Here is a 72,089-nt window from a genome sequence, read left to right on the forward strand (position 1 = left end):
ATATTCCCACTTAAACTCTTCTCCAGGTATAGATGAAATATCAATCTCTCAGAACAAAAAGAGGAATCCTCCCATAGTGTAGTATATTTATTATACCATAGGAACATAGGAACATAAAACTTGTTGGTAAAAAATTCCACTTACATAGCAGCCAGTCCACACAAGACCCTCATGCTCTCAGATGAGGATATATCTGTGTTTGTTGGGTGTACAGCTGAATAACAGGTGTACCAAGATGGCCGCCACGCCGGAAATACGTCACCGCGCTTACGCCGACGCGTTACGTCACAATATCACGTGACTTCATCAGGGCTGTCAATCACAGTGACGATAGCTCTTTATATACCCGGCCAGGATAGAAGGAACCACCCACATCAATATTCCATTCAGCCTAATCGCAACGATACTTCCTGCAGCCATTAAACTGAAGACCACTGGGGACTATTATGCAAGGATGCCAGACTTACATCTACAATGGGCACATTTACACAGAAAAACGAAGAGTGTATAATGATGCACCAAAGAAACCTAGCAAGAAAATATATATATACCGATTCTGCAGTAGGCACATTTACACAGGAAGAATATAATAATGTACCAAACTGCAATGTTAATTATATTAAACAAAAACAACCTAATACCCATTCCCTTTTAAAATATTTTAATTAGTTATTTAAAAAATAAAAATATATAAAGAAAGGACCATATCTCACATAATTGTAGACCAAACTATAATGATCTCTAACTATGTATGCCTATAAGCAGCCCGTACCTTATTATATAAATATAATTGACATTAACCGGAAATATACATATACTTCTGCATATAAGGACGCATACGTATATATATAATCCTACAAATTGAATAATCATAAAATATATTAAAATTAAATAAAAGAATATTTGAATATTTCATTAATGAGAATATTTTAATTATTTTTAAAATTATCTTTATATAGAACAGAGAATTTGGCTTTTAATTGGTAGCTACATCCTTCACCAGCGCATAAAGGACAACTCCGAATAAACTCATACACATATATACTATCTGAAAGCATGAGTTTACATAATCAAAAATTATAAAAAATCTACACCCATAGCACCATCTCAAATTACCTCAGAAATCAGAAATAAAACAATTTACATCAAACTCGATATTCAAACCATTAGGGAAATAAGTATGCATACTATAAATCCACTTGGATTCTAATTGGCTCAAAGTACGCACCTTATGACTGCCTCGCCAATGTCTCTTATATTTTGTAATACCCCAAAATTTTAATTCACTAGGGTCTTTGTTGTGACACTTGGCAAAATGCTTAGAGATGCTATGCTTCGGGAACCCCTTCTTTATATTTTGTACGTGTTCCCGGAGCCTGACCCAAAGTGGTCGTTTAGTTCTCCCTATATATTGCATTCCGCAACTACATTGCAGCGCGTACACAACTCCCTCTGTCCTACAAGTAATACATTCTTCAATTTTAAATTCTTTCTTGCTCACAGATGAAGAAAAAGTCATCAATTTCTTATTCTTGCCTTTTGTAGCTTTGCACGCATAACAAGTTCTACATGGAAAAAACCCATTTATATCCAGAAAGGTGACATTCTTTTTATTGGGTGGATCAAGAACATTTTTAACGATTTTGTCTCTTAATGATGGGGCTTTTCTATATCTGAAAACGGGGAAATCTGATATTATCTCTTTCAGGGCCGGATCAGCTTTCAATAATGACCAATTTTTTCTAAAGATAGTTTCCACTTTCTTATAATGGACATTGAAGTCTAAACATATTACAAGCTGATCTTTCTGTTCCTCATTTTTCTCTCGATCTACCAACAACACGTCTCTATTTGTGTTCCCAACTTCTTGGATCGTGTTACTAATAGAATCTTGCTGGTAACCTTTGGCTTTAAACCTCTGGCCTAAATTTTGTGCTTGACTCATAAAGTCCTCCTGCATCGTACAATTTCTCCTGAGTCTAATCATTTGACCTTTAGGTATGTTTAATAACCACGGCGGGAAGTGGCAACTGTCTCGAGGAATGTATCCATTCCTATCAACACTCTTAAAGAATGTCTTAGTGATGATTTTGTTTTGTATGATGTTAATATCTAAATCTAGGAAGCTAATCCGCTCACGGCTATGTTCCCATGTAAGAACAATATTTTTATCATTCCTATTTAAATTCTCACAGAAACATAATAAATCCTCTTCTCTTCCCTTCCATATTACTATGATATCATCTATATATCTTTTAAACAAAATAAGCTCTTTCGGAGGACTCAAATAAACTGCCATCTCTTCCCAGTATGCCATGAACATGTTTGCCACACTGGGAGCAAAACGGGCTCCCATGGCTACACCCTTAATTTGATTATAAAACACGTTCATATGCCAAAAGTAATTATGTTTTAAACAAAATTCTAAACAGTCCAAAATATATTTTCTCTGCCCTCTTTTCAGATTTCCATATTTTCTTAAACCCCATTCCGTAGCTTCCATCCCTTCTGTATGACCAATGATCGTATATAACGATGAGACGTCAGCTGTTGCCAAGATCACATCATTACCATCTATATTCTCCAACAATTGGATTAGGTGCTTGGTATCTCTCAGATACGACCTAGTTAATCTCACCAATGGTTGGAGAAACATATCCACGTATTGCCCTAATCGTGCCATTAAAGATCCAATCCCATTAACTATAGGACGTCCCGGAGGGCAAACACTATTTTTATGGATTTTCGGGATAGTATAGATAATGGGAATTCTGCACATTTCAGGAACAAGATATCTGGCTTCTTTTTTACTCAGATACTCTTTCTCACATCCTCTTTTAATCAACCTTTCTAGATCTTTCTTGTATTTAATCGTAGGGTCCTTCTTAATTACTTCGTAGGTATTATTATCACTTAATTGGGTACCCAGTTCTTCCAAATAATAATTCTTTGACATGACCACAATACCCCCTCCCTTATCGGCCGGCCTGACCACTATGTCATTTCTTTGTGTTAACATCTTAATTCCTTTTTGCATGTCTATATTAGGCCGAAACCTAGGGAGTTTGAGGGATTCCAAATCTTGGCTTACCATTTTTTTAAAAGATTCTATTTGACAGTTATTACTAATCTGAGGGTTAAATAAGGATTTATTCCTTAATCGAGTATGTTGAATATTACTAACTGGTGCATTATTAGTCATATTCCTAGTACTGGACAGACCCATAAAGTACTTTTTGATGTTAATCTTTCTGATGAATTTCTGTAAGTCTATAAAAATATCAAATTTATTAGCTGGTTTTGGAGGGGCAAACTTCAATCCCTTATCCAATACGAGAATTTCTTCCTTGGTGAGTGTAGTACCACTAATATTGAAAATACCCTCACCTACTACTCTCTTTTTCGCTTGGACCTTCCGTCCTGCTCTACCGTCCTTACCCTAGAAGTCCTAGACAGGACAATAGGCCTTACTATCCCAGGAGTCCTAGACAGGATCAACTAGGATGGCAGGGATCACGGTATGAAGGGAGGAGTCCTATCCCGGTTTATAATAGATATGAACCATTGGATTATGATTACCAACAGAGGAATTTTTTAGGGAAGGAGGGTGGGGAGAGAAGTCCCCGGAAAGAAGTATGTGCCAATTTAAGTCCCGGAAGACAAGAGGGTGTAGAGCAGGACGGAAGGTCCAAGCGAAAAAGAGAGTAGTAGGTGAGGGTATTTTCAATATTAGTGGTACTACACTCACCAAGGAAGAAATTCTCGTATTGGATAAGGGATTGAAGTTTGCCCCTCCAAAACCAGCTAATAAATTTGATATTTTTATAGACTTACAGAAATTCATCAGAAAGATTAACATCAAAAAGTACTTTATGGGTCTGTCCAGTACTAGGAATATGACTAATAATGCACCAGTTAGTAATATTCAACATACTCGATTAAGGAATAAATCCTTATTTAACCCTCAGATTAGTAATAACTGTCAAATAGAATCTTTTAAAAAAATGGTAAGCCAAGATTTGGAATCCCTCAAACTCCCTAGGTTTCGGCCTAATATAGACATGCAAAAAGGAATTAAGATGTTAACACAAAGAAATGACATAGTGGTCAGGCCGGCCGATAAGGGAGGGGGTATTGTGGTCATGTCAAAGAATTATTATTTGGAAGAACTGGGTACCCAATTAAGTGATAATAATACCTACGAAGTAATTAAGAAGGACCCTACGATTAAATACAAGAAAGATCTAGAAAGGTTGATTAAAAGAGGATGTGAGAAAGAGTATCTGAGTAAAAAAGAAGCCAGATATCTTGTTCCTGAAATGTGCAGAATTCCCATTATCTATACTATCCCGAAAATCCATAAAAATAGTGTTTGCCCTCCGGGACGTCCTATAGTTAATGGGATTGGATCTTTAATGGCACGATTAGGGCAATACGTGGATATGTTTCTCCAACCATTGGTGAGATTAACTAGGTCGTATCTGAGAGATACCAAGCACCTAATCCAATTGTTGGAGAATATAGATGGTAATGATGTGATCTTGGCAACAGCTGACGTCTCATCGTTATATACGATCATTGGTCATACAGAAGGGATGGAAGCTACGGAATGGGGTTTAAGAAAATATGGAAATCTGAAAAGAGGGCAGAGAAAATATATTTTGGACTGTTTAGAATTTTGTTTAAAACATAATTACTTTTGGCATATGAACGTGTTTTATAATCAAATTAAGGGTGTAGCCATGGGAGCCCGTTTTGCTCCCAGTGTGGCAAACATGTTCATGGCATACTGGGAAGAGATGGCAGTTTATTTGAGTCCTCCGAAAGAGCTTATTTTGTTTAAAAGATATATAGATGATATCATAGTAATATGGAAGGGAAGAGAAGAGGATTTATTATGTTTCTGTGAGAATTTAAATAGGAATGATAAAAATATTGTTCTTACATGGGAACATAGCCGTGAGCGGATTAGCTTCCTAGATTTAGATATTAACATCATACAAAACAAAATCATCACTAAGACATTCTTTAAGAGTGTTGATAGGAATGGATACATTCCTCGAGACAGTTGCCACTTCCCGCCGTGGTTATTAAACATACCTAAAGGTCAAATGATTAGACTCAGGAGAAATTGTACGATGCAGGAGGACTTTATGAGTCAAGCACAAAATTTAGGCCAGAGGTTTAAAGCCAAAGGTTACCAGCAAGATTCTATTAGTAACACGATCCAAGAAGTTGGGAACACAAATAGAGACGTGTTGTTGGTAGATCGAGAGAAAAATGAGGAACAGAAAGATCAGCTTGTAATATGTTTAGACTTCAATGTCCATTATAAGAAAGTGGAAACTATCTTTAGAAAAAATTGGTCATTATTGAAAGCTGATCCGGCCCTGAAAGAGATAATATCAGATTTCCCCGTTTTCAGATATAGAAAAGCCCCATCATTAAGAGACAAAATCGTTAAAAATGTTCTTGATCCACCCAATAAAAAGAATGTCACCTTTCTGGATATAAATGGGTTTTTTCCATGTAGAACTTGTTATGCGTGCAAAGCTACAAAAGGCAAGAATAAGAAATTGATGACTTTTTCTTCATCTGTGAGCAAGAAAGAATTTAAAATTGAAGAATGTATTACTTGTAGGACAGAGGGAGTTGTGTACGCGCTGCAATGTAGTTGCGGAATGCAATATATAGGGAGAACTAAACGACCACTTTGGGTCAGGCTCCGGGAACACGTACAAAATATAAAGAAGGGGTTCCCGAAGCATAGCATCTCTAAGCATTTTGCCAAGTGTCACAACAAAGACCCTAGTGAATTAAAATTTTGGGGTATTACAAAATATAAGAGACATTGGCGAGGCAGTCATAAGGTGCGTACTTTGAGCCAATTAGAATCCAAGTGGATTTATAGTATGCATACTTATTTCCCTAATGGTTTGAATATCGAGTTTGATGTAAATTGTTTTATTTCTGATTTCTGAGGTAATTTGAGATGGTGCTATGGGTGTAGATTTTTTATAATTTTTGATTATGTAAACTCATGCTTTCAGATAGTATATATGTGTATGAGTTTATTCGGAGTTGTCCTTTATGCGCTGGTGAAGGATGTAGCTACCAATTAAAAGCCAAATTCTCTGTTCTATATAAAGATAATTTTAAAAATAATTAAAATATTCTCATTAATGAAATATTCAAATATTCTTTTATTTAATTTTAATATATTTTATGATTATTCAATTTGTAGGATTATATATATACGTATGCGTCCTTATATGCAGAAGTATATGTATATTTCCGGTTAATGTCAATTATATTTATATAATAAGGTACGGGCTGCTTATAGGCATACATAGTTAGAGATCATTATAGTTTGGTCTACAATTATGTGAGATATGGTCCTTTCTTTATATATTTTTATTTTTTAAATAACTAATTAAAATATTTTAAAAGGGAATGGGTATTAGGTTGTTTTTGTTTAATATAATTAACATTGCAGTTTGGTACATTATTATATTCTTCCTGTGTAAATGTGCCTACTGCAGAATCGGTATATATATATTTTCTTGCTAGGTTTCTTTGGTGCATCATTATACACTCTTCGTTTTTCTGTGTAAATGTGCCCATTGTAGATGTAAGTCTGGCATCCTTGCATAATAGTCCCCAGTGGTCTTCAGTTTAATGGCTGCAGGAAGTATCGTTGCGATTAGGCTGAATGGAATATTGATGTGGGTGGTTCCTTCTATCCTGGCCGGGTATATAAAGAGCTATCGTCACTGTGATTGACAGCCCTGATGAAGTCACGTGATATTGTGACGTAACGCGTCGGCGTAAGCGCGGTGACGTATTTCCGGCGTGGCGGCCATCTTGGTACACCTGTTATTCAGCTGTACACCCAACAAACACAGATATATCCTCATCTGAGAGCATGAGGGTCTTGTGTGGACTGGCTGCTATGTAAGTGGAATTTTTTACCAACAAGTTTTATGTTCCTATGTTCCTATGGTATAATAAATATACTACACTATGGGAGGATTCCTCTTTTTGTTCTGAGAGATTGATATTTCATCTATACCTGGAGAAGAGTTTAAGTGGGAATATTGAATTCTGAAAAGCGTTTCTGGAGTGCTGTGGTGCCTGGAGGATCTGTGAGAGGGATCCATTATTGCTCTTTGATCCGCAAGGGTCGAAGTGATGAGGTGAGAGGCTAATCCAGAAGGTGGTTGGATTCACAAGTTCTATCTACACTCAGATACCTGCACGATTTGTGTCACCTGTGGTCACTTTATAATATTATTGGAAACACCGTTTACATTTTTTCACCTTTAACATCTATATATTGGACTTTTTTTTGCGCTTAATAAGTAAATATTATTTCACTTCACATTTGCACGTGTGATGTAACTATATGTATGTGTAATTTATGCACATGCGTATAGATTTAAGTGTTTGTTTTTTCATCCTTTGGGTGTTTGATTTGATGATTTTTGTTATTATCAAGCACTTATATATCTATTTCCATATTATTGTCACTATATTGGATTTGTGTCATTGGATTCCACATTCACTTTGATTTGAATGTAGCGCAGCATTTATATGGTTTATATTCACTTGATCACTGGTATATGATTTAATGCTAGCAGCTATTTTGGGGTTCATATATTTAATTTGTTTAATTGTTTAAACACAATATTTGGAGCGCAGGAGGGTCACACCACTATTGCTAATATGATCAACAATGTCAGGTAAGTGTACCTGTGTACTAATATATATAACTTGCAAACTATTGTCCATGTGTACTAAGTTGAACGTGGACAGAACTGTTTCCAGTTTAGAGCCTTTTCTTGCTCTACTTTTTCTTTCAGATTAATCATACAAATATGCTGTCCATCTACACTATACAGTATTGCCAAGCTGTTCCAATCCCCTCCATAGACACAGGTGTATACAATCAATCCCCTCCATATCATGTGATTCAGGTGTTCCAATCCCCTCCCAATCATGTGGTTCAGGTGTTCCAATCCCCTCCATGGACACAGGCGTATACAATCAAGCCCCTAGGCATGCAGACTGCTTCTACATACATTGGTGAAAGAATGGGTCGCTCTCAGGAGCTCAGTGACTCCAAGCGTGGTCCCGTGATAGGTGGCCACCTGTGCAATAAGTCCATCCGTGACATTTCCTGGCTACTAAATATTCCACGCTCAACTGTTAGTGGGATTATAACAAAGTGGAAGCAACTGGGAGCAACAGCCACTCAGCCACCAAGTGGTAGGCCACGTCACATGACAGGGGGGGGTCAGCGCATGCTGAAGCACACAGTGCGCAGAAGTCGCCAACTGTCTGCAGAGTCAATAGCTAAAGACCTCCAAACTTGGTGTGGCCTTCAGATGAGCCCAACAACAGTGCGTAGAGAGCTTCATGGAATGGGTTTCCATGGCCGAGCAGCTGCATCCAAGCCTTACATCACCAAGTGCAATGCAAAGCGTCGGATGCCGTGGTGTAAAGCACGCCGCCACTGGACTCTAGAGCAGAGGAGGCATGTTCTCTAGAGTGACCAATCACGCTTCTCTGTCTGGCAATCTGATGGGTTTGGCGGTTGCCAGGAGAACAGTACTTGCCCGACTGCATTGTGCCAAGTGTAAAGTTTGGTGAAGGGGGGATTATGGTGTGGGGTTGATTTTTAGGGGTTGGGAGGGAGGAACACAAGGGGGGGGTGTCACCCTGTTTGTATGGGGCCCCGTGGTTTTAACAGCAGCCCTGTTGGGGAAGGATAAATTGATGGAATAGTAGGCCCTACGTAAGCATCCCTGATTCGCTGCCAGCTCCCGTCATGCTTGTCAAGGGTCCCTCCCTCTTTCTTCCTGCAATAGGGTAGGCACACATCTGTTAGGGAGCAACTCCAGCATGTTTTACCTACATTCTCCTGGCCTGAGGCCCGCCTCCTTGAATAAAGAATGTTCACACCACACAGCTCTTTAACGTTTTTACTTTTATTTTCTGATACTTCCTACGTGATTGTATTATAGCAACCAACATTTCCTAGACATAGCGCATTCACTGCTACATATTATTTGTGGGGTTTTTTCTATTTGCAGACAGTGAATAGCTTTCAACATGTCGTCTCCCATAGAAGTGTCACAGACTGTAAGACGTCTGAGAGAGAAATTAGTGGAAATATTTGAAGAGGATGTGGATGGATTGTGTGATGAGTTGGACTCCCTCCATCTCCTATCTCTGGAGGAATACATGGATCTCCAGTATGATGAGGATCCCAGGATGAGAACGGAAAAGATGATCGATATTATACTTCAGAAGGGGGAATCGGCCTCAGAGAAACTCCTAGATCACCTGGAAAATATCATTTCAAGGTTTCCTACCTTGTCCAGGTTGCCTCAGTTTCTTCAGGAAGGTGAGAAAATTATTATCAAAATAATGTATTAATAATAGGTGTATACATACTCACATGGAAGGCTACATGGCACTGAAGTGCTAATGGGAACATGAGGTATGATGTGGGCAGAAACGTGCTGGTAGTCTCAACAATACATTATATGACCAAGTATTTGTGGACACCTGACCATCACACCTATATGAGCTAGTTGGACACCCTCCTCCCAAACCATGGGCTTTTATATGGAGTTGGAGTAACCCCTCCTCCCACCACCTTTATAGCTATAACCGCCTTCAGTCTTTTGGGTAGGCTTTCCAGAAGATTTTGGAGTGTGTCTGTTGATGTTTGTGCCCATTCAGCCAAAAGAGCATTTGTGAGGTCAGGTAATTGATCTTGAAAAGGACCTTACACAAGGTTACCGCAAGGTTGGATATACATAATTGTCTAAGATTGTCTAAAATGTCTTCTTCCTCTGCCGGAAACACCTGAACATATTCACCTGGAAGGGGGCCATGTCCATTTGGCCCTATGTTGGTCATGTGTTCAAAACTCTTGAATATACAGTGTATGTGAACAATAAATATGGGCAACACAATAACAATTCTGACAGCAGGTGGACAACACATTTGGCAACACATACTGGCAATTATGATACCGTGTTCACAGCACTGGCAAATGTGGAAATATGCAGGAAACGAATTGGAGTTCATGACAACATATGGGCAACAAATGGGCAATTGTGCTAAAAATCAGGCTTGAAGCAGGCATGCTTGCTTTATAAGCTGATTGATGGGAGGGGAAGTATTTATAATGGTTTGAAGAAGAGGTATTGAATTAAAATTCATGGAGAACTGGAAAGTAGGACTTTCTTCCAGCAAAAGTCTACATTTCATGTTTGTGTTATGATCACTCACATCACATTCCCCCCTTAGCATCACATTCCCAGCTGTACATCATTGTCCTCACCCCCCTTTACATCACAGTCACCCCTTTACATCAGTGTCCTCACCCCCCTTTACATCAGTGTCCTCACCCCCTTTACATCAGTGTCCTCACCCCCCTTTACATCATTGTCCTCACACCCCTTTACATCACAGTCCCCCCTTTACATCAGTGTCCTCACCCCCCTTTACATCAGTGTCCTCACCCCCCTTTACATCAGTGTCCTCACCCCCCTTTACATCAGTGTCCTCACCCCCCTTTACATCATTGTCCTCACCCCCTTTACATCATTGTCCTCACACCCCTTTACATCACAGTCACCCCTTTACATCAGTGTTCTCAACCCCCTTTACATCATTGTCCTCACGCCCCTTTACATCAGTGTTCTCAACCCCCTTTACACCACAGTCACCCCTTTGCATCAGTGTCCTCACCCCCCCTTTACATCACAGCCCCCCCTTTACATCCAGTCACCCCTTTATATGTGTCCTTATCCCCTCTTTACATCACAGTCACCCCTTTATATCAGTGTCCTTACCCTCCCTTTACATCACAGCCCCCCCTTTACATCACAGTCACCGACTTTATATCAGTGTCCTCACCCCCTCTTTACATCACAGTCACCCCTTTAAATTAGTGTCCTCACCGTCCCTTTACATCACAGCCCCCCCTTTACATTACAGTCACTCCTTTACATCAGTGTCCTCACCCCCTCTTTACATCATAGCCCCCCTTTACATCACAATCACCCCTTTACATCAGTGTCCTCACCTCCTTTTACATCACAATCCTCCCTTTACATACGTGTCCTCACCCCCCCTTTACATCACAGCCCCCCTTTACATCCCAGTCACCCCTTTATATCAGTGTCCTCACCCCCTCTTTACATCATTGCTCCCCTTTACATCACAATCACCCCTTTACATCAGTGTCCTCACCCCCCTTTACAACAGTCACCCCTTTGCATCAGTGTCCTCACCCCCCCTTTACATCACAGCCCCCCTTTACATCCCAGTCATCCCTTTATATCAGTGTCCTCATCCCCTCTTTACATCACAGCTACCCCTTTACATCATAGCCCCCCTTTACATCACAATCACCCCTTTACATCAGTGTCCTCACCCCCCTTTACATCACAGCTACCCCTTTACATCACAGCCCCCCTTTATATCACAGTCACCCCTTTACATTAGTGTTCTCACCCCCTTTACATCACAGCCCCCCCTTTACATCACAGTCCCCCTGTTTCATTAGCGTTCCCACCCCACTTTGCTTCACAGCCCCCCCTTTACATCACAGCTCCCCCTTTGTATCACAATCACCCCTTTACATCAGTGTTCTCACCCCTCCCCTTTACATCTTAGTACCCCTTTTACATCAGTGTTTTCAGTCTCCCCTTCATGTAACAGCCTCCCTTAACATCACAGTCCCCCCTTTACATCAGTGTCCTCATCCCCCCTTCTCATCACAACCCACCTTTATATCCCTTCATATCACAGTCCCTCAATTTACATCACAGTACTTATTTTACACCAGTGTTTTCAGTCTCCCCTTCATGTAACAGCCCCCCTTAACATCACAGTCCCCCCTTTGCATCACAGCCCCCATTCACATAACAGTTCTCACACTTCACATCACAGTTCTGCCCTTTTCGTCACAGTCCTACTTCACATCAAAGTACCCTCCCTTTACCAGCAGTGTCCTCAGCCCCCCTTCACATGACAGTTCCTTCCCCTCCCCTTCACATCACAAATAGCAGTGTCCTTACCCCACTTTACCCCCCACACCCTGCATCACAGCAGGGTAGAGGGTGGGAGGCACAGCAGGTCTGCACTGAGGGTGGGAGCAGCCCAACTTTTCATGTTAACAAGTGGGTGATTGGTTGCTAGGACCATCCTGCATCCTAGTAACCAATCACCAGGTACTTAACTCGAATGGTTAGGTAGTTCTCGCCCTTGGCCCAGACCTGCTGCGACTCCTCTCCATTGCCCTGCTGTGAGGATGACAGAGGCACCTGGGACCTGGGAGAAGACCCCCCGGCTGTTGAGTGATGTAGTTTTTATTGTCCTCAACAGGACTGTCACTCATTCTGGTTCCAGATCCTGGTCTGCTATTTAGAGATATCTGGTTTACAGGAAGGAAAGGAGTTAGGATGAGCAGTGCTGTAATGTTCCTTGGTAGTCTACAGACTGGGCAGCAGACAAGGTGTTTTTGAAAACATTAGAATTTAACGTTTTACTATATAAAACTGTCTAGTGTCTGGTCATAACAGTACATGCATCCATTGACAAATATTGGTCTTTACTCATCAAACTGCATTAGTACCTAAAGCCTAATTCCAAGCAAAAATAACAATTATGAATAGCACTTCTTCCTGGCAGTATTAGGGTCGTTGGTTCGAATCCCAACCACGGCACCACCTGCCTGGAGTTTGCATGTTCTCCCTGTGCCTGTGTGGGTACTCTGGTTTCCTTCCACACTCCAAAGACATGCTGGTAGGTGAATTGGCTCCTGTCTAAATTGTCCCTAGTATGTGTATGTATGAATGTGAGTTAGGGACCTTAGATTGTACGCCCCTCGGGGGCGGGGACTGATGTGAATGTACAATATATATGTAAAGCGCTGTGTACATTGACGGCGCTATATAAGTACCTGAAATAAATAAATAAATAAAATGAATACAGAGTGCACCCATGACACTGGTGTCACAGGGCATTATGCATTTTCCAAAGAAAGAAAATAAGCTGTGAGCTTTCAGATGGGTTTTCTAATTTATGTATGGGGCTGTACAGAACAGAGAGAAGGGGAGGAGTCACTGAACTTCAGTGTGTGTAATATAAGCATGACCTATTGAGTTTTGTAAACACTAAGAGGGTGATTTACTAAAACTAGAGGGTGCAAAATCTGGTGCAGATCTGCACAGAAACCAATCATATTCCAGGTTTTATTGCCAAAACTTAATTGAACAAGCCGAAGTTAGAAGCTGCACCAGATTCAGAGTGCTCCAGTTTTAGTAAATCAACCCCTAAGGTTCATATTTATAAATAGGGCGGGGGTTCATATTTGGGTCTACCATGGGTTCGAAGGTGAACCCTGACTGTTCATAGTTCACAGGTTCTGAAAATGTAATTCAGTGCTAAGCCTGGCTGACGTCTTTGTACCCATAATGCACTGCAAGGTCCTTTTCACTATGGTCAGCTGGCTTAGAAAAGCTAATAATGGGGGCTTTGTTATGTGTCACTCACTATACACCTCACTACAATGGTTCATTAACACTAGGAGTGGCAGTAAAACCCCTTCGTTGAGCTTCATTTTTAACCCCCCCCCCCAAAATGTTACCCCTATAGCTGCAGCCAGGGGTGTACACACACTGTGACATGATACTTTGCTCTGTGACCATGATAGGAGTTAGATCCCCTGTCGCTTTCAGTGGGCGTAGCGCCCACCAAGAGCAGCCCATTGAAGTGACTAAGGAAGAAGGGTAACGTCACAAAATAAGTATGCCAAATGATGGATAATCCCTTATCATGTATCAAATGGCGTTCCTTTGGCCGCCATTTTTTTGGGTTTGCTGTTATAATGCCGGGAAGCAGGGACACCATTTGATACATAAGGGATTATCCATCATTTGGGATCCTTATCTTGTGAGGTTACCCTTCTTCCTTATTTAGTGGTGGCTTTAAAATGTCTTGGTGTCCCCATCCGGCATTATTTATTAATCCTAGGAATGTGCCTATATGTGCTTAAGAAAGTGATTATGTTGACATTTTGCATGGGTTGTTCTGCACCATATCGTCCAGCTCTTTTATTTCACTATCAGTCCTAGGATCTTTGGGTTCTTCATTTAGAATGTTTGTTACCTACCATATCCTAAGACAACACAAGCAAGTGGATCCTGAGGAAGGAACTTGTATGCAAAACACATCAATCCACTAAGAATTATAGAATATGTATTATACAATCTACTTGGTGATTCCATTGGATATGGCTTTTTAACTGTTTCATATTTTAATGTACAAATACAGTTGTATTTTATGTTAACCCCTCATCCTCTAGAGGATTCCCCCCCCCACACACTTCCTGACCAGGCCATTTTTCGCATTACGACGTCGCATTATTTTAACTGACAATTACACGCGCGGTCATGCAATGCTGCACCCAAATGAAATTTACGTCCTTTTTTTTTTTTTACCAAAAATAGAGCTTTCTTTCAGTGGTATTTGATTGCCTCTGCGTTTTTTGCACTATAAACAAAAAAAGACTGACAAACTATATTTTTGACTTTTTGCTATTAACCCCTTGCCTACCAGGCACTTATACCCCCTTATTTACCAGGCCAATTTTCAGCTTTCAGCGCTGCCGCACTTTGACAATTGCGCGGTCATGCAACATTGTACCCATATGAAATTTTGATCATTTTTTTCTCACAAATAGAGCTTTGTTTTGGTGGTATTTAATCGCCACTGGGCACTTTACTTTTTGCGCTATAAATAAAAAAATTGCAAAAAATTTGAAAAAAAAAAAGTTTCTTTGTTTCTATTATAAAATTTTTCAAACAGATAATTTTTCTCCTTCACTGATGTGCGTTGATGAGGCAGCACTGATGGGCACTGATAGGCGGCACTGATGGGCACTGATAGGCAGCACTAAAGGGCACTGATAGGCAGTACTAATGAGGTGGCACGGATAGGCGGCACTAATATGCAGCACTGATAGGCGGCACTGATAGGTGACACTGATGATGGGTACTGATAGACGGCACTGACTGGCATCACTGCTGGGCACTGACTGGCGGCACTGACTGGCACAACCGCTGGGCACTGACTGGTGGCACTGACTGGCAGCATTGCTGGGCTGCACTGGTGGGTGGCACTGGTGGGCAGCACTGGTGGGTGGGCACAGGTGGGTGGCACTAGTGGGCACAGGTGGGTGGCACTGGTGGGTGGCACTGGTGGGCACAGGTGGGTGGCACTGGTGGGCACAGGTGGGTGGCACTGCTGGGCACAGGTAGGTGGCACTTCTGGGCACAGGTGTGTGACACTGCAGAGTGGCACAGGTGGGTGCACTGCTGGGCACAGGTGGGTGATCTGCAGGGCACAGGTGGGCGGAGCTAGTGGGCGCACTGCTGGGCACAGGTGGGTGGAACTTGTGGGTGTCACTGCTGGGCACCGATCATCAGGGCACTGATCATCAGTGCCCTGATGATCGGTGCCGATCCTCGCTCTGACAACTGCCGGTTCTCGGCAGTACTTTCCTCACGATCTGACAGCGTGAGGAAAGTGCAGCCGAGAACCGGCACTTGCATTTCCCTCTGATCAGCGTGTCATTGGACACCGCTGATCACGTGGTAAAAGGCCGCTGTGATTGGCCTTTTACCACATCACGTGATCAGCTGTGTCCGTAGGACACATCGATCACGGAGATCGCCGGGTGCGCGCCCCCTGGGGCGCGCAGGAGAGCGCGTTCTGGGAGGACGTCATATGACGTCCACCCAGAACTGGCCGGCTGCAGTGCAGCCATCATTCGGCTATCTGCGGTCGGCAACTAGTTAAACATGTCCAGTGAAAAAATTAAAAAAATCTAATTTTGTCATAAATTTAGGACAAAATGTATTCTGCTCCATGTCTTTGCTAGAAAAAAATCCTAATATGTATAAATTTGTGGTTTACGTGAAAGTTATAACATCTACAAATGGCGGTATATATACTGGGATCAATGCTAATAAAAAGCACTGACACTGTACTAATGGCACTGGGCAGGAAGGGGTTAACATATGGGGCGATCAAAGGGTTAACTGTGTGCTGTTTTACTGTGTGCTGTGTCCGTGTGCTTCACTGTAAACACACTGCTATGCATAGCCATACATAGCAGTGTGCAGGAGCTGACAGGGAAGAGATCTGTGTTGTTTATAGACAGGTCTCTCCCCTGTCGGTAATACCTGGAGATCGCCAGGTGCCAGCAGTGAATCACTGGCCGGGACTCGGTGATTGACAGCCGAGGCAGCTGTCTGCAAATTCACAAATACGTGATTTTGTGCACCCGTGCCGCCCTGTAGCAGTATTTCTGCTATAGGGCAGCGTGGAAGCTGTTAACGAATATTGGTTTATTGCCACATAAAAACTCCCCATATTCCTGCCTTTGGATTGGGAACTTTCTCTTATATAAATATAATCCTCCCTTACTCGATCCAAAATGAAAAAAAAAAGAGTTTTGACACTAGTTTTACTTTAAGGCTCCTTGTAGTTATAATGCCCTGTGACTCCTGAAAATGAATTACTAGGTCTTCAGGGTACTGAAAGCTCCCTTAAGCTCTGCCACTGATAGGCTGAAAAGAGTAATGACATCTATGTTGTTGCTCCTGTTAACCCCCAGATGGAGCAGTGAATTAGTGCTGGGCGGTAGGAGAGATCTAGGAAGGGTCCAACCCCTGGATTAGTGAGGTAAGAGGGAGATGGGATCTCTTTCTGTAGCTTACTAGTGATCTGGAGTAAGGGGAAGGGGGTGAGGGTGGCAAATGCAATTGTGACAATTGACTATTGTGTAATTAGTTGCGTATTGTCACAATTGTCCCTCTGTTGCCTGCGTATTGCAACAATCGCCTGTTTTTTGCCTACATATTGTACTGATTGTACTTTTGTAATCTAGTCAGGATTGTCATATTTTGCCTAGGTAAAGGCAAGCCAGAAGTACTTATTTAGAGAATCAACCTACTATAATTGAATCCCCTGTAGACCTTTCGTTATCACACCATGTCATTATTATCCCCATGTTCTGCCATGGTGGACTAAGTGCAATGCATTTGAACCTTCAATTTGTTTGTCACTACTTTCTCCTAATTTTATTGCAGTGCACTGTGCATGACACTATTTGCCCCATCCCTATCTCTTTCTCTTGGAGCCTCAAGCTCACACTTCGAAAAGTTGTCCTATTGTGTGTGTAGATTGTTAATTTCTATCTTCAGTAAATGTGTTAGGTTGATTCCTAGATTGTAAGCTCCAAGGATCAGGGCCCTCAAATCCCTTGTGTATTGAACTGTATTGTTACTGTATTGTCCCCCACTATAATGTAAAGCGCTGAGTAAACTGTTGGCACTATATAAATCCTGTATAATAGTAATAATATAATAATTCTAGCTCCATTTTGCAAAACAATTTTACTGAAACGTGTGATTTTTTTTTTCCAATCCTAGGTAGGGAGAACACATTTCAGGAACTTTTGGAACAACTTGGAATAACACACCACCTGACTTCAAAAGTGACCTTGAGTGATATCCTATGTATTGGATCAGAAAACCTCAATTTAGATGAGCCGTACAGTATTAAGGACATTCCATGGCACTTCTTGAAGAACCTCATGGCTTTGAACAGGTCCTCACGAAACACCCAACTCAACAAAGATGAGAATAATCAAGAATCAAATGATGATGATGTTTTTGATGTGTTTAAAGCTGACCATGATACAGCAAGTATCATTCACCCCTTGGATGTCCTGTGTGCAGTATTGCATTGTTCAGATAGTTTCCTGCAACAAGAGATTGTAACCAAATTGTCCATGTGCCAGTTTTCAGTCCCTCTGCTTCTCCCTTCTGTTAATGGGTTACAATGCACCTTTCTGCTCTGGGCAATGAGAGATATAGTGAAGAAGTGGAGACCTCAGTCACTATCAGAAAGTAAAGGGTTCAGAGAAGGAAATGTAGTAAATATTCCAATGCCAATCTTCTCTTTTGTCAGATTAGGGAAAAATAAACTGTCCAAATCTAAAACCCTAAACTATATTCTAAATCCAGCTCAACAGTATCATGACTTTTTCATCCACCATGACATGGATGGAGGGAACATCAAAAGGAAAATATCTGATGGAATGGTGGAAATGTCCTGGTATTTCCCATGTGGAAACTCGGATGTTTTCCCAGAGCCCATCACAGTGACCAACCTACGAGGAGACCTGGAGTCCAACTGGGACCAGTTCATGTTCTTGACACGGGTATCATCAATTGTGTTTATATTCATTGAGAGTATTTCTGAGTGTCAGTACAAACTGTTATCAAACCTCAATAACACTGACACCCAGTATTATTTTATTGTTACTCCAGGTTCAGGAAAGGATATTGACCAAGAAACTCAGTGCTTTTTGAAATGCTTAATGGAACCATTAAAGTTTAGTAAAAAACAAATTATAGTCAAAGTGAACAATTCAAATGATGCCAAATTTGTAAAGAAGATACAGAACATCCTTGAAAGCTTATTAAGTGAAAGACTCCAACAACTGACAATAGAGAGTATGAAAAATCAAACACACGGACTTCAGATTGATGTCGATGAGAACTTTCCTTCATGTCAGAAAGCAAGAGCATATGCATGTAACATTACCTCTGTAATAAGAGATGTGGAAGTGTATAAGAAAGGAGTGCTGAAACTGCAGGGAGATCTATGGAAACAACTGTCCAAAGTAGAAAAGGAGCTTTGTAGAATGACCAACCAAGGTGAGAAAAACGCCCAACAGTACCAAAATGAACTTAAACAGCAACGCATTTTACTGCAAAAGGAGCAACACCAACATGATTTGCCTGATGCTATATCATTGTTTATTAATGCAATTACTCATCTATCTCGGGTAGAGAAACAGTACTTTTTGAAATGGATGAAAATAGAACTTGATATGATTGCCAGGAGGAACCTTTCTGCTCTACAGGTGAAGTACAAAGAAAAATGTAATAGTGGGTCAGATAATCCAGAAGAACTCAAACAGATAGACCAAAAAATCGCAGACAGTTCTTTAGGAATTGAACATTTCTTACGTGAGTTGGGTCAGTTTTATGAAGCTGAATGTTCTATGGTTAAAGAAGGAATTATTACACCAGACAGAGCACAGTTTACTAGGCTTCCAGGGGTTGCTACTGACCTTCTCTTGGATGGATTTCCATTAGAGTTGATTGATGGAGATTCCTCCAACATTCCTATGAAATGGATAACTGATGTTCTGACTGAGCTGGACAACAAGCTCAGTCAGAACAAAATATTAAAATTAGAAGGGAAAAATATTAAAATTAGAAGTAAATTAAGGGTAATAACAGTGCTGGGAGTGCAGAGTACAGGAAAATCCACACTTCTGAACACTATGTTTGGTCTGCAGTTCCCAGTGGCCAGTGGAAGATGCACACGAGGAGCCTTCATGACTCTTTTAAAAGTAAAAGAAAATTTCCAGGAAAAGCTGGGCTGTCAGTTCATCCTGGTGATTGACACTGAGGGGCTGAAAGCTCCAGAGTTGGCCTCTTTGGAGGACAGTTATGAACATGACAATGAACTGGCCACACTAGTTGTTGGGCTGAGTGATATCACCATTGTCAACATGGCCATGGAAAACACAACAGAAATGAAAGATATTTTACAGATTGTGGTCCATGCTTTTCTTCGGATGAAAGAAGTTGGAAAGAAATCCAACTGCCAATTTGTACACCAAAATGTGAGTGATGTGTCAGCTTATGAAAAGAACATGAGAGACAGGAAGAAACTTCTGGAACAGTTGGATGAAATGACTAAGGTGGCTGCAAAAATGGAGAAGAAAGTTGGAATTACATCTTTCAATGATGTGTTAGATTATAATCTGGAGAAACACAGCTGGTACATTCCTGGCCTGTGGCAAGGGGTCCCACCAATGGCTCCTGTGAACTCTGGTTACAGTGAAAATGTCCATAAGCTAAAGCAGTATTTGTTTGAGTTCATGAAAACCCATAATGCATCTTGCAATATTTCTGAACTTATCACATGGATAGAAAGCTTGTGGAAAGCAGTGAAACATGAAAAGTTCATATTCAGTTTCCGGAACAGTCTGGTAGCTGATGCTTATAATAGGTTGTCTATCCAGTTTTCACTATGGGAATGGGAATTCTCCAAAAAAGTCTACAACTTTGTCATCACCATTGAAAATAATATAAAAAACCAATCAGCTGAGTGTCTGGATACAGAAACATGTGAAGAGTACAGGAGAGAACTTTGCCAGCTCGTGTCTGAGGAGGAAAACAAAATGCTGGAATTGTTAGAAAAATATTATAACAGTAAATCTGAAAATGTTCATCTTGTAGAGCGTTATCGGGAAGATTTTAGAGTGAGTGTACAGTTCCTAAGAAGAGAACTAGAAAGAAATGCTCTAAACAAATGTAGTGTAGCAGTTTCTATTCAGAAAGGGAAAAGTGAGGTCCAAAGCATCCAGAATCAATACCAGAAGTTGATAGAAGAGAAAATTACTTGTCTCCTGGAAACTGGTAGAGAGAAAAAAGTTGCACTAAGTGATGAAGAAATAGAACAAGAATTTGAAACCATGTGGGAGAAGACACTGAGAGATTTACAAATAAAGAAATTAAAAAGACGTAATGTTTATCAAGCAATTTTCCATCAGCTTAGGAATGACCTGAGAAGAAGAGGTTCTGCTATACATGAACAATTAAAGCATGTCGATCTAGAAAACTCTGGGCAGCAGGATTTTAAAATACAAAAAAGTCATATTGATAATTCTGTTTGGAATCGTTTAAAAGACACTCTACGTCTACAAAAGCAAACATCTGAAATGTTAGAAAATTTTGCTTTCTCACTAATAGAGATGTGTGAAAAGTACATTAAAGAGCAAGTTACAACTGCACAAGATTATGATGACACCCACTGTCAAGAATTATTACAAGTGATCAACACACAATTTGAAAGTAACTGTGACCTTCCATTTACAATAAAGTTTGAGCTAGATATCAAACTTACCATTTGTGGAAAAGCAGCTAAAATGTTTCAGAAGATACATGATGCATTTATCAAAAATAATGATTCAACAGTTTGTCTGGAAAACCTAAAACCTCAATATCTTTCCACATTTATCAATATATTTCAAAAGAAAGATGAAAGCCAGAACAGAGCCAGACAATTCTGTGAACGATGTCTCAAACCAGCAATCACTGACTATGTCTTCAAACATCTTGGAGAAAAAATAGTGGATGACATCTTAAATAGCTCTGATAGTATTACCTTCAGCAGCAGAAGCTATTTTCAATATAACATATTAGAGGAATTATTGAAAGAAATGTCATTCAGAAAGTATGTAGAATATATTCAGTCATGCAAGAAGTTCTCTAAAACCTGGATATTGAGTTATATTTCTAACAAGTATAAGAGCTCAACAACTTTAGAAAATTTATGTAAAAATATTCTCTCCTCCATAACGGTGGAACTTCAAACAGTGCTTGAAGAGAAGTGTTTAGAAAGCCCAAATATATCATCATTTTTAGAAAACGTCTGTGAGAAACTACAAAGAAAACTGATAGTATCACAGAATGAGATGAAAGTGATCACTTTTTATAACACAGCTGCAGTTGAGCAGTTCTCATCCAGCATTCTACATTTCCTCACAGAGACAGAACAACAAATCCTAGCAGAGTTGAGATCCTTGGATATTGAGTGTATACTTTCCAAAGTGTCACTGAAACCTCATGATGAGTTGTCCAGAAGGGTGGTTGGATGCGGAAAGCAGTGTCCATTTTGTGAAGTGCCATGTGAAGCAGGAGGGGGAGAACACAAGGAGCACTTTTCATCTATCCACAGACCTCAAGGGCTGGGAAGATATAGATCAGAAAATTATAACACTTTGATAGTTAACATCTGTTCCACTGATGTTGTATCCCAAAGCAGGTTTAGAAATTCAGACACAAAACATAATTGGCATCCCTACAAAGAGTATCGTACATATTACCCAGATTGGGCCATTCAGCCTGACCCCAGCATTGAGTCCTCAGACTACTGGAAATATATATTTGAACAGTTTAATCAGAAATTTGCAGAAGAATACAGGGCGAAACCAGCCAAACTTCCAAGAGACTGGAAGAAAATCACCAGAGCTCAAGCTCTTGACAGCCTAAAGAAAGTATTCAATATAAATTAACATCATAGTTGTCTGCAAGATGCTTCACCAACTACCCCTTAGGCCAGAAGAAAACGTTCTACATATGAAATGTTGCTGCTAAATGAGTTTTTCAACTAGGTGAAACCTCTCAGCCTTTCCTCTTACTGCTCATAGCTACAACTTTGTATGTTTGACTTTTAACCTCTTGGCGCTGGCTGAACACAAATGTGCAGCCTCCCGGGATATGGGCCTAGACGGCGAGCGGCCGCACATTTGCGTTCTATTAAAAAAAAACATATGTGCTGAGAGTGCACATGTCTGGTACTCATGGAAAGGTCCTGATCTCCTCTTTCGATCGGGAACTTTCCTGATCATGTGACTGCCATGACGGCGTGTCATGGCGGTCACATGACCCTAAACCCCGCCCCACCTCCCAGCTTCTGAAACCCTTAAAGGGCCAGGAGGTGCCGGCGTCAAGGGGTTAAAATGAAACTGTGCCCAGATTATGGACATTCAAGTATTTACATATTCTTAATGATCAATAAATTAAGATGAGAACGAAGGAAGTCCAATCGGCTGCACTCCAAACAATCCACTTTATTGAACCAAGATAAAACCAATAGAGACAGTGGAAATACAGTGCGGGACTGGCAGGTAAACATGTGTCATGCTAAAGACAGCACTTATTCATCAGACGATCGGACTTCCTTTGTTCTCATCTATGCAGCACACGAGCTGGGCTAGCACCTACAGGAGTTGTGCTTGGAGATTGGGAGTCTCTCTACCTTGAGCAGCAGTAAATATATATGTGATCAATAAATTAACTTTAAATCAAGTCGTTACTGGCCTCTGGAGCTGTAGACACTGTGGAGTAGTTCATCCATAAAGTTCAAAGCAGCAGGTGCTATAGACTGAAAATGAATACAACTCAGCTTCACAGTCCCTGTTGTGATCTTTGATGATCCTACTCCACAGTGCCTGAAGCTACAGTCCTTATAAAATGCTTATTTACTGCTTGCTTAAGGGTATTTATAGCCAAAACCTGTTTTTTAAATTTTGGTTAGTGTAAAGAAGGTTTTGAACCTTTGTTGAGTTTGTTTTTCTGTCTTTGCCACCACTGGGGAGTTTCACTGTCCTTTTTGCTTAAATGAGTGATGACCATTGTCACCAGACAGAAAGTGGAACATCCAAAATTCTACAATTCTCCCCTGAATACGAGACGAGGACAATTGCTCTAGTGCCAACGGCCTAAATTCCCTTCACTTTGGAGAGATTTCCTCTCACTTCCTGGCTGGTCCCTGTGCAGGAATTGATGAGGAATCCTCTCAAATGGGAAGCAGACAGAAAAAAAAAAATCCAACAGGGGATCTAAACTGTCCCTACTCTTAGGTCCTTGTTTAGAGGACCAAAACGCATCAGCTTTCTGACCAGATAGTCCAATGATGGGACGTTTTGTTCATGGCTGAAGCATCTATGTTACATGCCTCCTGTTTTCATATGTCTATGAGTATCCATTTGGCTGTGGCATTTTAATAAATTGTTTAATGGTAATGCATAAGGAGTTTGTGCCCTCTTGTGTGTGTTTTTCGTTCTGAAGAAAAAAAAGTGTGGGCTATACATACACAAAACAAAAACTAAAAATATGTAAATGTGTCAGCCACCTCATAGTAGTATTTCCCATCATTACAAACGTGTTTAGAACCTGACCATATCTAAAACTGGTTCCCCTAATTTTCAGAATGATACTCCCCTATGGTGTAGTAAATTGTTGACTGTCTATTCCTGACCCCAGGTTCCTGTCTTTTCCTGACCTTTAAAGGCATATTCCTTCTCTCGCATGTGTTGCACAACAGGGAGCTCAAGTCATTTGATACCCTAAAAAAATTGGAATTCTTCCTCCCAAACGACATGCTCTTCCGTTATCTTTAACTGCCACATGCCTTGGGTGTTCAGTTTGCTGGCAGATACCCCACCCTTGCTTCTCCATTGGTTTTGGATGTTGCATATGGGGATGAATCTAGTAAACTGATTTCCTTTTTGTATGACATACTACTTACCCCCTTTGCCCCTAGACTGGCCTGCTCTGTTAAAACCCATTGGGAAAGTGATTATTGGGGCCTTAGAGGATGAGCATTTGGGAAAGGTGCTGAACTCTTGTAAATTGGTATCCCCCAAAGTTTCTGACCGTCTTACCCAACTTTATATAATTCATAAGGCCTATATATCTCTGACTTGCTTGGCAAAATTTGGTGTCTTATTACCCCTGATAAGTTTGGACACTTGTTGTGGCACTGCCCTTGTATACAAGGATTCTGGGTCCAGGTTGTTCAGTTCTAATTCAGTTCTAACATAACCGAATGGGATCCCCATTATCCTTGGATCCTAAATCTTGCCTCTTGGGGTTATTCCCAAACCCAGAAGTTGATAAATATACGCTTATTTTTCTTCATGAGACTCTATTTAGTGCTTCAAAATTAGTGGCATGCCATTGGATCCAGGCCCTCCCTCCTATGCTGGCATCATGGATAGCTGACATTAACAACACTTTACCCCTTAAGAAAGTTATTTATGCCAATAAAGGGTGCAATAATAAATGTAATAAGATCTGGGATCACTTGTTACAATCTGCTCATACCGACTCCTAATTGTTGTTTGCCCTACCATTTTTCAGCCCATTGGGTGTGTTATGCTCTTCAGCATAGATGATCTTCATTATTATTGAATGTGGTGCGATGGGAGATTTCCTACTGTATTGTATCATGATATTTACATTATGCAACTGACATCATTGGCTCTTGCTCAAGTCTCATGTACAGTGTTTATTTGACTTTTGCTATATTTGTGAGTAGGCGGGCATTGTTACTTGACTTTTTCTTGGCCGTACAGTGTCACCTGTAGTTTTGTTAGTTTTGCATTTGTGCTATGTACTATGATCATATTTTGTATGTTACTTTTTCTTGACCATGCAGTGTCACCTGTAGTTTTGCATTTGTGCTATGTACTATGATCATATTTTGTATGTTACTTTTTCTTCAATAAAAAAAATATATGTAAATGAATGAATGCCTGTAACCTGGCCACAGGTAAATGTTTGCAGCTAAATGTAAATGTTTGCTGTAGCATTGTTAGGGTTGGTATTAAGGGTTGGAATGATGGCTAGGGGCTAGGGCTAGTCATGGGATTGAGTGTCTTGGTTAGGCAATAAAGGCAGGATGAGGTTTTATACCGGGGTTGGTAGTTAGTGTTAGGAGTATCAATTTAGGCCATCTTCCTCCATACAAACATACAGTTCAAAGCACTTTGGGAATAATGCAAGTCAGACACCTATATGTTTGATGCAAAATTTAACTTCTTTATTATTGATCAAGCTTTAACTAATAAATGATAACATGGCATATGTCAGGCAGTTTCCTTAAAGTACCAATCAGAATATAGAAAAAAGATTTCAGTGAACTACTCTATGGTACGTCATAACAAAAATACAACAGAGTAGTAACTTCTGCAATTTCTTAAAACAAGAAATGTGTGCCTAGATAACAGCAAAATCCAACGGGAACGTCTTGTATGTAAAATAAACCAGTTAGTAGGTGCAAAGCAAAGGTTAGTTAACTATCAACCCTTTCAGTTAGAATTATGGATCATCAGAATAAAGGTTCAACTCAACTGTAGCGTCAGAGTTCTTTGTTAACCTAAGTAAGTGTTTCATATACCCTCTTTTGTAAATCATCAAAAGCCAAAGTTAATCTTGCCATGCTATTCAAAAGCCAGTGCCACAGAGGAACAATATATTTTTGAAAAAATTAAAAGGGGTCTTGTTGGCTTGACAGATATTACATACCTGAAAAATTCAAACTGAGCAAATGATGAAAATAGAAACAAACACAAGTCACTTTTATGGAACACCACATGTTAAAACAACAGCCCAAGTTCTAAGCAAATCTTGACATTTTCTGAAGTATTCATAAATAGTAAACTCCGCCTATTCATATATTCATGATATGTTTGATATGAATTGCCCCGGAAGGCTAATGTAGCATTTCTCAACCTTTTTCAGTCATGACACCTTTTAAAATATGCAAAATTTTGAGGCACCCCAAGTGAAATATACCTTTTTTAAAAATTGGTGGTAAATATTAATGGATATTTCCAGATATTTTTTTATTACCATAGGAAAACTGTCCCAAAATAGTAAAAAAAATTGTTTTTTAAAACCTTCAGCTGTGTATTTTATGCCATTGCAAAGATCCACCACCTAATGTGTATGAGTATACCACATTATTTGTTGTTTCTACCCATGGTAGGGCCAAGAAACAATCTTTTGCTTTTTTCTTTTTCAACCTAAACACACTGACACTGACTATAAAACTTTTTTTTGTACTCACTGATACTGACCTATATAACATCAAAGAGTGAAGAGTAACTTTTACATATACAGTATTTCCCAGAAGTGAGCCCACCCCTCACATTTGTGTAAATATTTGATTCTCTCTTTTCATGTGACAACACTGAAGAAATGACACCTTGCTACAATGTGACGTAGTCAGTGTACAGCTTGTATAACATGTAAATTTGCTGTCCCCTCAAAATAACTCAACACACCCCCATTAATGTCTAAACCGCTGGAAACAAAAGTGAGTCCACCCCTAAGTGACAAGGTCCAAATTGGACCCCATGGGGTTTATTTACTAAAGCTGGAGAGTCCAAAATCAGACTCCCTTCTGCATAGAAACCAATCAGCTTCTAACCTCAGCTTGTTCAATGAAGCTTTGGCAATGAAACCTGGAAGCTGATTGGTTTCTATGCAGAAGTGAGTCTGATTTTGGACTCTCCAGCTTTAGTAAATAAACCCCCATGTGTCAATATTTTGTGTGGCCGCCATTATTTTCCAGCACTGCCTTAACCCTCTTGGGCATGGAGGTCACCAGAGCTTTACAAAAATGTGAGGGGTGGACTCACTTCTGGGAGATACTGTCAATATTACTCATAAATAATTAACCTACATTCAATAAAATAAATTCAATATCAGAATAATAAAGAAATCTTAACATTAAAGAGACCCAAAATGTGACCCCCAATGCCACAAAAAAAACACACAATGATGTTTTAAAATTTCTTAACCACAGACTTAGAATCCCCGTGCTCTTCACCACGTGTACCGATTTGGCCTCTACATGAATCTGAGGTCAAATCAAGCATCTCTATTAGCCAAAAATGGGTATGGATTTATTATTCTTTTTTATCTTTTAATTTTTTTGTTTTAAAATAGTTTTTCATTAATTTTTAATTGTATTTATTTTGGAATAAAAACTTTTATAAGGATTTTAGATCATTGCAATCTGGTGAAGCAGCCTCCAGGAGCTTTGTTAGATTTTTTGTAGAGTCTTTTTTATCACATTTTTTTTCATTTATGACAACAAAATTAGACCAGTTGGTAATTCTTTAGGGTTGCACTGGTTATTCCCCATTCCGTGGTCACTGATTAACCTGCAGCGCTCCGGGAATATTACTTCCTGCATCCAGGTGGAGGCTGTCCCTATAACAATGGGAGGAGGGTATGTTAACGTGATGGATGCATCTGCTTTCCTTTCGGGCGTAACGTGTACAAGGGGCGGAGCCTAATACCAATACTGTCATCATGTTTGTCAGTCAGGATTGCTGGATGGTGAGACCAGTACAGTTCCTTTGTGGCTTATGTACTGTATAAAGTGCTGTTTAGAAGGATAGTTCACCTTCGACAAAGAACTGCCTATGCAGGTAAAGGGCATCTGTAGATAAAAACAAACTGTGTGTCTCTGACTAAAGTTGAATAATGTCCTTGCTATAGGTGTCGGCCATTTACATATCTCATGAAGCCTGACTGGAATACTCCCAGGGCGTTGCTAAGTAAGGCCTAGTCATTACTGCTCACCCCCACCATCACAGGAGTGAGCTTTTCTCTGAGTCAGACACCCTCACATGCTCTTTCTCTCCATTGATGTAGTAGCTCTGAGCTCAGCATCTGAGAGCTCACTTCTGTGATGGTGGAGGTGAGCAGTAATGACTAGGCCTCACTTAGCATCATCCTGGGAGTATTCCAGTCAAGTTTCATGAGGTACGTAAATGGCCGACACCTATATCGTGGGCAGTATTCAACTTTAGTCCAAGCTGCACAGTTTGTTTCTATCTCTGTACCACCCTCCTAGTCAGCTGCTAGGAAATGCATAGTTAGGATAAACGTAGCTGTGTTTCTCTGCTTACCAGAGAGGCTGTTAGGAAAATCTAGCTGGGCTCTCTGCTTAGCAGAGTGCTGTGAAGGATTAGTCAGGTCTGCTCATGATGCTCTGGTGTTGCTGAGTTTGCCTTGAGTTTTGCCTGTCTTCAGGAAGTTATGAGAGTCTTCCAGAACCTGGAAGGGAACTAGGCAAATAAGCAGCGTGAATATGGATACAGCCCCAGCCAGTGGTATTTATTTTCTGTGAGCACATGGGTTCAGTGTCTTTCCCGAGAGAGGATTGAACCAAGTCAGGCTGCAGGCAGGCTTACCTCGCCTGGCACTGGCTGCCATGCGGGCCTCAGGTGGTTGACCTGAGGGCCTGAAGCTAGAGAGAGTGACCCTGGTCCTACGGTAGGTTGACTGAGGGGTGCTTGTCTGCCAAAGATCTGTCTGGTATCACTGGAGGGTTTCACTTGGAAGATTGGAAGGAGGCAACCATTCTGTCCTTGGGCCTTTTGAGTACTGACATTGAGGAATTTGGGGACTCTGTGTGTTTGCTACCCCTCTGGTGCTGGATAGTCAGCATGGGTCTGAAAAGAAAAGGGAATACTGGCTAGTGTTCTGAAGAGCTTGTCCAATTGGTACTACTGCATAGGACTTTGCTCAGCTACATTACCTTTGGGCTGTTGCTTGTGGCGTCCTGAGGCAGATGTGATCCGCACCGGGTAACACCGACCGCACAGGGTGACACCGACCGCACAGGGTGACACCGGACCCGCTCCACAAAAAGGTAAGTTGTAAAGCAAGCCGACGATCCCTGCAGGATGGATCGTTGGCTTTCTTTACAACTTATCTTTTCTTGGTTTCTATAGGTTGCATGCCGACGATCCTGTGCGGATCGTCGGCATGCAACCTATATGGGGTGACATCAGTGTAGCGGCAAGATGTGTCTCCCATGTAGATATGTCCCCCCTGAAGCAACTGTGCATGTCTTGGTTTACAACTACTTTAAGGCTGCAAAATGACCCACCCTCCACTCTGGCCTCTTTCAGTTACTTGCCCTGGAGTAAAGCTGCCGTAGGGCCTATTAGCCTGCTGTCACATGGCAGGATTTGTGTTTAAAGGCCAACTTTTCCAGAAATTAGCCTATGCAGTCAAAAGTTCCCAGCAGATATTAAAACCTGTGCAACTTTGTAAAATGTTTGTTAATTTTATTGTCATACCTGTAGGCCATTTGGGCCCTCCTGGAAGCCTGGCTGAAAAACACCCAGTTAGCGACCCCCACATCCTACCTCCTTGCTAAGATGTGAAAACTGCCGAATGCTCACTCCCAGTATTACAGGAGTGAAAAGCCAATGATATAGCAACAAAGTGGGAAGTGGGGTTGCTATCTGAAAGTTCTTCAGGCCAGGCTTCTGGGGGTACCCAAATGGCCTACAGGTATGACAATAAAATGAATGAACATTTTACAAAGCTGCACAGATTTTTAATTCCTACTGGGGCCCTGGACTGTATAGGCTAATTTCTGAAAAAGGTGATCTTAACTTTTAAGCACAACCTGACTGTCCGGCTTTGTCTGAATCCAAACTTCACAGCATCCATATGAGCCCCCACTGCAGTTCTGTTCCAATAATGGGTACACCACAACATGGTAAGTGTAACACAGGTTTGCATATTAGATTTCTGGTAGGGTGGGTGTCAATTGACTTATTTTTTCCTGTTTTTTTTTTATCGTTAGTTGTATGACAACTTCATCCCCAAACATTTCTTCTCAATTAGATAAAAGACAAAACTGCAAATTAGGCAAGATAGAACTTTATTAAACCAATCAATTTTACAAAAAAATGTAAGAAACAATACCCACAGATTTACAGAACTGAAAAGAAAGTTGAATTTGGATCACATTTATTGTAGAAACTAGCCTAGTTGTTTAAACAATTCAGATGGAGGTCTTGGTAAACCCTGGAAAGCCACCATTACATCCATTTGGATCTGCCTTGTAAGACAGAACCAGGGGAGGACCTGGTTGGTGGGCATTTTCCCCCTGGAGCAGTACAAATAATATAAGATGGGCTTGTAGTCTTGAGTGGAGATGTTTCCCCATGAAGATCTCCATCAAAGCAGGACACACAGTGACAGATTATTTGTGATAATGGCATTATATTGTATTTTGTTTGGGTGAACCCATCTCATTTTCACAGAGCAGCATTCATCCCGGCACATAAAGTATTTCACATTTCACCCCTTACAATCCAGTCTTGTAGCACAAGCAACATGTACTGTATATTAAAAACACGGTGTCTCAATAAACCACATGTTTTAAGTCAACACATATCTTTCACCATGCCCACACTTTGTGGGTTGCACTTGTTGTAGCCTAAAGAGACCTGTCAATACTATGAAAGGACCAGTTGCTTGTGTTTTCCATCAATTCAAAAGTTCCCAGTGCTCCCATTGACAGAACCTTCTGCAAAACAAGGTTCTTTACACTCATCTGCAACCATTGCTAGCCGAATCAGGCTAACTGTGACTAAATACAATGGGTTCTACCAAGCCAACTGAGTGTATCTAAAACAGGGACATTAATCACATTGCTTACTATAAAGATGCCCATTGGACATGGCAGATTTTAGAAAACTAATAAAGGAAATAAGGAAAGTAGGTTAAAACATTTTGGTAAATGGTACAATAATACAAAATGTGTACTTGCTGACATTGCACTAGGTTTCCTTTAACAAGTGTACAGTTTTTCTTTGGCAGACTCATATTTTTATTTACTGTATTACAGGTATTTGTAAAGCTCTGACAATCTAAGCATTGCTTTACATATCATGCATTCATATCAGTCCCTGCCCTCACATACTAAGGTCCCTATCTCATATTATGCCAATTAACCGACCATCATGTTTTTGGAATGTGGGTGGAAACTGGAGTTTGCTGAGGAAACTACACAAGCACAGGAAGTACATGCAAACTCCATACAGGTAGTGTCCGAGCAGTAGCCAAAAGTGCTTCCCAATTAGCCACGGTGCAGTGCACAGCATCCCTTTCTTTAAACCCTATTCTTTATCCCTTGCATAGAGGCATTTAGTAAAGCCATAACAGCCAAATAACATAGAGGCAAATACATTTTAATAGTTTATTGAATGTAATAAGTCCATAAAGCCTTGGATTTGTTGTTGTCACAACATTATACTGCAGGCAGGGGCAGACTGACCATTTGAGCACTCGGGCACTGCCCGAGGGCCCGGGGTCAGTAGGGGGCCCCGTGAAATGCCCCTGGTACCTTTTTTATAGGCTTTTTTGAGTGTGAGCAAGGACACAGGGGCCCCATGATCCCCTATTGCCCGGGGACCCCATGAGTTGTCAGTCCGCCCCTGACTGCAGGTGTTGCTCTGGCACTGAAAATCCTAGGCCTTGGTGTACAGGAACATCACAACTGTACATCCCAAAGGCTGTAATCACTGTTTTCACTTAGGAATGAATCTAAGTGAATAAGAGTGCTCTGATAGGAGTGGATGTGGAGACTCTGTGGCCAAGCAATATTTGGAAATTCTGCCTGCTAAATGCACTAGTGGCTGCTTTGCTGTTTAAGAGATTGATCATCCCGTCTGGCTGTCCATGCGCAAGGTGACCGGTTACCCAAACAACCCCTAATCAAGCAGCCCTGACATCGTATGTTCACTGTCTGAAGAAGGAGAAGGTATGCTCACAGGGAGTCCTTATTTTGCCTATATTACAAGGAGCCCGCCAATACTTTGAAGGATAAGGAATCTTGGATGTAGTTCTGTGTTGTGTGGCTACTTTAATAGGATGTCAAAAACATTATGGAGCTGGATAGAGATGCCATTGGCCCTTCTTTGACTACAAAACTAAAGTAAGTGAACAATTCACATTTGGGGCCACTCTGAAGGTTTGGTGATTAAAAAAAATAACACAGGCAATAGTAGACTTCCAAATCTTGATACAATGTTAAGGGTCCTTTTTAGAGTGCCGCTAAATTATTTTCAAGTAAATGTTGCCATAGCTTGAAATGCGTAAATACACAGTCGCAACAATATCTTTACCTACAGCAGGAGCATACAGTAATTTTGCCTTGCTAAGTAATTACACAGGTTTAAGTTAAGGCTCAAAACTTTCACCGTAAACCCATCTCTTTAATTCTCTTAATTGCATACAATTTCCTTTTGCATAAAAAAATCTAAAACATGGAGACAAATATATTAATATACATTAATTGCTAACCCATGTGCTCTGTAACAATTCTGTAATTAGATGTCAATGTTTGTGTATTATCTCATAATCAGCATTTAATACAGATCCTTGCATAAATAATGGCCACATTGTGTAAGGCAATCCCATGATAAAACTATTTTGCACTAAGAGCTCCTCCACAACCCGTCTAGATGACTCCCTGAAGAATTTCACTCACACAGAGCTGTAGTGTTTTAGATTAAGTTCTTTGTGAGTGAAACGCATCAGTAGGACGAGCCAATGTGGTTGGTTCATAAACATCTAATTCAACAAGGGGGTTTGTTTTTGCTGCATGGCCTCCCATTTTTGCTATTGCTATTTTGTGGTTGGAACAAAACCAAAAGGGAGAGTTGGCAACACCTGAGAGAGGAATCTGCACAGACTGTGGAGCGAGAGTGGAACTCCTTTTGTGCCATCATCTTCATTTTAGATTGCCGAATATACCATGGAAAGGTCCTACTTGTGAACTGGTAGATTAATAACTCTCCCCATAAGAACCCTCTCCACAAAACATCACGCTCAAAGTGAGCTTGTTATGGCTAAACAATGAGGCAGTGGCAGAAAATCCAAGGCCATTTCTGAGAACAACATGTCCAGCCTTTGAATGCATTGTAAGGTAGGTAACATGCTCCCAAAGATGCTTCGTAACAACAGAAAACTGGTGATTCAAAAACTGTAAAAACAATCATGCTAGATAAAAGTTGGGACAATACATGTAACCAGAAATGTAATAGGCAACATACCATCATAAAGAGATAAAGCCATAGCAAGATCCTTAAAAAAATACAAATGGCAGGAGCCTGGGACTGGAATCTACCATTTTATATTTGATGGGAGAGGAAAAAAATGTTTTCCCTTGGCACCTGGACAGGCCCCGTTTCCCTAATGGGAAGTGAGGCAAGTTTGCTGTAAAATTTTAAGTTAATAAAAATTATAATGATAACTAAAACCTAAAATAAATTGTCTATGCAGTTTTTGCTATGGGAATTCTCCAATGATGGCTACAACACTATTATGAGCTGAGAAAAAAAACCACATAAAAATAATGAGTTTGGATACAGTAGAAAGACCATGGGGTGTCCAAGGAAGAAAACAAAATGTTGTACTTGTTAAAAAATATTATGACAGTAAATCTGAAAATGTTCATCTCATAGAGTGCTATTGGGAAAATTTCAGAATAAATTTACATTTCTTAAGAAAATTATTTTTTTCAAATATTCTAAACCAAACTTTCTTATCAAGGGTTCTGTTGAACCAAAAATTCCTCCAGAGGTTGCCAGGAGTTCATATGGCAGTGGTGAATTGATCTCCTCTCTACAATGATCACCAATTTACAGGGGTTATTTCTCTTTGTAATTCAACATAATGTGTTATTTTTAATCTAAAATATATAGGGGATCGTAAAGAAGAATTTCCACTGACCACGTAAAGAGAGGCACTAAAGGAAACACTAAAGTTATTCTGTCTGTGTCTCTTTTTTGCCCATTGTCATTTGTTTCATTTTATGGTTAATATAGCCATTTAAAGCAAGGGAGTCTTGTAAAATAACCTCTCTGGGTGTTATATACTCTGGGTATGACATATTTTATTTTACTTTTATTAGAAACCTTTTTCAAATATATATACTGTGTATATATATATATATATTATATATATATTAGGGAAAGACCTGGCAACCTACCCTGTAAAATAATTGCTAAGAGAATTCATGGAAAAAGTCTCTCTTACGAGTGACGGTCAATGAAATCGCCAAGGGTCGGATACGACTGAATGGATAGATAGATAGATAGATAGATAGATAGATAGATAATAGATAGATAGATAGATAGATAGATAGATAGATAGATAATAGATAGATAGAGAGAGATAGATAGATAGATAATAGATAGATAGAGAGAGATAGATAGATAATAAATAGATAGATAGATAGATAATAGATAGATAGATAGATAGATAGATAGATAGATAGATAGATAGATAGATAATAGATAGATAGATAGATAGATGGATGGATGGATGGATGGATGGATGGATGGATGGATGGATAGATAGATAGATAGATAGATAGATAGATAGATAGATAGATAGATAATAGATAGATAGATAGATAGATAGATAGATAGATAGATGGATGGATGGATGGATGGATGGATGGATGGATGGATGGATAGATAGATAGATAGATAGATAGATAGATAGATAGATAGATAGATAGATAGATAGATAGATAGATAGATAGATAGATTTATCAGGGGTTCCCTGAAACCTCCACATTATTTTCATGATTCCTCCAGGGAAAAGGTCTGTTTTAAATAAATATATCATAGAATTGTTAGGATCAGAGCAACCAGAATTAGGGATGAGCACATCTGTCTGGGTTCAATTCACAGGGAGTTTGTCAAATCCTTGCAAACCAAACTTAGCTGCAAACCCCATAAAAGTCTGTAGGGGGCGATATGTGATACAAAATTCTAGCCAAGTTTAAAGCTGACAGGGAAACAATTGTGAAAAGAACATGGGAAGTAAGGCAATGACATGAGTGACATTTAACAAAGCGAAGGATTAAAAAAAAATACTATACAGCACGGAGAGGATCCTTTATAGCGGCCCTTTCCTCCCAAGCATAAAGTTTGGTGGAACATGCAATTCTACATACTGCTTCTGAATCATCTTTAAGTCCTATCCAAAATTAAAAAATGTTTTTGATCTTACCTAATTCCTCGCAATTCCTGGTCTTCAAAGGCATTGGTGATGTAGCTATGGCCTCACATATGCACCCTGGGAAGGTCACATCACCAGTGCCTTCAAGGGAGATCTGGTTCCTAAACTGCATCAAGAGCTCACAGGCTCTTGGGGAAAAACAGATTTTATTTCCAAAAAGATAAAAGTAATTCTGAATGGGTTACTGCCTTGGAGATCAATTCCAATCAGCTCTTTCACTGGATAAATACATTAAAGTACTTGAAGCTTCTCACATTTTTTATCATGCTACCCAGCAGTTGATTTGGAAACCCACTAACTTTATACGTTTCATAGGCAATGGCTGTATAACATGTATTACATATACCAACAAAACAAACATATTCATATATTACAAGAGCCCTGAAATGACTGGGTGGCTGAGGAGCCCTCTTGTGTTTATGACAACTGCAAAAAACTAAAGAACTATAGAAAATACTGCTCAGACTTTTAAAATAGTTAAGATAAGTTATATATACATTATATTGCCCAAAGTATAGGTCGGCCGGCCTTCCCACACACATGAACTTTCATGGCCTCCCAGTCTCAGTCCTTAGGGTTCAATATTGAGTTGGCCCCGCCCCTTGCAGCTAAAACAGCTTCAACTCTTCTGGGAAGGCCGTCCACAAGGTTTAGGAGGGTGTCTATGGGAAGGTTGGACCATTCTTCCAGAAGCACATTTGTCAGGTCAGGCACTGATGTCGGGGGAGGAGGCCTGGCTTACAGTCTCCGCTCTAATTCATCCCAAAGGTGTTCTATGGGGTTGAGGTCAGGACTATGTGCAGGACAGTCAAGTTCCTCCACCCCAAACTGGCTCCTCCATGTCTTTATGGACCTTGCTTTGTGCACTGGTGTACAGTAATGTTGGAACAGGAAGGGGCCATCCCCAAACTCTTCCCACAAAGTTGGGAGCATGAAATTGTCCAAAATGTCTTGGTATGCTGACACCTTAAGAGTTCCTTCAACTAGAACTAGGGGGCCAAGCCCAACCCCTGAAAAACAACCCCACACCATAATCCCCTCTCCACCAAACTTTACACTCCACACAATGCAGTCAGTCAAGTACCGTTCTCCTGCCAACCACAAAACCCAGACACATCCATTGGATGCCAGACAGGGAAGTGTGAATCATCGCTCTAGAGAACAGGTCTCCACTGCTCTAGAGTCCAGTGGCGGCGTGCTTTACACCATGACATCCGACGCTTTGCGTTGCACTTGGTGATGGAAGGCTTGGATGCAGCTGCTCGGCCATGGAAACCCATTCCATGAAGCTCTCTACGCACTGTTGTTGGGCTCATCTGAAGGCCACACCAAGTTTGGAGGTCTTTAGCTATTGACTCTGCAGACAGTCAGCAACTTCTGCGCACTGTGCGCTTTAGCATGCGCTGACCCCGCCCTGTCATGTGACGTGGCCTACCACTTGGTGGCTGAGTGGCTGTTGTTCCCAGTTGCTTCCACTTTGTTATAATCCCACTAACAGTTGAGCGTGGAATATTTAGTAGCCAGGAAATGTCACGGATGGACTTATTGCCCAGGTGGCCACCTATCACGGGACCACGCTTGGAGTCACTGAGCTCCTGAGAGCGACCCATTCTTTCACAAATGTTTGTAGAAGCAGTCTGCATGCCTAGGGGCTTGATTGTATACACCTGTGTCCATGGAGGGGATTGGAACACGTGACTCCAATGATTTGGAAGGCTGGCCCAATACTTTTGGAAATATAGTACATATTGAGGTATATATCCTATGGCATGGCCGAGTGGGAGTGCTGGGGTGGGCTGCACCCCCCCAGATTTCTGTTGTGTCCCCCCCTGACTGACGGCTGATGGCTGAGTACCTTCCCCATTCACACACTCAGGGCTGGCCCGGGACGTGAGTGCACAGCATGGAGCAGTGATCTGTGTTCAGGAGAGAGGCTGTGCTGTGCCCTCTCCCTCCTGTCAGTGCAGCGCTCCTCCACACAGCACATCACACAGGATCGCTGGCTCGGACTGCACACCGTTTAATTACCTGCACCCTGCACACATTTCCTTCTGGAGCAGGCAGGGTGCAGGTAAACTATGTGCAGTCTGGACTAGCAATCCGGTGTGTGATGTGTGTGTGTAGGGATTGCTGACTATTTGCACTGGGGAAGGATATTTGCTAGGAGGGGGGATTGGAGGGGAATATGTGCAAGGAAGAAGGATTGGTGTGGGGGGTGGCAAGGAGGACGATTAGGGGGGATATGTGCTAGGAGGGGGGATTGGGGGGCTGATATGTGCAAGGAGGAGGATTAGGGGGAATATGTGCAAGGAGGATGGATTGGGGGGTGATATGTGCAAGGAGGAGGGATTGGGGGGCTGATATGTGCAAGGAGGAGGATTAGGGGGAATATGTGCTAGGAGGGGGGATTGGGGGGCTGATATGTGCAAGGAGGAGGATTAGGGGGAATATGTGCAAGGAGGATGGATTGGGGGGTGATATGTGCAAGGAGGAGGATTAGGCGGGATATGTGCAATGATGAGGATTGGGGGGGGGGGATATGTGCTAGGAGGGGGATTTGAGGGGTGATATGTGCAAGTAGGAGGATTAGGGGGGATATGTGCAAGGATGAGGATTAGGGGGGGGATATGTGCTAGGAGAGGGATTGGGGGGGTGATATGTGCAAGGAGGAGGATTAGGGGGGATATGTGCAAGGAGGAGGGATTGGGGGGGGGGTGTGTGCAAGGAGGAGGATTAGGGGGATTTGTGCAAGAATGAGGATTGAGGGGGGGGATATGTGCTAGGAGGGGGATTTGAGGGATGATATGTGCAAGGAGGAGGATTAGGGGGGGATATGTGCAAGGATGAGGATTAGGGGGGATATGTGCTAGGAGGGGGATTGGGGGGTGATATGTGCAAGGAGGAGGATTAGGGGGGATATGTGCAAGGAGGAGGGATTGGGGGGGGTGATATGTGCACAGAGGAGGATTAGTGGGGATATGATATGTGCAAGGAGGAGGATTAGGGGGATATATGCAAGGATGAGGATTGGAGGGGTATGTGCTAGGAGGGGGATTTGGGGGGTGATATATGCAAGTAGAAGGATTGGGGGGATATGTGCAAGAATGAGGATTATGGGGGATATGTGCAAGGAGGAGGGATTAGGGGGGATATGTGCAAGGAGGAGGGATTAGGGGGGATATGTGCAAGGAGGTGGGACTAGGGGGAATATGTGCAAGGAGGAGGGATTAGGGGGGATACGTGCAAGGAGGAGGTATGAGGAGGGTGATATGTGTAAGGAGGAGGGATGGGGGGGAGGGATATGTGCAACAAGGAGGGATTAGGGGGGATATGTGCAAGGAGGGGGTTGGGGGTGATATGTACAAGGAGGAGGGATTGTGGGGGTGATATGTGCAAGGAGGAGGATTAGGGGGAAAATGTACAAGGAGGGGGTATTTGTGCAAGGAGAAGGGATTATGGGGGATATGTGCAAGGAGGGGGGATTATGGGGGATATGTGCATGGAGGAGGGATTATGGGGGATATGTGCAAGGAGGGGGGATTATGGGGGATATGTGCAAGGAGGAGGGATTAGGGGGGATATGTGCACGGAGGAGGGATTATGGGGGATATGTGCAAGGAGGGGGGATTATGGGGGATATGTGCAAGGAGGAGGGATTAGGGGGGATATGTGCACGGAGGAGGGATTAGGGGGGATATGTGCACGGAGGAGGGATTAGGGGGGTATGTACAAGGAGGAGGGATTAGGGGGGATATGTGCACGGAGGAGGGATTAGGGGGGTATGTACAAGGAGGGGGTATTATGGTAGTATATGTGCAAGGAGGAGGGATATATGCAAGGCCAGCTACATACTGTGCAGATGAATGCTGTGTCTCTAAGATCTTGGCTATGTGCTGTGTGGGGTGGACAAGATCTGAGTACCCAGGATGTCTGCAGTGTGGGGAAGGGAGGAGAAGACCTGCTGAGTGCTCTACCCGCAGTGACTCTGTCCTCTTCTCTGCCGACCAATGTCTTATGGCCTACTGACACCTGAACTCTGCACTGCTGACCTGACAACCCATTTTCTCCACCCTGCTGTCCCTTGTCCTCTGTTCTGCTGACACGCTGCACACTGTCCTCTGCTCTGATAACCCTCTGTACACTGTCCTACAAACTAATGACCGCTGTAGACTGCCCTATAAACTGCTGATCCTATCCTCTGCCATGCTAGCCCACTGTACACTTCCCCTCTGACCTCACATTCTCTGCCCCCCCCCCCCGAGATTTTTTACTGCACCCCTACATCAGACAGTCTTGATCCAGGCCTGTCCTATGGAGGTATGTGTTACAGAATCTGAAGCCCAGGAGCTGATCAATTCATCTCCTGGATATGGTGCTATTTTGGGACATTAAGGCTCCGTGCACACTAGCATTTTAATAAGCTCCTAGAAGCTGTTATTAGCATGTGTTCTGCTCCTAGAAGCTAAATAGTGTTCTCCTATGTGGCCATGCACACTACTTTAGGCTATTAGCATTTTTTGAGGAGAAGGGAGGGAGGAGAAAGTGGGTGGTAGAGGGAGTAGAAAGGGGGTGGGAGAGGGAGGGAAAGGGAGAAGGAAAAAGAAGGGGGGGGTAAAGGGGGACAAGTTGGGGTGAATTAAAAGAAGGAAAAAAAGGAACAAAGAGGAATGAAGGGGAAAAGGAAGTAGAAATATGTTAGTGTAACATCGCTCAAAGAGGTGGGTGATGTCCTACTCATAGTTAAGACCCCTATGGATCAAGGTGTCAAGTTTGAATATCTAATATAGTTCCCTCTTGTAGAGAAGGGAAAAATGATCCCCACCTTAAGGAGGATGGTTTACTTTTTCAATGATTTGGACCAATAGGCACTGTGTGTTCGAATCATGTTGCCATCTAAAGTGTTTCGCTAGATGCGTGTCTTTGCCAGTGTTGATATTATAAATGTGGTCTCGTATTCTATCACAGAGGTGTCTTCCCACATAATGAATGTTACATGAAGTACATGTTACAATGTATACCACATATCATGCATGGCAATTACTAAGCTGTTTGATGGCAAAGGAATAGCCATTGGAGCATGGTGTTATGATATGAAACTCTCCTATATACACTGCTCAAAAAAATGAAAGGAACACTTTGAAAACCCATCAGATCTCAATGGGAACAAATCTCCTGCTGAATATCTACTGTATACTGATATGGACGGAGTAATGTGTTAGAAATGTAAGGATGCCCCATCGTTGATGGGAATGAAAATGATCAACCTACAGAGGACTGAATTCAAAGACAACCCGAAAATCAAAGTGAAAACATGATGCAGCAGGCGAGTCCATTTTGCTGAAATTTAATTGCAGCAACTCAGAATGGTCCTCAGTAGTTTGTATGGCCCCCACGTGCTTGTATGCATGCCTGACAACGTCGGGGGAGGTTCCTAATGAGACGTTGGATGGTGTCCTGGGGGATTTCCTCCCAGATCTGGACCAGGGCATCACTGAGCTCCTGGACAGTCTGAGGTGCAACCTGGTGGTTTCGGATGGACCGAAACATGACATCCCAGTGGTGTTCTATTGGATTTAGGTCAGGTGTGCATAGGGGCCATTCAATGGTATCAATTCCTTCATCTTCCAGGAACTGCCTGCATACTTTCCCCATGAGGCCGACATTGTCGTGTACCAGGAGGAACCCAGGACCCACTGCACCAGGAGGAACCCAGGACCCACTGCACCAGGAGGAACCCAGGACCCACTGCACCAGCGTAGGGTCAGACAATGATTCTTCTTAATACCACGCATATCCGGGATCTCCATATAGAATGGGGAGATACCTAGAGATGATACATATTATACTGTTTCGTGAAATTGTGAGCTGTAACATGTGGAAAACACTATAGATGTTGGATTGATATTGGACCTGAAATGAACTGGACCCATATTCATTCGAAGAGTGGTGTTTCAAGAGATCCTCTCTTGAAGCATCTCTAGCATACTGGTGTGCCCATCTAACCACCAGCTTGTGGTATCTATGTTCATGGAACCTTCATTCCATGAGCCTAGCATCCTAATCAGTCAGCCAAACTAGCACAATTACACTTGGCCCTAATGAACTGGCCTCTAGAGATAGCCCTAACAACATAACGGGTGACAGCTTGATGTGTGCAAGAGGGAGTTTTTGAAAGTGTATTTCCTGTAGGAATGTACTGTAACTATGTGGTTTTGAAAGACCCCATCAAGATCATTTCCAAATAGTTTATTTCAGTTGGTTGTTCTTCTGTGAACATCATGTTCAAAGGTTTATTGTTCAGGTAATCCAAGAATTCGACGGCTGGCAGGTCACAAACAAAAATGAGGATGAGGCCATCGATATAGAATAAAAAGCTGCTATAGAGTTTCTATGTGGGTTATGGACAGTGTTGATGAATGCTCCTCCCACCACTCCCTGTAAAGATTTGCATATGTGGGAGCAAATCTTGCTCTTGTTGAACCCCTCCTTTTTTGCACATACCGCTCCTTGTCAAAGAGAAATTAATTGTGTCATAAAAGGAAAGATACACTTTCCAAGATAAGTAAAGGGGGAGGAGACAAGCGCCAGCTAAGTGTAGCATTAAAACCACTTTAATTATCATAAACGTAGTGCAATCACAAGAAGAAGTGAATTAAAAACATGTAGTCATATATGGATGTACTCTCACCAGTCCATATCACGGTCCCAGTCCTCCAGAATGATGGTAAGGTGCAGTCCAGTAGGTCAGGAGCACCGGAGACTCCCTGGGCTTCCCGTGTACCATGGAACGCAGAGTCCAGCTGAAGTGACGTCATGACCGCAAGGGCTAAAGGAACTCGGCGACATGTTTATGCAGCATGCACTCCCTTTTAGGGCCCATATCCCCCATATTACATTCTCTATTTGCGCCAAATAATTTACTAGTTTACGCTTTCCAAGATGAACCACTTTAATTCTGGATCCTCAGAACCCAACAGAAACTCTGTATACATATCCATGTGATATTTGAGTGCTTGTAATCCCAAGTATGAGGTAAGAATGCATACGAAGACCTGACGTCACATGTGAGCCACTTATGATGATCGCCCCAATGGAACTCTTCTAATCTTTGTTTGGTCTGTTTTGTTTGACATAAATGAGAAAGTAACCTCATTATTATTATTATACAGGATTGTACAGTTTGTTCAGCGCTTTTTAATATAAAGGGAGACAGTACAGTTACAATACAATAAAATACATGAGGGTTAAGAGGGCCCTGCTCATAGGAGCTTACAATATAATAGGATGGGGCAAGTGATACAAAAGGTTATAACTGTGGGGGATGGGCTGATGGAGGTGATAAACGTTCAGTTAATTGGAGGTGTGATAGGCTTCCCTGAAGAAAACAGTATTCAGGGATCACCTAAATGCAGCCAGAGTAGGAGCTAGCTGGAAAGATTGAGGTAGAGAGTTCCAGAGGAAAGGCGAGAGGCCCTGGAAAAGTCTTGGAGATGAGCATGGAAGGAGGAGACAAGGAAACTTGAGAGCAGGAGATTTTGGGAGGAGTGGAGAGTACGGTTTGGGTAATATTTGGAGACAAGATTGGTGATGTAGATTGCAGCAGAGTTGTGAATGGATTTGTTAGTAGTTGTTAGTATTTTGAATTTATTTGCTGGGCAGTTGGAAGCCAGTGGAGGGATTGGCAGAGAGGGCTCAAAGACACTATGTGGTTGGTAAGGTAGATGAGTCTGGAAGCAGCATTCATGATGGACTGAAGAGGGGACAGCCTAAGGAGAGGTAGGCCTGTGAAAAGGGAGCTGCAATAGTGAAGACTTCATAACCAGGGGTCGTAGCAGGGTATCAATCATACCTAGTGACTCACCCAGGGAGCCAAAGCTGCCTACTAAAGGCCTACCCTGGACAGGGACATCAGGCTTGTGTATGTCAGGATGTTTGAATGATTAATTGAGGCATCTATATTAGTGGTCGGCAAGCCGCGGCTCGCGAGCCACATGCGGCTCTTTCCACACTTTAATGCGGCTCTTCTGTGTGCCGGGCGCCCGCTCCCCTCCCTCCTCTCGGGCGGCCACCCCAAAAGTCAGGACTCTGCAGCTAGCCCAGCAATTGGCAAACTACGGCCCGGCGGACCTTTTAATCCAGCCCGCGGAGCGTGATCCAAAAAAAAAAACAGCCAGGGCAGCGCGCTCAAATGCAATGATTGGCCAGTCTCGCTGCCACTCACATCCTGATAGCCAGTGATTGGCTGTCAGGATGTGTGTAGGCGGGGCAGCGTGACGAACGTGAGAGGAGCTAGGCTCCTCTCACAGTCCGCCCTGAAGACCGGAACGGCGCGGGAACATGGCGAGAAGAACGCGCGGAGCAAAGGTAAGTGAATTGACACAGGGGGGACTTGGCTTACTACTTGCTACTTACTTACTACTACTATATGAGGGATGAATTAATATATGGGGGATGAATTACTATAGGGGGGATGAATTACTATATGGGGGATGAATTACTATATGGGGGATGAATTACTATAGGGGGGATGAATTACTATGGGGGATGAATTACTATATGGGGGATGAATTACTATATGGGGGATGAATTACTATGGGGGATGAATTACTATATGGGGGATGTATTACTATATGGGGGATGAATTACTATAGGGGGGATGAATTACTATATGGGGGATGAATTACTATGGGGGATGAATTACTATGGGGGATTAATTACTATAGTGGGGATGAATTACTATATGGGGGATGAATTACTATGAGGGATTAATTACTATGGGGGATGAATTAATATGGGGGATGAATTACTATATGGGGAATGAATTACTATGGGGGATGAATTACTATATGGGGGATGAATTACTATATGGGGGATGAATTACTATAAAAACTTATTGAAACTAAAAACAGTGTACCATCCTATGTATTTTCAGTTTTAAAAATGTGGCTCTCAAAATAAATTTCAATCGTGGTTTTGGCGAGATTTGGCTCAGTTGAAAAAAAAAGGTTGCCCACCACTGATCTATATCAATCATATAATCGATCGATGGATAACAGTGTCTCCAATATAAAATAAAAATATTAAAAATAATTAATCTGATAACTTAATTATTCCTGAGATACATTGCCCTATGCAGATTTTCTTTAAGCACAATAAAACTGGGTGGAAATACAGACTGCAAAACTAAAAAAAGAAAAAATTAAGATTTATTTTACAATAAGTCACTTACAAACACCGTTAATAGTCGTATCGATATTGTGACACAGACACCAAGATTATATTCCTAACAAATTGCTAAATGTATCCGCTACAACATACGTATACTAATTATATCAAGTAATAAATTCCTTTCCATAGATACCCTAAGTGTATTAAATTTGGCAGACAATAATCTGCTTTTGACTCACTAGGCCCATTAACCCATTGCAGCTGAATTAAAATGTGGAGACCATCTGGAAATTATGCCAACATGGCCAAAATATAGTTACCTTGTCCCAAGGTGTTAGGGTATCGTGAAGGGAATAGCAAGTTAACAAGCAAAGGCTTTTGCCAACAGAATATCAATTAAACAAACAACAATCATCTAAAAATAATACGGTATTAGTTCCCCAAATGAGGTAGATCGGTGGGGATGGATTGCCTCAAGATGGCTGACAACCAACCCTCAAAATGGCGTCCAGTGGGTGGAGATGGACCGAGCTTAAGATGATGTCTGAATTTCAAAATGGCATCTATTAAAGATGGAGAAAGTGTGTCCTGTGATGTGTAATGATGGGTGATGAGTATCTCAGGTGAGATGTATCTGATAATGTGAGTGTCCAGATTGTGTCCCTGAACTTGCTTATTTATCTATCAGAAACAATACCATTTAGAAACCCGACCAGAGGGTGTTGTTTGTACTATTTTCCCAGCCCTGATTGGAGCATGAACTATCCATTAACTATTTGTTTGTACAAGCAATACCACAGCTTGTCCACCAGGTGGTGCTCTGGGACTAGAAATCCTTACATTGGGGTTTCTGGGAGAGACTTATGCAGGCCATAGATGGGGAGAAAACCGGCCGATTTTTCTTTAAAAAAATGAAAAATCGGTCGTTCAATCGGCCGACATTACCAGGAACGGTAAAAAAAATCAGCCGATTTTCATCCCGTTTACAGCCGGCAAAAAGTGTCCCTGCAAAGAGCTCCGCTATTTCTTTGACAGTTCTTTGATATTTATAGCGGCTGCAACAATGTATCTATTTGTTTCTGAATAAAAACATCTGTATTCGCAATGGATACAAATAGATACAATGTTGCAGCCGCTATAAATATCAAAGAACTGTCAAAGAAATAGCGGAGCTCTCTGCAGGGACACTTTTTGCCGGACTGGAATTCTTCTTCTTCATCTTCTTCAGAGGATGAAGAAGAAGAAGAGGATGAAGAAGAAGAGGATGAAGAAGAAGTGGATGAAGAAGAAGAGGATGAACATGAAGAAGAAGAGGATGAAGAAAAAGAAGAAGAAGAGGATGAAGAAGAAGAAGAGGATGAAGAAGAAGAAGAGGATGAAGAAGAAGAAGATGAAGAAGTAGAAGAGGATGATGAAGAAGAAGAAGAGGATGATGAAGAAGAAGAGGATGATGAAGAAGAAGAGGATGAAGAAGAAGAAAAAGAAGAAGAAGAGGATGATGAAGAAGAAGAAGAAGAGGATGAAGAAGATAATGAAGAAGAAGATGAAGAAGAAGAGGATGAAGAAGAAGAAGAGGATCTCCTTCTTCCTCTTCCTCTTCTTCTTCTTCATCCTCTACTTCTTCTTCATCCTCTTCTTCTTCTTCTTCATCCTCTTCTTCATCCTCTTCCTCTTCTTCATCCTCTTCTTCATCCTCTTCCTCTTCTTCATCCTCATTCTCTTCATCCTCTTCTTCTTCTTTTTTTTCTTCTTCTTGTCTTCCTCTTGCAGGTCACTGCTCATGCGCAGATTTTTTTATCGGTAAAAAGATCGGCCGATTTGCCCATCATTGCAGCGAAAATCGGATGATCGGCAAAATCAGACGATTTTTTTCCAACTTTACCGATAAAAAAAATCTGCCAAAATACCGAAAAACGGCCGACCTATTAACCCACTAACGATCCGAAAATTGGCCGATTTTCGACCCATATATGGCCTGCATAAGTATATTGGATTCACTCCTCGTGGGATAAATGTATAGAGATTAAAATATATTATTTAATTCAGAGGGTATATCAAAGTCTTCCTCTGGGGGTTTGATGATTTATAACTTTTGATATACCAGCATTTGAACATGAAATTTTGGCTAAAGGGAGGGGATTATTTATAACATGATCAAGCTTAAAATATTAATTATAGGTCTTACAATATTTCTGTGTACTTTAAACAAATTCTTCTGAGACTAGATTATGAAACACACCTATTTCTTCTTACAAAGATTGCAAACAATAATTGTGAGTGAGTTCTTTTAGCTCAGCGGTTCTCAACCTTTGGGTCTTGACCCCTATGGGGGTCGAACGACCCTTTCACAGGGGTCGCCTAAGACCATCGGAAAACACATATTTCCGATGGTCTTAGGAACCGAAACACTGCTCCACTATCCGTCTCCAGGCGGGTCCACCCACATGCAGATATGCCCACATACGAGTACGCGGCGTGATTTCATCATCACGCCAACCCTATCACATACACCTTGTACCAATACAGGTGTATATGACAGGATTGGCGCCATAATGTACTTATGTGGACCAGTCACACATGTGTAAAGAGCAGCTACTGTGTAGAAAGCAGCTACTCTATTAAAAGCAGCTACTGTGTAGAAAGCAGCTACTGTTTAGAAGGCAGCTACTGTGTAGAAAGCAGCTACTGTTTAGAAGGCAGCTACTGTGTAGAAGGCAGCTACTGTGTAGAAGGCAGCTACTGTGTAGAAAGCAGCTACTGTGTAGAAAGCAGCTACTCTGTTAAAAGCAGCTACTGTGTAGAAAGCAGCTACTGTGTAGAAAGCAGCAGTATTGGAGGTAAAATGACACTTCGTGAATTATAATTACTGGGTTAATGGTTTACTGTTGTTATATTAAGACTGTTACCCATGCTGCACCACGCTTCAAGATAAAATTTCATTTATTTGTAATTAGAAATAAAAATTTCACAATATATAATTACATATTGTTTTTGTGATTAATCACTATGCTTTAATTATGTTCAATTTGTAACAATGAAAATCCATCCTGCATATCAGATGTTTACATTACGATTCATAATAGTAGCAAAATTACAGTTATGAAGTAGCAACGAAAATAATTTGATGGTTGGGGGTCACCACAACATGAGGAACTGTATTATAGGGCTGCGACATTAGGAAAGTTGAGAAAGTTGAGAAGCACTGCTTTAGATAATATAATCTCATATATATATATAATGCTCAGCATAGTACACTTCAACAGATTTGTCAGAACACTTTTCCTTTCCTTTTGCTACATTGCTGAAAAATGGAAAAATGACCTGGACAGGAAGGCAATTTAACATGCTGATCTCGAGTGGTTCAGTTAGTTGCCTGTAAAATACATGGGACTGAATTCTCAAAATTTTTAACACAAGGATAAGGATCATAATTTTCTATTCTCATTGAACTTAAGGTGGTTGTAAAGGCTCAAGGTTTTTTACCTTCTTGCATTCTATGCATGAAGGTAAAAACCCTTCTGTGTTCAGGCCCCCCTTCCCTGGCCCCCCCCTAATACGCACCTGAGCTCCATTGTGATCCAGCGATGTGCACAAGACCTGGGGACTCTCCCTCCTCATTGGCTGAGACAGCCAGTAAGCCAATGAGGAGAGAGAGGGGAGGGGTCAAGCCACGTCTCCGTGTGTGATACACAGAGAAGCGGCTCGGAAGTGCGCCTGCTCGGGTGCCCCCATAGCAAACTGTTTGCTCTGGGGGCACCCAACTGGAGGGAGCAGGATCAGGAGGTTCAGGGCTGCTCTGTGCAAAACCACTGCATAGCATGTTATATTTTTTTTTTAACTGAGCCTTTAGTATTGCTTTAAAATAACTATCACTTTTTTTTTTTTAATAAGTATCATTTTTCTAATGTGTCAGCTTTGTGATTTAAACCTAATTAATTGCTTTCTTTTATTATAGGACATAATTGTAATAACTTAGAAAAAGAAATTAGGCTGGCAAGCTTCAAACAAGGAAGGCACATTGATAAAGACAGTGAGACAAATCCTATTAAAAAAAAAAAATATTAATAGCTTGGTTTCTGCTTGTAGTTCTCCTAACAAATGACAGTTCTAGGCTCTGGAGACAAAGGACAACAATGTTATCAACCACCGGAGCTCTGGAAGGTTTTACCCTCTTCATGACCAGAGCATTTTTTCTACTATTCAGAACTGTGCTACTTTTACTGGAAATTGCATAGTCATGCCACACTCTACGCAAATGAACTTTCTATCATTTTTTTTCACACAAATAGAGCTTTTCTTTTGGTGGTATTTGATCACCACTGGAGTTTTTTTTTTTTTAGTTATATAATTGAAAAAAGACTGAAAATTAAAAAAAAAAACTTCCAATATTTTCTACTTTATGTTGGGCAGCACAGTGGCTAAATGGTTAGCACTTCTGCCTGGCAGTACTCGGGTCAGTGGTTCAAATGCCAACCATGGCACCACCTGCCTGGGCTTTGCATGTTCTCCCTGTGCCTGCGTGGGTTTCCTCTGGGTACTCCGGTTTCCTCCCACATGCCAAAGATATGCCGGTAGGTTAATTGGCTCCTTCTAAATTGGCCTTAGTATGTGTATGTATGAATGTGAGTTAGGGACCTTAGATTGTACGCCCCTCGGGGACTGATGTGATTGTACAATATATATGTAAAGCGCTACATAAATTGATGGTGCTATATAAGTACCTCTAATAAATAAATATGTTATAAAACATATTCAATAAAAAAATAAAAAACCCCACTAATTGCTTCTTAAATTTGGGCTATAATACATTCTGTTACATGTCTTTGGTAAAACAAAATCCCAATAAGTGTGTATTAATTGGTTTGTGTGAAAGTTCTAGCGTCTACAAACAATGGTATAGATACTATAATTTATGCACCTTTGACACTATGCCGGTAATGCTGGTGATCAGCGACTTTTAGTGGGATTGTAACAATGTGGTGAGCAATCTGATGCTGGCTGGGAGGTACACTGACATCACTAGTGACACTAATATGGTGATCAGTGCTACTACTGTACACTACTACTGGCACTGGCTGGGAAGGGGTTAACATCTAGGAGCAATCAAATGGTTAACTGTGTGCCTAGCAATGTGTAATGTGTGCTGCTTTTACTAAGAGATCTGGCTGTTTTTTCTCCCTTCCCTTCAGGGAGAATAAACAGCCAGATTGCTGTTCACAATTCACAGAGTCCAGTGTTTTTGTAAACACAGAACTCTGTGTGTGATTGGTTACAGACGATCTGCTAACTTCAGCCAAAATCATTGTCTGAAATCAGCTGGCAAATGGTTTCAAATCACAGCCTGGGCCGGCAGGGGGCGCGTGCATGCTCGCCCCAATCCCGGGAGAAAGGCTGTGATGTACCAGAACATCGCCCAGCCTGCAGCTGCTGCCCTCCCGCAGCACAACTACTGTGGCTGTGCGGCCATATTATCCAGAATTTATAAAGCGTCAAGAGTTTGTGTAGCTGTTTATAATAAATGGAGACAGTACATATTATTATTATTACAATACAGGATTTATATAGTGCCAACAGTTTGCTCAGCGCTTTACAACATGAGGGCAGACAGTACAGTTACAACAATACAGTAGGGATAGGGAGCCGTTTCTGATTCATGTACAGTGGTTATTGAAACATACAAAAGTTGGGGATGTTGTTATGACAGGTAAAACCACTAGAATGACTCTTTAGATCGTAAATCTCTCCACTGCAACCTGTGCTAACAAGGTTCATACTGAATACTTCCCTGGTGCACCTTGCTGATGGACACGCATTGCACCACACCACAATACACAGTAATATGTTACCTATGTTGCGGTGTGTGGCATTACAAAAAAAAGTACAGGCACATTTTTTTTGGTGTATTAGGCAGCTCATCCAAATGAATGGATGAATTCATGGCATAATGTGCCAACACACATGCGTTAATGCATCACAACAATGTGAACGCAGCCACAGTGCACACATGACTTTGAATCTAGCCACATTCCCATGCCTGTTTTTGAGATTGTGCAGTGGCGTCAATCCTTACTAATTTCAAGAGACAAATGTCAGAGGATGCACATGAGGATTTTAGATTTACGAGAGTTGTTGTACTAAAAACTATAATTAGAAAAATATGTCTGTAATGTTCAGAACACACACACACATATATATATGGGCGGCACAGTGGCTTAGTGGTTAGCACGTCTGCGTCATGGGTCATGGGTTTGATGACTCCTGCATGGAGTTTGCATGTTCTTCCTGTGATTGTGTGGGTTTCCTCCGGGTGCTCCGATTTCCTCCCACTCTCCAAAGACATGCTGGTAGGTTAATTGGCTCCTGTCTAAATTGTCCTAGTTTCATCCCTGGCCATGCGGGATCTCCTGCATGGTGGGGGTTGGGAAAGGCAACCTACCCTCTAAAATAATTGCCAAGAGTGTGACGAAACGCGTTAGGGCGTGATTGAGCAATGACATCATCACGTACGCCACTACCACGTGGCCGAAGCATATGTTCGCAACCACGTCATTTGTTGCTGAGTACGGCTGGTGAGACACCATTGTGGGAGCTCGGAGCTGGAGACTGTGTACTGCAGGCTGCAGACGTTTTATACATATGAAAGGCTGTTTATTTACTTGCAAATTGTGAGTGTGATTTTAAAGGGGGGAATTTGAAGAATAAACATTTAAATGGTATTATGCTATGGCGAGTGTTTTCTATTTATCCACATGTGGATTATATTTACCATGACGGAGTGTAATGAGATCTACCATCTGATGAATGATTATAATCGTTATGCTGCTGAATCTTCCATATCCATTGATATTTGAAAGATATGCTGGTTAATCACCAGCATCTGGTGAGTTAGCACTTTCATGGGGTGTTGAGCACAGAAATATTCACGATTGTGGAGAAAATATCCTTATTGAAGAAAGATTATATATTTTGGACTTCACTTAGTTAACTTTTTTTTTATTGTATTTTGTATTTTTTGGCACAATATTGGCACTTTATTTGGTAGCAATTTTTTATTCTTATTTTTATTTAATTTAATTGATTTATATGTTTATTTTTATTTATATATACACTGGTTATATAATTTTTGGTGTATTAGAAGGTTGAAGGTTGAGAGCGCTATTTGTGGTATTTTCCATTTCACTTCACACACATATACAGTATATATATATACAGTGAGGAACAGAAGTATTTGAACACCCTGCGATTTTGCAAGTTCTCCCACTTAGAAATCATGGAGGGGTCTGACATTCACATTATAGGTGCATTTCCACTCTGAGAGACAGAATAAAAAAAAAATTCAGGAAATTACATTGTATGATTTGTAAAGAATGTATTTGTCTTGCACTGCTGAACAGAAGTATTTGAACACCTAAGAAACAGCAAGAATTCTGGCTCTCAAAGACCTGTTACTGCACCTTTAAAAAGTCCACCTCTACTCCACTCATTAATCTAACTTAGTAGCACCTGTCTGAGCTCTTTAAAGACACCTGTCCACCCCACAGTCAGTCAGACGCCAACTACTACCATGGGCAAGACCAAAGTGCTGTCAAAAGACACCACAGACAAAATTGTGGACCTCCACAAGGCTGGAAAGGGCTACGGGGCAATTGCCAAGCAGCTTGATGAAAATAGATCAACTGTTGGAGCAATTGTTAGAAAATGGAAGAGGCTAAAGATGACTGTCAGTCTCGCTCAGACTGGGGCTCCATGCAAGAAGCATATCAAGGTTCTGGAGTGGCCTAGCCAGTCTCCAGACCTAAATCCAACAGAACATCTTTGGAGGGAGCTGAAACTCCGTGTTGCTCAGCGACAGCCCCGAAACCTGACAGGTCTAGAGGAGATCTGTGTGGAGGAGTCGGCCAAAATCCCTGTTGCAGTGCAAACCTGGTCAGGAACTACAGGAAACGTCTGACCTCTGTAATTGCAAACAAAGGCTTATGTACCAAATATTAACACGGATCTTCTCAGGGGTTCAAATACTTATGTTCAGCAGTGCGAGACAAATACATTCTTTACAAATCATACAATGTGATTTCCTGAATTTTTTTTTTAAATTGTGTCTCTCGGAGTGGGAATGCACCTACAATGTGAATTTCAGAGCCCTCCATGATTTCTAAGTGGGAGAACTTGCAAAATCGCAGGGTGTTCAAATACTTCTGTTCCTCACTGTATATATATATACATATACACACACACTATATTGCCAGAAGTATTGGGCCAGCCCTCCCAATCATGTGATTCAGGTGTTCCAATCCCCTCCATGGACACAGGTGTATACAATCAAGCCCCTAGGCATGCAGACTGCTTCTACAAACATTGGTGAAAGAATGGGTCGCTCTCAGGAGCTCAGTGACTCCAAGCGTGGTCCCGTGATAGGTGGTCACCTGTGCAATAAGTCCATCCGTGACATTTCCTGGCTACTAAATATTCCACACTCAACTGTTAGTGGGATTATAACAAAGTGGAAGCAACTGGGAACAACAGCCACTCAGCCACCAAGTGGTAGGCCACGTCACATGACAGTGTACTTTTCTGACTGCATTGTGCCAAGTCTAAAGTTTGGAGGAGGGGGGATTATGTTATGGGGTTGTTATTCAGGGGTTGGGCCTGGCCCCCTAGTTTCATTGAAGGGATTTCTTAAGGCGTCAGCATACCAAGACATTTTGGACAATTTCATGCTCCCAACTTTGTAGGAAGAGTTTGGGGATGGCCCCTTCCTGTTCCAACATGACTGCACACCAGTGCACAAAGCAAGGTCCATAAAGACATGGAGGAGCCAGTTTGGAGTGGAGGAACTTGACTGACCTGCACAGAGTCCTGACCTCAACCCCATAGAACACCTTTGGGATGAATTAGAGTGGAGACTGCGAGCCACGTGCGTGAAAAGGCAGGAATTCCAATACTTTTGGCAATATAGTGTATATATACACACACACTATATTGCCCCCAGTATTGGGCCGCCTGCCTTTTCACGCACATGAACTTCAATGGCATCCCTGTCTTAGTCCATAGGGCTTAATATTGAGTTGGCCCCGCCCTTTGCAGCTATAACAGCTTCAATAATAAAATTTAAACATACCGCGCATCAGTATTAAACATGTAATCATGTGCATATATTTCAAACAATAACATACAGCATAACTTGCCATTAATAAAGTCCCAAATGGTGAAACAAGTGAATGTGCTTGTGCTCCAGCCTGATTGCAGTGCTGATCCTACACTTGTTGAGATCTGGAGACAACTGTTCCATTGGAGAAGTCCCCAAAAGCATTATAGACCACTCTAGAAATAGATGGTCACCGGCTAAGGGTGAGTTCAAGTCCATGTGGGGCACCTTTGTTGAGCACAGTGGACCAGTTTGATTTGACTGAAAAAACTAAGCACATCAATCAGGCTGGAGCACAAGCACGTGCACTTGTTCCACCATTTGGGACTTTATTAAAGGAAACTTATGCTGTATGTTATTGTTTGAAATATATGCACATGACTATATGTCTAATACTGATGCACGGTCCGTTTAAATTTTATTATTCATGTATTGTGGCGTATTACACAAGTTTAGGACTGCTGCAATAGTTTAATACATTTTTTTTGTTTGCGAAGTATTGCACATCCAGAAGCACATGAGCACTATTTTAAGTATTTTATAACAGCTGAAATTCTTCTGGGAAGGCCGTCCACAAGGTTTAGGAGGGTGTCTATGGGAAGGTTGGACCATTCTTCCAGAAGCACATTTGTCAGGTCAGGCACTGATGTCGGGGGAGGAGGCCTGGCTCGCAGTCTCCTCCCTAATTCATCCCAAAGGTGTTCTATGGGGTCGAGGTCAGGACTCTGTGCAGGACAGTCAAGTTCCTCCACCCCAAACTTGCTCATCCCTTATGGACCTTGCTTTGTGCACTGGTGTGCAGTCTCTGCTCTAATTCAACCCAAAGGGTATCTATCGGGTTGAGGTCAGGACTGGTGCACTGGTGCACAGTCATGTTGGAACAGGAAGGGGCCATCCCCAAACTCTTCCCACAAAGTTGGGAGCATTAAATTGTCCAAAATGTCTTGGTATGCTGACACCTTAAGAGTTCTCTTCACTGAAACTAGGGGGCTAAGCCCAACCCCTGAGAAACAACCCCACACCATAATCCCCCCCGCCACCAAACTTTACACCTGGCGCAATGCAATCAGGCAAGTACCGTTTTCCTAGCAACCACCAAACCCAGACACATCTATCAGATTTCCAGACAGAGAATTGTGATTCGACACTCCAAAGAACACGTCTCCATTGCTTTAGAGTCCAGTGGCGGCGTGCTTTACACCATAGCATCCAACGCTTTGCATTGCACTTGGTGATGTAAGGCTTGGATGCAGCTGCTCGGCCATGGAAACCCATTCCATGAAGCTCTCTACACACTGTTGCTGTGCTAATTGCGGATGTGATTCGAACACCTGAATCCAATGATTTGGAGGGGTGTCCCAATACTTTTGGCAATATAGTGTATACATATATTGTGAGTGATAACACAAATACAGCCATGTCTATATTTTATATTAAATAATATTCATTTATTATTAAAAGATTCCTGTAAACTTGCAAGAGCCTGTTCTTCTGTGATTTCCTTCCAGTCTTTTGGAAGTTTAGCTGGCTTTGCAGAATATCTATCTGCAAAATTATTATTAAAAAGTACAAAAATGTATTTCCAGTAATCTGAGGATTTGAGGCTGGCGTCAGGCTGAATTACCCAATCTGGATAGTATTTACGATAGTCTTTGTATGGGCGATATTTTCCTTCTGTGTCAGAATTTGTGAATAAAGTTTTAGACATCACAGCAGTGGAACAGATGTCAATGGTTAAAGTCTTATTTTTTCTCCAGTGGTTCCATCTGTATCCTCCCAGTCCCTGAGGTCTATGGAGAGATGCAGAATGCTCTTTGTGATCACCACCAGCATTCTCACAGGGGACATTACAGAACGGACATTGCTTACCGCAACCAATCACTTTCTTCAACAATTCCTCCTGAGGCTTTAGTGTAACTATGGTGAGAATAAATTCAATGTCCAGCAAATCTGGATCTGTTAAAAGTTCCTGCTTTATATTGGGAAGATAGTGAAGAATGTCCTCAGAGAACTGGCTGACATTTGCTGTATTGTGGAAAGTGATCATTGTCATTTCATTCTGTGAGATCACTATTTCTTTGTCTAGCAACTTGCAGAAACTTTTCAGAAATGTTGCAATGCTTTCTGTTTTCACAGATTCCTCACTCTTCAGAACATCTTCAATTTTTTCAATGAGTGAAGATAAAAGGTTTTCTTCTAAGGTTTTCAGAGTTGATTGATCCTGATTTTTCTCAGCAATGTACTGACTGATCCAGCGTCTCAAAAAGACCCTATAATTATTAATGTAGAACAAATATTCTTCAACATTCTTTTTCTTAAGCAAGTCCTCCAGCACAGCAATCTGAAAAGCACTTTTGCTGCCAAATATTTGACCGTCAGGACTTTGTAGAATGACATTAATGATTTCCTTGCCGAGATGTTGGATAATATAATCAGTTAATGCGGGCTTCAGGCAGAGCTCACAGAATTTTTTGGCCCTGCCCTGACACTCATCTTTTTCATGGAATATGCTCTCAAATGTGGCCAAGTATTTAGGTTTCAATTTTTCAAGGCAAGTTTTTGGGTCATTTTCTTGAATGAACCTGTCATGCATGGTCTGAAATGCTCTAGATGCTTTCCCAAAAATAAAAAGTTTTATATCTAGCTCAAACTTGGGAGATAAGTGAAGGTCTTCATAAGTTTTGTCATTAAGTTTAGCACTGATCATATATAGCAACTCCTGAAAGTAAATATCACTGTAATCCTCTTTGTTGCCTGCCTTCTCTATGATGTATGTGTCACACATGTCTGTCAAAGTTATTGAAAGATCTTCTATCTTGTCCAGGTGGTGTGGATAGACTGGATTGTGAGATATATGGCTTTTGTCAGGAACAAATTTATTGATCCCATAGTCATCCAAGCTCATCACACTGGTTAGGTTTTCATTAATACCTCCTCCCTTTACACCCATTTCATTCTTAAGCTGCTGAAGAATCGTTTGTCCAATGTTACGTCTTTTCAGCTCTTCTATTTGTAAATCAGAGAGAGTTTTCTTCCACATCTCTTCAAATTCTTGCTTTGCCTCCATGTCACCAAGTTCACAATTTCTTTCCCTGCAGCTTTTTAGGAGATTTGTTATTTCTTTCTCAATCAGCTCCTGAGATGTCTTCTGAATATCTAGAATTTTTAATTTGCATTTCTGGATGGAAAATGCTTCAGCAAGTTTATTAAGAGCATTCCTTTCTAGTTCTTTCTTCAGGAACTTAACACTGTTGAAGAATTCTTCTTTGTATCGCTGAATGAGATGAACGTTCTCACATTTGCTGTCAAAATAATTTTCTAGTAGCTCCAGCATTTTATTTTCTTCTTCTGACAGTAAGCTCTGAAGATCATCTTTAAGGTGCATGCACATCTCAGCACTGAGACTGGCTGCGGATTGATTTCTGATGTAAGTTTCTTTGGTGATCATCCAGCTATGGATCTTTTTGGTGAAGTTCCATTCCCACAGAGAGTATTGCATAGACAGCTTGGCATAAGTTTCAGCCACCAGACTGTTTCTGAAACTAAAGATGAATTTCTCATGTTTCACTGCTCTCCACAAACTTTGTACCCATGGGATGAAGTTACAGATATGGCACTGAGTACTGTTGGAGTTTTTTGATTTTAACATTTCCAGCAAGTACTTCTTTAATTTATAAACATTTTCACTGTAGCCAAAGTTTACTGGAGCCATTGGTGGATCCCCTTGCCACAGTCCAGGAATGTACCAGTTGTGATTCTCTGGATTATAATCCATCACATCACTGAAACAGGTACTTCCATGTTTATTTTCCATATTTGCAGCTACTCTTGTCATTTCATCAAGTTGTTGCAGAATTTTAGTTTTGTCCCTGAGGTTCTTTTCATGAGCAGATACATCACAGACATTTTGATGTACAAACTGACAGCTGGGTTTCTTCCCGATTTCTTTCATCCGAAGAAAAGCATGGACCACAATCTGTAAAATATCCTTCATTTCTGATGTGTTCTCCATGGACATATTAATGATGGTGATATCACTCAACCCCACCACCAGTGTGGCCAGTTCATTGTCATGTTCATAGCTATCCTCCAAAGAGGCCAACTCTGGAGCTTTCAGCCCTTCAGTGTCAATCACCAGGATGAAGTGACAGTCCAGCTGTTCCTGGAGTTGCTCTTTCATTTTTAGGAGAGTCATGAAGGCTCCTCGTGTGCATCTTCCACTGGCCATCGGGAACTGCAGACCAAACATGGTGTTCAGAAGGGTGGACTTCCCCGTACTCTGCACTCCCAGCACTGTGATTACTTTCATTTTGCATTGTCCTCCTGTCTTATTGTCTAGCTCAGTCAGAACATCAGTTATCCACTGTAAAGGAATATTAGAGGTGTCACCATCAATCAACTCCAATGGGAAGCCATCTAGTAGGAGATCAGCAGCAATTCCTGGAAGTTTGGTGAATTGCCTTGTGGTTTTATTATTCGGTTTATTAACCATGGAATACTCAGCCTCATAAAACTGTCCCAGCTCACGGACAAAATGTTCTATTCCTAAAGAACTGTCTGAGATCTTCTGATCCAGCTGCTTAAGTTCTGCAGTATCTGATTTATTGTTACATTTTTCCTTGTATTCAGACTGCAACAAGGATATAGCGTCTCTTGCAATCGAATCCAGTTCAAATTTCATCCATTTCAAGAAATAATGTTTTTCAGCCTTAGAAAGGTCAGTAATTGCTTCAGTAAAATTTGATATGCCTACAGGAATAGGGTGCTGGTATTGTTTTTCGTGGAGCGAATTGCAGTTTTCTTGTAGCTCTGATTGATATTCTTGTGCATCTTTTTTCCCTTGTTTTGCCATTCTGCAAAGTTCTTTTTCTACTTTTGACAATTCCTTCCACAGATCTCCCTGTAATTTCAATGTTTCCTTCTTATACCCTTCCACATCTTTTATTACTGAAGTAATTTGGCTTGCTTTGGCTTTTGCTTTTTGACATTCAGGAGAATTCTCGTCAACAGAGATATGAAGTCCTTCAGTATAATTTTTAGTATTACACAAGTTTCTCCTTTCTTTCTGAAAGTTTTTTAAAACATTCTCAATGCCACTTTGAACTTTATTTACCAGAGCTGCTTCATTATCTGTGCTGTTTTTTTTAATAATATTTGTTTTACTCATCTTTAAAATTGTTATTAGATTATTTATGTGCTTTGAGGTCTCCTCATGTATTTGTTTATTGTTTTCTGGAGTAACAATGAAATAAAACTGAGTGTCAGTGTCACTGAAGGATGATAACAGTCTGAATTGTATTTCAGAAATACTTTCAATGAATATAAATACAGCTGATGAGACTCGAGTCAGAAACGTGAACTGGTCCCAGCTGGACTCCAGGTCTCCCCGTAGGTTGGTCACTGCGATGGGTTTTGGGAAAACATCAGACTTACCACAGGGAAAATACCAGGACATTTCCACAAGTCCATCAGATATTTTCCTCTTGATATTTCCTCCATCCATATCATAGTGAATGAATATGTTTTGGTGTTTTTGGGCTGAATTAAGAACTTGATTCAGGATTTTAGATTTGGATAGTTTGGTGTCACCCAGTCTGATGAAGGAGAAAATAGGCATGGAAATATTCACCACATTTTCTTCTCTGAACCCTCTACTTTCGGCTAGTGACAGAGGTCTCCACTTCTTCACAATGTCCCTCATTGCCCAAAGCATGAGGGTGAAGTGTGACCCGTCATCAGAGGGGAGCAGAAGAGGGACAGCAAGCTGACACATGGACAGTTTGGATACAATCTCTTGTTGGAGAAAACTGTCTGAACAATGCAGGAGAGCACAGAGGACATCCAGGGGGTGAATAGATTCTGCTGAACTACTTTCCTCTTCGATCATTGATGAGTCAAACAAGGTGTTTTCTTTTGAACTGTTTTTTTTTTCATCTTGTTCATACTGAGTATTGAGTGCAGTTCTGTTCAAGGCCATCAACTTTCTCAAAGAATGCCACGGAACATCTTGAATGGTTTGGGGATGGAGATCACTCAGAGTCTCTGCTCCGATTTCTAGGATGTTACTCAGTGTCAGTTTGGAATCGGGTAAATGCTCCATATTTAATCTGACAAGAAGTTCATGGAAACACTTCAGTTTATCTGAAAAAGAGTTAGAATATTTTAAATAATGAATATGTGCTTGAATTGTTTTCTACCATGGAAAGCAATTCCAATCATCTGTTTCACTGGAGAAATACAAGGCCATCAAATTACTTGAAGCTTCTCACATTTTTATCATGCTACCCAGCAGTGGATTTTGGAAACTAACAATACTAACATTAATAATTCTCATAGGTAATGGCCTGGGCCATTTAGGGTTTGTGGGAATGGAACAACCGGCATATTATACATACCAGCAACACAAACTTTTTCATATATTACAAGAGCCCCAAAATGACTGGTTGGCAGAGGAGTCCTCCTGTGCTTATGAAGGCTGCAAAAACTAAAAAAAAATATATGTAAATACTGCTTAGGCATTTGAAATAATTAAGATGAGTTATAAAGAGAGAGATTCATCTGCTCTATAAATGCATGCTCTGCACCCTGAACATTCTCCTTTATCTTCATCCTTGCCACACTCCTTTCTGAATCCATCTCCATCTCTTCTATCCACCACCATTTCCCTCTCTGGTCACTATCATTATTTTCTAACAATGTCTACTCTCCCTCTCTACGATTGTTCTCAACCACATCCGTCCATATCTTTGCTTCTTTACTCTTCTGTCAAAGATCAGAGTCCACTGCCAATTCCTCCATGCACAGCTCTCAGATAGTGATGGGCTGAACACCCCCCTGTTCAGTTCGCGGTCCAATATCCAAACCTATAGAATGTTCGACTGCGAACTTAACATGAACCGAACAACTCAGCGGTATCTTACCGCATCAGAGTATGTGGCAAGATACCACTCAGTTACTAAAATCCAGCATGAGTTCTATGATGAAGTCATGTGGTATTTTAGTTGTGAAACATTCATTCATGCTTCAGCTCTCAGCTCATTCAGCTGAATGTCAAAAGAATTGTCAGCATTGCCCGACAATTAAAAATATTGAAAGAAAAACGGCATGGGGTCCCCCCTCCTATCCATACTAAGCCCTTCGGGCCTGGTATGGATTTTGAGGGGAACCCCCACGCCAAAATAAAAAAAAATGTGGTGAGGGTCCCCCCAAATCCATACCAGACCCTTTTCCCAGCATGCAGCCTAGCAGGTCAGGAAAAAAGGGGGGGGGGATGAGTGAGCACCCCTCCTCCTGAACCATACCAGGCCACATGCCCTCAACATGGTGGGGTGCTTTGGGGAAGGGGGACTTCCCCCCCAAAACACCTTGTCTTCATGTTGACGGGGCCAAGGGCCTCTTCCCCACAACTGCAGCCTGTGGTTGTGGGGGTCTGTGGGTGGGAGGCTTATTGGAATCTGGAAGCCCCCTTTAACAAGGGGGCCCCCAAATCCCGAACCCCTATGTGCATGAATATGCAGTACATGGTACCGCTACCCACTCACAAAAAATAAAAGTGTAATGTAAAAAAGACAGGAGACAGTCTTTGGCAAATCCTTTATTAAAAATAAAAATGAAAAAAATGTCCCCCCCGAAGTAGGTTTAACGTCAATCACGATGACCGCTGCTACACGAAAAAGGGGAAAAAAACGCTCCACTCGCCACACTGATTCCTGTTAACAGTGCCCACAATGACAGTTCTTATATATTGTCATGAGGTCACAAGGGGGTTCACCCTGCCCCTTGTGACATCATCACATGCTCTGGTTGGTCACAGTATTGCACCTGACTTGTGGTCAAGTGCATTGCTTTGACCAATCACAAAGCACTGTCAGGGTGCAGTACATTGTGGGATGCGGCAAGCGAACAGCTCAACGAACACATGAACGGCCCATGTTTAAGTCGAAAGTATGTTTGACTTGAACATGCAGCCCATCCCTACTCTCAGACTGTGTATACATCACAGCTCAATGCCAGGGTGGGAGATGTTCATCTTTCCAGGCTCCTCCTCATCTTATCTCATAGAGCACATCATTGGCTGTTTGACTAGCATGACAGGTGCTAAGGGGATGATGCAGGTGCCGATGATTGAAGAAGAGCAGAGGCTGGATGCCTGGATGCCTGGTGCTAGCAATGCTACTGACGCCTCTCTCTCCACATTACACCAGCTGCGGGTGGGGTATATGGCCTAGCGGCCCTGGCCTAACAAGCAATTGCCCAGTGTGTGCTATGGCCAGTCTGGGCCTGTATGGAGGTATGTATTACATAATCTGAAGCCCAAGAACTGATCAGTTCATCTCCTGGGTGTAATGCTGTCACTGACAGCAATTCCAGGACATGGTCTGCAAGAGCTGTTGAGGCCAAGTGCCATTTTGGAATTAAAGGCTGATATCCCAGCATCTCTGTAAAATGGCACAAGGACTTAGCAGCTCTTGATGGCCATGTTCTGGAATTGCTGTCAGTGACAGCATTACACCCAGAAGATTAACTGATCTGCTCCTGGGCTTCAGATACTGTAAAACATAGCTCCGAAATGTAATGGCAACTTTGAGAATTCCAGGAAAACTCCGGACATGAACTTGAGAAAAACAAGCTTTTTATTTACCAGATGGTTGACCTAGCCAGACTCGGGTCTGCAAGCTAAGTGCCTTGAAATACATCTTACGTGGTGTATATATCAACAATTACGTCACAATGCATATATTTCCTCGTTACTTTTTGTACCTTTAAAATACATTCTGAGCAGTTCAAGATATAGCCTTTGCGGTTTCACATTTAGATAAAATATCACAAACTGAAATTTAGGGTGTCAGCTGCTAGACTGAAACACATTGTTCCACAGGAAATCAGGGGGGAAGTGAGCTGATGACCTGTTTCTGCAAACAGATGCTTTTAGAAATGTTAAAGCTTAAAGGGGAACTCTGCAATATTTGGGTGCTGCCACAATAGGAGCACCCTATAACAGAGAGAAAGAAAGTGATTTGATATCTTTGAACTTTCTGAGTTTCACTCTGTAGAGATAAATCAATGTTAGGGTCTATGTCAGCAATGGGCAAACTACGGCCCGCGGGCCGTATACGGCCCGGCGGACCTTTTAATCCGGCCCGCGGAGCTAGGCTCCCGCTAGGCTCCTCTAACAGTCCGCCCTGAAGACCGGTGTAGCATGAAAATCTGTCTCCTATGAGGATCTGTCCCCCTCGACGTATCTGCGCATGTGCCGGAGATCGCCGATCGGCTGCTAATGCCGGAAACTGGCACATGCGCAGATACGTCGAGGGGGACAGATCCTCATAGGAGACAGATTTTCATGCTACACCGGAATGGCGCGAGAACACGGCGAGAGGAACGCGCGGAGCAAAGGTAAGTGAATTGACACAGGGGGGACTTACTATAGGGGGGATGAATTAATATGGGGAATGAATTACTATAGGGGGGATGAATTACTATATGGGGGATGAATTACTATAGGGGGGATGAATTACTATATGGGGGATGAATTACTATGGGGGGGATGAATTACTATATGGGGGATGAATTACTATATGGGGGATGAATTACTATAGGGGGGATGAATTACTATATGGGGGATGAATTACTATATGGGGGATGAATTACTATATGGGGGATGAATTACTATGGGGGATGAATTACTATATGGGGGATGAATTACTATAGGGGGGATGAATTACTATATGGGGGATGAATTACTATGGGGGATGAATTACTATAGGGGGGATGAATTACTATGGGGGATGAATTACTATATGGGGGATGAATTACTATATGGGGGATGAATTACTATGGGGGATGAATTACTATATGGGGGATGAATTACTATAGGGGGGATGAATTACTATATGGGGGATGAATTACTATGGGGGATGAATTACTATATGGGGGATGTATTACTATGGGGGATGAATTACTATATGGGGGATGAATTACTATATGGGGGGTGAATTACTATAGGGGGGGTGAATTACTATATGGGGGATGAATTACTATGGGGGATGAATTACTATATGGGGGATGTATTACTATGGGGGATGAATTACTATATGGGGGATGAATTACTATGGGGGATGAATTACTATATGGGGGATGAATTACTATAGGGGGGATGAATTACTATATGGGGATGAATTACTATGGGGGATGAATTACTATATGGGGGATGTATTACTATGGGGGATGAATTACTATATGGGGGATGAATTACTATATGGGGGGTGAATTACTATAGGGGGGGGTGAATTACTATATGGGGGATGAATTACTATGGGGGATGAATTACTATATGGGGGATGAATTACTATATGGGGGATGTATTACTATGGGGGATGAATTAATATATGGGGGATGAATTACTATGGGGGATGAATTACTATGGGGATGAATTACTATATGGGGGATTAATTACTATATGGGGGATGAATTACTATGGGGGATGAATTACTATATGGGGGATGAATTACTATATGGGGGATGAATTACTATGGGGGATGAATTACTATGGGGGATGAATTACTATATGGGGGATGAATTACTATGGGGGATGAATTACTATATGGGGGATGAATTACTATGCTTACTATGGGGGAATATTACTATACTTACTATGGATGACACATACACATCATTCATCTACTCTTGGTCCGGCCCCCGGGTCCAATATATGAACCCATTGCGGCCCTCAAGTCAAAAAGTTTGCCCACCCCTGGTCTATGTGAATGGAATTTGGGCCGTGTTGATGGCATCAATTTGAGACACTTCTGGGATCTTCCAGAATTTGTTGAGAGGTGCATGTGACCTGCAGCTGACCTCCTTCTGATCAGTATCTGATCTGCTTCAAGTGATGTGGCATTCCCATAGACATTTATCAGAATGCAAACCCCACTGAAGTGAACAGAAGCACATTGGCAGAGACACTTATAGTAATCTATTATTGGCAGATTCCAGTATTTTGTTTGCTGCAGAGCTGGATGGGGATTACAACAGGTCTCCATTGTTCACTGGCTTGATCCAGAGCCCCCATGAGAAAAACCATGTAAAAAAAAGTAAAATATAATTTAAAAAAAAATACTAATTACATGATAATAATGAGAAAGTTAAATTAATAATAATAAAAAAATCCTCACAATAATAATCCTGAGATGCCAACAAACACATTGGGTTTTTTTTCCCTCATAACCCCTTCATGCTGACTTCACACAAATATGTAGCCTCACAGAGCTGGGCTTTTTTCCGTGAGGCCGCATATTTGTGTAGCTGTCTTTCTTCTGGGAGCTCGCCACACAGCCTGTTCCCAGCACAAAGACTGGGGTATCACTGTCGTTCTAATGATCGGGACCCCTGAATTTAGGTTACATGATCATTGTGATAGCCTCTTATTGGCTATCACAGTGATCAGTCACTGTATAGCCCGCCCCCCCCCCTTGTTTTTTTTTCTCTATGAATGGAGGAGAGAGATACATTGTATCTCTCTAACTCTTTGCATAGAGAAAAAAAAGTTTGTTAAAAAAAAAATAAAGATAAATAATAAATAAATATAAAAAAAATAATAAAGAAAAAATACCTAGATCAATGTTTAATCTAGTTCAGTGTCAGGTTTAGTGTTTGGCTCAAGGTCAGGGTCAAAGGTCAGGATTTGTTTTTTTTTTGTTGTAAAAGTGTCAGTGTCAGTGTGTTTTAGGTAAACCCCCCCCCACAAAAAAAAAACAAAAAACAAAAAACAAAAAACAAAATGCACACTATTGTTTCTGGGCTGTACTATGGGTACAAACAACAAACATACACATATATGGTATTGCTGCAATCGTCAAGAGCTGGAGAATTTATTTTGGGTTGATTTTTGGTGGTAGGTTATGGTAGTAACAAGATACACAGAGCTACATTAAAAACAATTATTTTTTTTACTATTTTGGGCCAGTTTTCCTTTCATAATAAAAAAATTTGTCCTGAAAAAACGCGGTATAATCCACCTGGATGTACAAAGTAGTTGTGATGATATGTACGGTTTTACTAACACATGTCAAAGGTGCAAGATTGTGCTTAGGCATTAAGATTTGTTTTACCCTTAGGAGTGAAGGGGTTAATAAAACATTTAGATGGAGGAGCTCTCTCTTGCTTGTTTTTAAAAGCTCAATTGACAATAAAATAACACCCAGCCTAAAATATTCCTATAGATGAGATGACTTACTTTCTGGAAAGTGCTGGGACAGGTCACTCAGTGCTGGAAATCTGGGGATCATGTTCTCAAGATTACACAGGAATTTCTCACAGAGTTCTTCTTTCTTAAGTATAATGTTCACCATTTTTTCAACTCTCCCTCTTGGATCTCCATCATCTAGGAGATGAATCTTCTCATCCAGGGTTATGAGGCCTTGAGATTGCAGCTCATCACAGAAACCCTCTGCGTCCTTCTCAAACACTTCCTTTAATTTCCATCTAAGACGTTTTATCACCTCTGAGAATTTTCTGCCTGAAGCCATGATTTCTTTATTTCAGAATCTAAAAATAAAGAAAAAAAAAATAAAATAACCGATTAGTTTGCAATTATTTGATATTAATGAAAACATCTACAGTAGCAGCTATTCATTCTATAGATATCCAATCAGTTTTTTCAGTACGGGAATATACTGCTGAAAATTGAGCTACTTGATTGTGCAGCTTGATAATAGAGCAGCAGATCTGGAAGACCCAACCTCCCAACCGTTTTATGTGCAAAAAGAACCTGTTTCAACAGCCTATGTCCCTTACCTTTCCAGACTAAACAAATAAGTTTGGCTTGAATATATATATAAAAATGGTAATCGAGCGCTGGGAACATGAATATAAAGCCGCTAGCATAAGAGGTAACCTTTGGAACCCAGTGGAAAATGTAAAAGAGTATGCAGCGCTGATAATAATAAAGTCAGATGAAGAAGAATCAAATACATAAGTTGCACAATAGCATATATTAAGGTAACTCAGTCCATATTACGTGGTAAAACAAAGTGATTATGTGCAATTGTCCAAACAATCCATGATCAGGGATAACCGTGACTCTTGTGTTCTTGTGAATGTACAAACAATGCACTAACCAGATAGCGCATGAACTGCGCGTGGAGCAATTAAGACCCGCTCCTGGTGCTCTGGACTTGTGATACCAGGAAGATGTCATCTGCAGGTTAGCCACTAGATGTCATCAGTCTGGGTGTATTTGTATGCCATCCACCAGGATAATCATCAGCAGGGGGAGGGGGGAATCACACATCACTCCAAAACCATCAGGAACCCCCCCAGTGGAATTCAGAAACCCCGCTGCTGGCTCCGAGCAGTCACAACACAGATCTTCCTCTATGGCCCGAGTGGTAGAAGGAAAACAAAGGTGTGGGGTCGTGTCCTGTTGCACTTTTCTTCTCAGGCAGTTGAAAGGCGCCGGCCTGTGTGGTTCGCAGACGTCCTGCTCCCTGTTTGCAGGTTGGGCTTTGTTTTCCTTCTACCACTGGGGCCATAGAGGAAGATCTGTGTTGTGACTGCTCGGAGCCAGCAGCGGGGTTTCTGAATTCCATTGGGGGGTTCCTGATGGTTTTGGAGTGATGTGTGATTCCCCCCTCCCCCTGCTGATGATTATCCTGGTGGATGGCGTACAAATACACCCAGACTGATGAAATCTAGTGGCTAACCTGCAGATGATATCTTCCTGGTATCACAAGTCCAGAGCACCAGGAGCGGGTCTTAATTGCTCCACGCGCAGTTCATGCGCTATCTGGTTAGTGCATTGTTTGTACATTCACAAGAACACAAGAGTCACGGTTATCCCTGATCATGGATTGTTTGGACAATTGCACATAATCACTTTGTTTTACCACGTAATATGGACTGAGTTACCTTAATATATGCTATTGTGCAACTTATGTATTTGATTCTTCATCTGACTTTATTATTATCAGCGCTGCATACTCTTTTACAAGTTTGGCTTGAAATTTAGCCAATTTCTGAAGGGATTATGGCAATTGGTAATGAGCGGAAATAATATAAAATGTGTGGCAGTAGAGTCATTTTAACCGAATGGATCCTGCCTAACTAGGATAGATCATGAGTCGCCTAGACCCGTAAATCCTCTTCTAGCTTTATAAATAATAGAGGGTAGTTGACCTTGTACAGATGGGATAGGGAGGGTGTCAAATGGATTCCCAGGTAGGGGAGAAAGTCCAAACTCCAGGAGAAGGGAAACGCCTCCTGCAATCCAGCTAACAGGGACAAAGGTAGGTTAATATTCATGGCTACTGATTTAGTTCCATTGACCTGCAGACCCGAGACCTGTACAAATGCCTGAAATGTCTTGAGAAGGTTAGGGAGCGAGATCAAAGGAGAGGTTCTACATAGGAACAAATCATCTGCAAATAATGCACATTTGTGAGGGTGCCTACCACACTCCACCATGTGAATATTTGGGTCAGATCTAATTGCAATCGCCAGCATTTCAATCAGAATGGCAAATATGAGAGGGGAAAGGGGGCACTCTTGCCTAGTGCCCCTCTGAATCCAAATGGGATCAGAATGATAGCCCTGTAGGCAGACCTTGGCTGTAGGGGTGGTATAAAGGGCACGGAGAATAGCAAGGAATCGACTCCCAAATCCCCAATCCCACAACAGCTGGAAAAGATAGTCCCAAGACACAGAATCAAATGGCATTTGGAGGTCAATAGAAAGCAGCATACTCTGTTGGGGCTTCCCCCATCCCAGCCTGAATGCAGCAGAGAGATCACATTGATAGCCTGTTGAACCTGGTCATGACCCTGTCTACCCGGAATGAAGCCCACCTGATCTTTATGAAAATAAGTATTGATGAAAGAGGTCAGTCTGTTATCAAATATCTTAGTCAGTAATTTCAAATCATAATTGAAAATCGGAAATCAGTATATAATTCTGAATGGCTTCAGGGTCCTTACCAGGTTTAGGGATCACAGAAATAAACGCTGTGTTTAAGTCTAATATTAGGATGTGTCTTTCCCTCAAAGAGTTGAAGAACCTCACCAGATGGGGAGCTAGAACGGCCATTAATTTTTGGTATTATAGAGCTGAAAACCTCTCTGAATCCGGTGCAGAAGATCATTTGCTTTGTTTAATGGTCTGCAAGATCTCTTGGACTGTGGTGGGACTATACATTATTTACCTGTGTGCCACTGCCAGTTTAGGGATTTTAACCGAGTGGAGGAAGGCCAAGGACTTCTCAGGATCAGAGTTGGCCGGGGCACGGTAGAAATTTTCATAAGACCTATGGAACTTGGTCAAGGCTTTCTCAGGGTCTTGAGTATAAGCACCCAAGGAGCATCTAATTTTAGGGGGAGCAAAATGTAAGTTTGACCGCTAACATAGCGCCAATATGATCTCTCTGCATATAAAATTTAGCTGTCGACCAACACAAACGTTTTTCAGCATGAGTGGTCAGCAATAGGTTCAAAGATAGCCTGGTTGCCTTAAGTGCTTGATTTTATACATTTGTGGCCATGGAGGTGATTGGAACACCTGAATCCAATGATTTGGAGGTCTGTCCCAATACCTTTGGCAATATAGTGTGTGTGTGTGTATATATATATATATATATATATATATATATAGAGAGAGAGAGAGAGAGAGAGAGAGTTACACACACACACACACTGTTCTGTTGTATTAGTATTTGGAAAATCACTGTGTGATGCTTCTGTACCATTTTGTAAAAAATTAAAAAAGATCACTCTCAAGGAAGAGGCTATTTTAGAGTGGCTCAAAAAGAAACATTAAAAATATGCAATTCCTATAATTAACACATTTGGGGGATGCATTAAAACTGTACATGGATGATGTATTGAACAGTGCTCTGTGAGATGTTCAAAGTTTGGGATATTTTTTTATAACCTAACCCTGCTTTAAACGTCTCCACAGCTTTATCCCTGACCTGTCTGGTGTGTTCCTTGGCCTTCATGATGCTATTTGCTCATTAATGTTCTCTAACAAACCTCTGAGGGCTTCACAGAACAGCTGGATTTATACTGACATTACATTACCCACAGGTGGACTATATTTACTAATTAGGCGACTTGTGAAGGCAATTGGTTCCACTAGGTTTTAGTTAGGGGTATCAGAGTAAAGGGGGCTGAATACAAATGCACACCACACTTTTCACAGATTTATTTGTAAAAAGTGTTGAAATCCATTTCTCATTTTCCTTCCAATTCACAATTATGTGCCACTTTGTGTTGGTCTATCACATAAAATCCCAATAAAATACATTTACGTTTGTGGTTGTAACATGACAAAATGTGGAAAATTTCATGGGGTATGAATACTTTTTCAAGCCACTGTAATTATCACCCCAAAGGTGGGCATTCATGGGTATGCTGCCGTGAAGATGCACCAGGAAGGGAAAATTATGGAATGGTAAGTATACAATTTTTTGTTTTCCTGGTGAATTATGGCAGCATACACTGGAAAAAAAAATGCCAGATTGGGAGGGTGCAGAAAAAATAAAAATACTTTAATGATAAGAATCAGTATGAAAAGCTTGAATGATAGAGCTCTCGAAATCCACTTAAGAGCTCAAACAATCTTAGAGGGACTACAGTCTGAGTCCAGTGGTGGCCAGTATGGTATTGATTACAACTAGAGATGAGCGAATTATTCAAAAATTCGATTCGGCTGATTCGCCGAATTTCAGGAAGAAATTTGATTCGATGCGAATTAATTTGCTACGAAGTTAACTTATAAAAAGGGTTTCTAGGCTTCAGAGAGCCTTTAAATTAGTGCAGAACACTGTACCTTTAATTTAAATGCCCTTGGAGATGAGGAAGGAGAAGGAGAAGGAGAAGGATGAGAAGAAGGAGAAGGATGAGAAGAAGGAGAAGGATGAGAAGAAGGAGAAGGAGAAGGATGAGAAGAAGGAGAAGGATGAGAAGAAGGAGAAGGAGAAGGAGAAGGATGAGAAGAAGGAGAAGGAGAAGGATGAGAAGATGGAGAAGGAGAAGGATGAGAAGAAGGAGAAGGAGAAGGATGAGAAGAAGGAGAAGGATGAGAAGAAGGAGAAGGATGAGAAGAAGGAGAAGGAGAAGGATGAGAAGAAGGAGAAGGATGAGAAGAAGGAGAAGGATGAGAAGAAGGATGAGAAGAAGGATGAGAAGAAGGAGAAGGATGAGAAGAAGGATGAGAAGAAGGAGAAGGATGAGAAGAAGAAGGATGAGAAGAAGGAGAAGGATGAGAAGAAGGAGAAGGATGAGAAGAAGGATGAGAAGAAGGAGAAGGATGAGGAGAAGGATGAGAAGAAGGAGAAGGAGAAGGATGAGAAGAAGGAGAAGGATGAGAAGATGGAGAAGGAGAAGGATGAGAAGAAGGAGAAGGAGAAGGATGAGAAGAAGGAGAAGGATGAGAAGAAGGAGAAGGATGAGAAGAAGGAGAAGGAGAAGGATGAGAAGAAGGAGAAGGATGAGAAGAAGGAGAAGGAGAAGGATGAGAAGAAGGAGAAGGATGAGAAGAAGGAGAAGGATGAGAAGAAGGAGAAGGAGAAGGATGAGAAGAAGGAGAACGATGAGAAGAAGGAGAAGGATGAGAAGAAGGATGAGAAGAAGGAGAAGGATGAGAAGAAGGATGAGAAGAAGGAGAAGGATGAGAAGAAGGAGAAGGATGAGAAGAAGGAGAAGGATGAGAAGAAGAAGAAGGATGAGAAGAAGAAGAAGGATGAGAAGAAGGAGAATTCCAAGCCGGCAAAAAGTGTATCTGCAGAGCTCCGCTATTTCTTAGCGGAGCTCTGCAGATACACTTAGCGGAGCTCTGCAGATACACTTTTTGCCGGCTTGGAATTCTTCTTATTTTCATCCTACTTCTTCTTCTTCTTCATCCTCATCCTCATCCTCAGAAGAAGAAGAAGAGGATGAGGATGAGGAAGAAGAAGAAGAAGAAGAAGTAGGATGAAAATAAGAATAATTCCAAGCCGGCAAAAAGTGTATCTGCAGAGCTCCTCTAAGTGTATCTGCAGAATAGAGGAGCTCTGCAGATACACTTTTTGCTTGGAATTATTCTTATTTTCATCCTACTTCTTCTTCTTCTTCCTCTTCATCCTCATCCTCATCCTCTTCTTCTTCTTCTGAGGATGAGGATGAAGAAGAAGAAGAAGAAGAAGTAGGATGAAAATAAGAATAATTCCAAGCCGGCAAAAAGTGTATCTGCAGAGCTCCTCTATTCTGCAGATACACTTAGAGGAGCTCTGCAGATACACTTTTTGCCGGCTTGGAATTAATCTTATTTTCATCCTACTTCTTCTTCTTCTTCTTCTTCATCCTCATCCTCATCCTCAGAAGAAGAGGATGAGGATGAGGATGAAGAAGAAGAAGAAGAAGAAG

The 72,089-nt window shown here is 41.4% G+C and overlaps 2 protein-coding genes across 2 annotated transcripts; one reads left to right on the forward strand and one right to left on the reverse strand.

Annotated features, from left to right (window-relative positions):
• Positions 1 to 9,104: 9,104 nt before the first annotated feature.
• LOC149448857 (interferon-induced very large GTPase 1-like) lies at positions 9,105 to 25,272 on the forward strand. The gene is made up of 2 exons (XM_089694168.1): positions 9,105 to 9,409; positions 17,523 to 25,272. The coding sequence occupies exons 1-2, from the start codon at positions 9,115 to 9,117 to the stop codon at positions 22,250 to 22,252; spliced, it is 5,025 nt and encodes a 1,674-aa protein (XP_089550294.1). The 5' UTR covers positions 9,105 to 9,114; the 3' UTR covers positions 22,253 to 25,272.
• Positions 25,273 to 55,120: 29,848 nt separating this feature from the next.
• On the reverse strand, positions 55,121 to 66,221 carry LOC149448858 (up-regulator of cell proliferation-like). Its single transcript, XM_089694169.1, has 2 exons — positions 65,930 to 66,221; positions 55,121 to 59,835 (listed from the first exon to the last, which is right to left on the reverse strand). Exons 1-2 carry the CDS (start codon positions 66,219 to 66,221, stop codon positions 55,139 to 55,141), a joined length of 4,989 nt encoding a protein of 1,662 aa, XP_089550295.1. The 3' UTR covers positions 55,121 to 55,138.
• Between the last annotated feature and the right edge of the window lie 5,868 nt (positions 66,222 to 72,089).

Source organism: Staurois parvus, unplaced genomic scaffold, assembly GCF_062004578.1.
Source record: "Staurois parvus isolate SC_StPar_1 unplaced genomic scaffold, SC_StPar_1.0 ptg000654l, whole genome shotgun sequence".
NCBI lineage: Eukaryota > Metazoa > Chordata > Amphibia > Anura > Ranidae > Staurois > Staurois parvus.

What these genes read in the sequence shown, in the direction of transcription:
- LOC149448857 (XM_089694168.1), top strand. Translation starts at nt 9,115, where the DNA reads ATGTCGTCTCCCATAGAAGTGTCACAGACTGTAAGACGTCTGAGAGAG. An exon ending in GCCTCAGTTTCTTCAGGAAG is followed by an intron (nt 9,410 to 17,522) that starts GTGAGAAAATTA and finishes TTCCAATCCTAG; the next exon opens with GTAGGGAGAACACATTTCAG.
- LOC149448858 (XM_089694169.1), bottom strand. Translation starts at nt 66,221, where the DNA reads ATGGCTTCAGGCAGAAAATTCTCAGAGGTGATAAAACGTCTTAGATGG. An exon ending in GTCCCAGCACTTTCCAGAAA is followed by an intron (nt 59,836 to 65,929) that starts GTAAGTCATCTC and finishes ACTCTTTTTCAG; the next exon opens with ATAAACTGAAGTGTTTCCAT.